General features: G+C 41.0%; 2 protein-coding genes across 3 annotated transcripts; both read left to right on the top strand.

The window, feature by feature from the left end:
- The first annotated feature begins 24,006 nt into the window (after positions 1 to 24,006).
- On the top strand, positions 24,007 to 43,323 carry kcnj16 (potassium inwardly rectifying channel subfamily J member 16). 2 transcript variants are annotated; one of them, XM_039616000.1, is made up of 3 exons: positions 24,007 to 24,113; positions 35,052 to 35,154; positions 40,631 to 43,323. In XM_039616000.1, coding segments are annotated over exons 1-3 (1,371 nt in total). In that variant the 5' UTR covers positions 24,007 to 24,112; the 3' UTR covers positions 41,898 to 43,323. The 2 variants fall into 2 exon arrangements, with proteins under 2 accessions (XP_039471934.1, XP_031606289.2); XM_031750429.2 differs by lacking the exon at positions 24,007 to 24,113 and adding an exon at positions 31,580 to 31,727.
- Positions 43,324 to 50,291: 6,968 nt separating this feature from the next.
- kcnj2a (potassium inwardly rectifying channel subfamily J member 2a) lies at positions 50,292 to 55,689 on the top strand. The gene is made up of 2 exons (XM_031750445.2): positions 50,292 to 50,566; positions 52,528 to 55,689. The coding sequence occupies exon 2, from the start codon at positions 52,772 to 52,774 to the stop codon at positions 54,047 to 54,049; it is 1,278 nt and encodes a 425-aa protein (XP_031606305.1). The 5' UTR covers positions 50,292 to 50,566; positions 52,528 to 52,771; the 3' UTR covers positions 54,050 to 55,689.
- Positions 55,690 to 72,089: the final 16,400 nt, after the last annotated feature.

Raw genomic sequence — 72,089 nt, 5'->3', positions numbered from 1 at the left:
CGATACACTCATCAGGAAAGTGTTTGGAGAGCTGTTTTCAGACTTTAACGGATCCAGACTTTTTTAGCAACCAGGGGAGCCTCCTCTTTGTGGAAACATAAAAAGAATGCAGGTTTAAAACACTTCCGCATTGGCTTCACCATTTCACATACTGTCTGTGGGAAAACATTTCTCGTAGCTGCTTTGAGGTTTTCACTTGAACCTCATTCTTAGACTTACCACACTTTGAAAGTAGGTACAGTAGCTGGAATGTGCCATTCCAGGGAACACAACAAAACTGTTTTTGCACAGCATGAAAACATATTGAGTTCAGTAGCGGGTACACTGACGCATCAACAAGCATCAACCTGTAACGGTGTTTGAGTTCATATACAAAACAATGTCTCAGGTTGGCAAAATAACTGCTGTTTCAACGTCAAGAGCATTAAGAAATAAATTCCCGTTCCAAATCCTACTGTTGATCCAAGTGACAAACAGTATTTGTTTGCAGTCTAAATGAATTTGCAGTCTCAAGGTTTGTGGTTCACCAGTCAGCTATGTTTGGTATTGTAAACTCCACTCAGATGTTTGCTACTATGAAAATACACTGTTGTACAATATTGGGAAAAAGAACTGAAGGTTTACAGGTAAGAAAGTGGAAAAAGCCCTAATAGTGAAATGCCATTTTACAGGTTTCCTGTGTGCTACATTTAAGTCCAATACACAAAAGATTGGGGACGATAGTACGGGGACAATGGAAAGCAGGATGTTCCTGAATCATGCAGAGCTGGACTAAATCAGATGGATCTAATTGAAGCCACATTCCTATGAGTGAGGCTTGGATTCCAAAACTATTCCTGTGTGGGAATAGTTTTGGGTGTGGATACCACACACCCACTTATGAATGCACAAACACACACACCTACAAGTGTGGGTGATGGGTGGTATTCAGATGAATACGGTGATACCGATATAAGGAATTAGAGTGAAAGTCCAGGCTGCAAATGCCACAAGATTAATTCCTTATCTCTTTCCAGGGAGGGCATTTCCCAAGGACTCTCAGGATGTGCTTGAGAACTTGTTGAGTGTGTGGTTGTGATTCATTGTGTTTACACTGAGACTTTCTCCGCAGAGTGGCTTTAGCCACCCAACCATAAGAGTCCATGAAAAAACAGAGTCGAGACATCAAAGACTTTTTAGAGATTATTCCAGTCAGGAGCATGAAATAACACTGTGACAAATACAACTCGCATGGCAGGATACAATGTCCCTCATCCGTTCACATTCTGTTTTCAATCAGAAGTCCAAAATTAAACCCGGCCGCTCCCTGGAATGCAACTTCATGGTTGTGGTGCAGCTTCATGCAAATAGGTCAACACTTATCACCAGGGTAGACTCCTGTTTTGAGTAAATCAGGCATTTTATTTGTATCACATTCATTCATGCCCCTTTAGAGTGTTCAGCATGAAGAATGAGATTACATAACTGTTCAGGATGCAGGCTAAATACAAACGAACTGGCTAGAAATAGCATCTAAGCTCTTAGGTTCAAAATAGTTGTTGGATTACCTCTGAAGTCAGATGTGGATAGTGATGACTACAAGAAACCTAAAGTCTAGAAGTATTAGGTGCCAACATTTAGAGGATCACAATTTTTAATGCAGAAACAGAAACAGACAAACAAGAATTTTTTGTTAACTTGTTTACACCTTTTCAAGGTACTTGCTATGTGGATTGTTACAATATCTAGGAGAAGTTACCTCTGGAACTCGTGTGTTGGAGGATGCCTTGTGCTTCTTATGACTGACGTCCTCAGTCAGGCCTAGAAGCTGATCAGTGATCCCCTAAAATGCTCTGCTCATTAGAGAGAAATTTGCATTCCGGACAGGTGAATAAAACGTTGTTGACTATTATTGGGTGAACCTGTCGGAAAGAAAGAGATGCATAAAAAAAATCTCCTTGGAACTGCTTTGGTTTCAGATTTCTGTGGTTAACCCCAGTTTGGTTGACACCAACTTGTCCCCAAATGCTAACTAAACATCAAGCTTCAAAGTAAAAGTTGTGTCTGTTCACTGCAACCAACATGCTTCAAAAGGCGTAACTTCTATTATGTAGGCAGATGGTCTCCATTTTGGGTCTACATTGTATTCTTCAAAATTTCAATACTGCTTAATGAATTGGTACTGAGTGTTTACAGATAATTAAGCTCTCCTGGACAAACTATGGGTGATTGTGGCTGTTAGATACCTTTGAGCCAACAAGAGAAAAATATGATCTTTCTTTACTTTTGCTGCAATGTTTTGGGTCAGCTGAATGCTTTTTAGGGAACTTTTAGAGGAACATGTTTATAATGACTTGAACTAGTTTTTCAACCTTATTCTGAGATAAGATTTTTCTAATTTAAGCGACATAGCCAAAAGAAGCAAAGCAAACCTACATATTTATTCAATGTATACATATCCTGGTAAGAAATAACTCCAAGATTAGATTTTGAGGATGTCCATTATGTCTCTAAGACATGATTTCTGTCATCTGGTTTCATACATGAATATACCTGGATATCATCTGCATAGCAATGTAAGTGTGTTTTTGAATAATATTGCTAAAAGAAGCATGTATAATGTACACCCAGCACAAAACTTTGAAATTTCAGTTCTTTTTCTTAAGGCATTCCAAACTGTTTATCTATTTTGTAAATTGATCACTCACTCAGGAAAAAACTCTGTTATGGATTGTACCTGTTTATTTTATTGCATCTTTTGATTGGCTGTTACTGCACTTAAATATATTTTACTCATTTCTATTGTACAGTGCTTTGCGATGAATTTTCTATGAAGAACATAAGTGTTTTGTTTTTGTTTTTTTATCTGGAATCTTTCATTTGACCTTGAGCATCAAGAGCATAACAGTAGGCAGAACATTAGAAGAAATCATGGGGGATGTTCGATATAGTAGACTTGTAGTCAAGACTGCCTAAACCAAGACCATGACAATGCCAAGACCAGAGGGTATCGAGACCCAGACAAGACCAAGACCAAGACAGACCGAGTCAAGACCAAGACAAAGTCGAGATGAGACCGAGACCAAGACAAAAAAGTCTTTAAACTGCAGCCAGATGCTGCTTCGTTTACGGGTGTCATGCATATTTATGTGTTTTTGCGATGCACTCGCAGAGCCCTCTTCACCACTGTCTAATGTCTCTTACTGAGAGGACAGACGCACGCTCCACTTGACTGTCGCATCTCTCACCCTCTCTGTTTTTCACATAATGATATTATCCTATATCCTCGCATGTGATTGGCCACAATATGGATGGATTGGAGCATAGCTGAGCCACTGTGTGAGAGCTGAGCAGCGAAAGGAAATTAAGTGAGGAGCCGGCTCTCGCTCAATGGGAGTCGACTCTTCTGATTCACTACAAAGCGCTCTCTAAGCACGGCTCTTAGAGCTGATGCTTTTGTGCATGACCCATTATTGAACGTTACGTTGTGTGTCATGGATACTGTTGACTCCAAATCTCCCGACCACTATGTCGATCTGAGACAGCAAGACCGAGACAGCGAGACCAAGGCAAGACCGAGGGATCCGAGACCAAGACAAGACCAAGAACAAAGTCCGTCGAGACCAAGAGAACACCAAGACCACGTAAAAGTGGTCTCGAGACCAAGACTGGTCTTGAGAGATCCAATTCTACGATACAGCCACCCACCATGAAATACAGCAGCTTTGAAACTCTTGCCTTTTTGCCTTTTGCTAGTTTAGAATTTACTGAACCCTTAGTCTTTAACATCCACCAAACTGTTGCTTAGGCTAAGTCATAGGGCTAGGGTTAACTTCTTGTGTGCATCTTGATATGTAATTTCTATGTATTTGCCAAAGTCAGATGGAAATCTTACCACAGGGAAATGTAATTAGTATGTCTCTAAAGGCAACCTAACCCTAATCCTACTGCTAAATGGTTCTCCAGTGACCTATTCCATGGTAAATGGTTAATCTTCTGAAGTCTCCTGACCACTGGCAACAACCTCAAATCAAGGAAATCAGAATATGTAATTTGTGTTTTTGTTATTGTTCTTCCAGATTTGGCAACCAGGGAACAACAAAGATTCACACACGCACATTAAAAACGATTTGCATTCTTTCCCCCAAAACGTCAGTTTTGCTTTTCTCTGAAATATAGGATTTTGGTTTTCACCAAAAATGACTTAGAGGGTTAATTAGTTGGTGCTATATGATGGCACTATGTGCAGTGTCACAATACAGCCAGATAACTTGAATAAAGCTAGTATTAGTTGAAGCAAGAACAGTAGGTGCACTTAGAAGCATTTGGCATCCAGGAAACAACCCATTTTATTTGAGTCCACTTTTCTGGATCTGGTATATGTAGATGTGGAAGGCCATCATGAGTCAGCTAGCCCACAACGTCATCAAAGCTGAAGGTCAATGTTTGGGAACTCACTCCGGAAAAGTAATTCATAACTATCCATCCATTTCTGCCATTTATCCAGGGCTGGGCCTCAAATGCTTGAATACGCAGCCTATTGATGACATTTAATGGTTTAGGACAGGTTTCAAACTTTTCCACATTGTATGGACATCCTGAGGTTGGTGGTTGGCGTAATAAGTCTTTCTGCCCATACTCGTCTTGAAATGACCCATGGCTCACAGGAAAAAGATGGAGGACAAAAGCCTTATTTTATACAAAAGAGTTAACGAGAGACTTCAGCAGTCTGACCAAATCACGTCTTATAAACCTAGTGGAGTGAGGTGGAGAGTGAGATGCTTTTGTGGACAACAGGCACACAAAACATGCACATCTCTTATTATAGTGCATTAATCTATAAAAGATCCAAATCTTTCACGCTGCTATAATTAGTTTCGTTTTCTGATCCTCACAATAAGGAGCTGCCTCTGCAGTGCATCTGCTGGTGCAGGGATGTAATCTTCACTCTCTGCTGTGTATACTGGGAAACTTTGGCAGTGAGCTCAGAGTGTGTGTGAGATTGTGTGGGAGTGTGTTGTCTACATGTGGGGATGCAAGTGCACGCAGCCACAGACAGCTGTGAAAACACCTCTCCCCCTCATCACTGCAGAGCAATGCCTCAGATGCTGCTCATGTGGTCCAGCCTGGAGACGATGAGCATTCGTGAGTCGTCTGGTAGTAAAATTTGGAAATAAAATGCCTAAAACCTGCAGCGAGATCGGTTGGAGATTGGTGGAAGATCATATTGTTGCTGCTTGTTTGGGTACCTGTTGTGTCATTGCTGCTACATAAGAGCAACAGGATGAAGAGCATATTTGTGAGCCAATATATTTTCCATTTGCTGCCTCCCCCGTGTCCCCTGGATCCACTTGTGCTTCAATCTATTCAATGTATTCCACAAATTCAATTTATTTAAAGAAACCTTAGCAGGTTAGCAGTTAATTTTCTTTCATGAGAAATTCTCTGAACTAAAATAAGCCTGCTTGCAATGAGAGAGAAAACAATCTTTTTGCCAATCAAAATGGACCAAAAAAGATTGCATTCAGGACTCTGTTTTGAATTCTTCCACGAGCGGCGAGGTCAGCTTTTACATTTCTTGAAACGCTCTCCCAATCCGACGGATGGTGCACAAGACACAACCGTGAACGAGACGGATTTTGGCTTCCCTCAAGTGTGGTTGCTTTATTTTAGAGCATTCAGCTGTTTGTGTATGTGTTTTTACAAGAGTTCTTGGGGCTTTTAACATGCCTTCTGCCATGTAATTAGTGTCTATGGCTAACTACCTCTCAGCAGGCAGTTTTAAACACTTTCCATGGCTGCACACCTCACAGGCCAAGAAGCACTTGCACAGAGGGAAGAGAAAAACTCTTTTCGGCACTCTGTAGGGACGAACATACAGGATCTGAGGCTGAAATGCACATTACAGGTGTTCAAAGTCCAGCTGTTTCAATATCTCGTGCACAAAGAAATCTCATGCTTCTTAAGTGAAATACCAAAAAGTCTGATAGAATATTTGATAACATGTGGCTTGCAAAGGAATACACGATCTAAGCAGGCGCTGGAAAGGATAGAGGATCCAACTGGGATTTCACTAAAAAGTGCACTGAAGAGATTCCAAAATGGAAATGTTTACCACCGTGCATTATTACAGATGAGTGAGGGAGTGGGTCAGTGTATGTGAGAGTGAGATAGACGGTCCATGCTCATGCAAAGGCATCTGGTTCTGATCAGTGCTGAAGGGCCTGGTTGTGTGGTCACATTCAGTGTTTTGGGGTGCACAGCGAAGGGGCCTAATGTGTCAGTAAGGTCCTGTGACACGAGAACAGCTGTAAGCCATTCGTTTGTATGGCTCCCTGAGGGTTACGCTTATATAATATATCCTGCATCAACGCCACACTCGTAGAAATGCGTCCTGTTAGAAATTCACAAGGCAACAAAGAACAACAGAGCATGTTTGGAGGCGATGAGTGGGATGTTTGTTGTCGATGGCAAATTGGAAGCCGTGAGAGAAGTGAAAACAAATTTAAATTGAAAACTCTCCTCCTGAAAAACAAGACAGTCAGGGGAGACAGTAGAATATTTGTGGGTAAAGTAGCTGTCTTTTTCCCATGTGTTGAACTGGAGAATAAAATTGAATTACAGAGTTCACTGCTGTCAGTGGGAGCCCATGTAAACAGATGCAGGAACGCCAGCCGGGGCCAGGTTAGCTGGGCTAAACACTCCTGTGACACAGATGCAGTTGCCTGAACTCCCAGCCGCTGATATGTCCGCTCATTAACGTGTGGCATGGAGGGAGAAACACATGGCAGCGGCGCACTTTGGCTCACTCGCTCAAGTTTATGAAAGTAGATGAAACCAGACACGCAAACGGATGCCGAGCGGCTCGCAGGCCTCTCTGCGTTGTACGTCTGGATGCCTGGACGTGCGTGCGTGTTTCTGTAAGCGGCTGCTGTATTTCATTTTGCAGCATTTATCTACCCGCGCTGCGGCCTTTGAGGTCCAGCTTTTGTCCACCAGCGCTACAGATGTATGTTAACTAGTAGCAGAACTCTCCTTCTCTCCCACTCTAAGAGGGTTTGGCTGAGGCTGTCCACCAAACACAAACGCCCATACCAGACGAGTGCATCACCCCTGTTCGGAAAGAATGAACACATTGCTTCCTAATGCGTTCCCAATGGATGCAGGTATTTGTGAGAGAGTCAGTGATCTGCGGTATAATTGGTTCTTAAACTAGGCCACGATGCTCGGCAGACAAACCCTCCCTCCGCTGTGACATCTGCACGTTATACAGCAGAGACATAACAGCAGTTTGTAAACAGTTGGCCCTGTGATCACAAGTACAAGCTAATAAAAAAAAATCTCAATGAAAACAAAGAGAATCACTTTCCCATCATCTTAAAACAACATCTGACAAAGTTTTCCTGTGCACAACATCTTGGAATTTAATGCCTTTTCCCCCCGAAAAGGTCTGATCAAAACTAGTGGTCTCTATCGCAACGGGTTCAGCACTGTTTATTCCTTTAACAGTTAGTGACCTGACTCGGTGGTCCCTCTGATTAGAACCCAGCTGAGATCAGACAGCGAGCTCCAGCGAGAAGACATCAGGACCACTTCAGAGCCCCCCTAAAAACATGCCCTTTAATTATTTTTGTAAGTGTAAGTGAACGAGCGAGTGGAAACTATGCGGAGTCCAGCCTTCCTCTGCAGGGGACTGGGGCTGTTACCTCGTGGATGGGGTAGGAGACATTACACACATCACAGGCCTGACCGGGAGGGCAGGAGGAGGTTAGGACCAGCATGTTAGTGTAAACACCTCAACTGACATGGACTGTCCAGCTGCACTTAACTCTCTGACCTTCCAATGTATGTCATGCAGAGGTGTATGCACAGGTTATTTGACTGAAATCTCTTAAAGGGAGATCCTTTATCTGACTTACCTGATGAGCATCCTGAGACCCTCCTATCATAAACAATAAAGAGAAGCTACATGACCATGCAAGTAAAACAATTGGTTTCCATTCGTTTACAGGTTGTGGAGAAGCTGGAGAAGCGTTTTGTTCCAAAACAGATTATGAGCCAAGAATTTCTGAAAGCTTCAAACCTCAGCAGTTGACAATGCTGCTGTTGTGGCGGGAGCTGAAACTAATCACTTCTAAGTAACTTTGTGGTTAATCAAACAAGTGATGGAAATTGCCAACATAGAGAGACAGACCACGCCCACAGTCACTATACAGCTGATTCACCAATTAATGCATGCACATCTTTGCACTGCAGTAAGAAGCTGGAGCATCTGGAGAAAACACGTGGCAAAGGGAGCGCATGCAAGGACCAATGTTCATAAAGCAGCATCTCCAATTTTAATACGATAAAATGTTCATCGATATAGCTAAAACAAATGGATTGATCTCTCCATAAAGATTTAGCATAAAAAGGGGCACAATGGTGTCTAGCAGCTAGCAGGAGAGAGCAGCTGCTAGACACCACTGTGGAGCAGCTAGCTTGCCTTAGATTAGAGTTTTGTGATGCTAGCTTGCCTTAGTTAACCCTTAGCTTTTACTTTTGTCTGTGTTAATGCATTACGTGTGTTAATTGGTTGCCCAGCGGTCTGTTGAACAGCCCGGACGGTCATTTGCAAACTTCAAGCAAAAGACCAACAACAGTTTCTTGTGTGAGGGCTCGTTGCTCCCTCCTGTCCCCTAGTAGAGGGGGTCGTAACATAAGTGGGGGCTGGTGGAGACCAAAACTGGAGCTGAAAGTTGTTGATCTTTCTTTGTGATCATTTTGTTTCCCTTTGTAGTTTTTTTTTTATGTGTTGTCACTTAGTCTCTTCTTTGTGGTTATTTTGTTTCACTTTTTGGTTGTGTTCACTATGTTCCTTTTTGTGTCACTTTGTGACCTTTCATCTCTTTGAAGTTGTTTTGTCTGCCTGTGTTAACTTTTTTCTTCTCTTTGTAGTCGTTGTCACTTGGTAGTCATTTTTGCAATCTCTGAGCGTATTTTTACTTATTTATTTATTTTTTTGACTCTTTGTGGTTGTTCTGCCTCACTTTTTAGCCCCCCTCCCCCCGTGGTAATGCTTGTCACTATGTAGCTTTTTTTGTGTCAATTTGTGTTTCACATTATCTCTTTGTAGTTGTTTTTTCATCTCATTTGTTGGTCTTTTTTTTTTGTCTCATCTGTGGTTATTTTGTTTCACTTTTTGGTCGTTTGTCTGTCTTGCAGTAGTTTTATGCTTGTATGACTTTTAAAAGCTATACAGAGATGCTATGCTGTGAACCTCGGATATCTTGGGCCCGCTTAGTGACCCATTCATCTGAAGAGTCCTGCAAAGAAATGGCATCAAACCACTCAGCTCTATTAACTGACAATTTCAGCACTGACTGCAGAGCACTTCACCCGTGCCTACTTCTGGTTCCTTAAGCATCTTTCCTCCTTACATCATGGTGAGTGTGTGGCCTGTCTGTCACCCTATGTCCTTTTTCTTTCTGCCGCTCCCTTTTCCACGCTCCCCATCTCCTTTCCTGCTTCCCTGCCTCCCCTCCCTTCCTCACCTCAGCATCTTCACCGCACACTCTGTCCCGGTCAGCCTCTCATTATTTTTACCCACCAGAATGTGGACCAGCTCCACTTCATGCGAATAGGAAACCACAAGTTTTGTTCTGCCTGGCCAGCACCCAGAGCAGTTTTAGCTCCTTCAACAGTATCTCCACTCTTAGGAAAATGTGGCATATTAAGCAGTCGACAGATAAAAGAGGTCAAAGATAAATACCTCTTTCAAAAGTCAGTAATCAATAAATTAAAACACATCTACTGCTTAAACCAGCCACTATTTTTCCCACTAAGTAACAGAGAGATAGCAGGACACGTTGCTCTGTTTTTCTTTCAGGATGCTGGCACACTTTCATCACATTATGAACTTCCCGACATCCATGGCCAGGAAGACTGACCTCAAAGACAGTAGTAACCGTAGCTGTGCTTTATCCCAGCTGAGTCCGAGATTTAATCTCACGTCATCTAATAAAGGCCTGATAATGTCCAGGTTTGTAACCACCAACCTTTGTTACAGTAACACGTTCATGTGGCTGTAATGAAGGCTGAAAGACTGGCAACATTCTGCATGAGGCCACATTAGACAGGCAACTAGCAAGGCTTTGGGAAATAGGTGTTATTGTTCCTTTATTCAGCTGCAGGTCTGAAAAATGAGATTTAAATTCTGTTGAGCTATTCTTATTATGATGTTGTCAGTTCCTTACTGAAAGTGTTACACCTGAAAACGGGATAAATTAATGACAATGCTCAGACACAATATAAACATACAAAAGTAAGCATCTCAACAACGATGTACAGTCTCTGTCAGTTCTAAGGCAATATATCTCAAGACCGTTTTCTTTTTTTTTCTTTAAGTTACAGATTAAATTAAATGTAAGAATTTATCAAAATAGCTCTAAATCAATAAACAAACTCAGATCATTAAACTTAAATGTACTGAAAAAAAACAAAGTAAAAATATTAATAGGCATTTGCCCCTTTACACAAAATAAACATGTTCTTCAACTAGATCAAATGCACACAATGCTGTAGGTTTCATACAAAATCTGGCAAGATAGTGCTCCATGCTAGCCACCAACAGACCGCTTAGCTTAGCTAGCTTAACAGTATCCTGACAACACAGTGAACGTAAATCATCTAAATTTTCCTAGTATCCTCTTGGTGCATTTGGAAACACGGCCAGTACAGTTCAACATACATATTTGTCCAGTTAAAAAGCAGAAGTGCACAATTACTACCTGAAAAGGGGATAAATCAATGATGAAGCTCAGACATGATGCTTCGCTTTCAGCAGCTTCACTGCGAATGAGGCATCTTGGCCAGACTGAGCTCCCCCTTCCGGCAACGGCAGGCATAATTAATCAATCATGATCACTAAATCACATGGCTTATTCCCCAGGATCGACAAGTAGATCATGAATTGAATTTTAAACAGGTTGTAGTCACATTAAGGATTGTTATCCAGTTGAACAAAGTCATGAACTCTTTTAACTACATCTCTTTGATGGGACTTCTTTTACCCTTATTTATACATTTAGATTTTTAAATTAAGTAACTTTTGACCACAACTGTTTACTTCATTCTGAACTTCAACTAATAATGAGTCTATCACAATAACTAGTAAGTTGTTTTATGCCAGCATAAAAGTTAACCTTATTTGTCCTTGACTCAAAGGTTTGCATAAAGTGCCAGTAGCTGCTTCCCAGCGAACCTTAGATAAGCAAAGGGTGTTTTCACACATGTATTTATTTAAGCTTATTTTCACAGAGGTACATGTATTGCTTGAACCATGCAATGCACCGCATCTTTTATAGCCTAAGCTATTTTGTAATGCCCATCCAAGGCTGGGTCTTTAAAACACAAACATAAATAATTTGTACAATTTGTAAAATACCTTAAAAAAGATGATTATTTAGGGCAGAATGACTGATTCTGCTTGTTCCTGAATACAACAATTTAAGAGCTGAGAGCCTAATATTTAAATTCATATATTTGCTTCAGATTAGTGAATATAATAAAATGATAAAAAAAACATGTTTTAAGCACATTGCAACGGTGCATCTTTCCTTCCTCTGGACACTTGAATTTTATTCATTGTATATCTTATTGTCTATTTTACTCATGTTTTAATATTTAATATATATACGGATTTATTTTCATCTTGTTTTTCATTTATGCATTTATTTTATTTTTATTTATATTTATTTCATTGTCTGCTTAATAAATGGTTTTTAACTGCTACCTCTGTTTAATTATTGGAAAGCACTTTGGTCAACTTTGTTGTTTTTAAAGTGCTATATAAATAAAGTTGGATTGGAGAATTGTAACTGCCTGATTATAGTACATCATCTTTGTGGGAATAGACTGAGAATAGACTGTGATATTTTAGCTTTTAAATCAAAGTCTGCTTAGTTTTCTCCTTCGGTGAGCTTTGTTTGTGCAGATGAGCACAATGATTGTACTCATGTTTGGACAGAAGCAGTTACACCAACACTCTTTGGAGGAAACTGTGCCAGTCCAGTTTCAAATGATCTTCAGAGTAGTTGATTTAAGGTGAGAATGTGATCAGACCTCGATCTGACCTGACAGCCATGTGAACGCTGCAAGTTTGAACTAAACTCCTTCCTGTAACCAGGTATGCTGTGCTGACTATGATGACTGACAACCTTCACAGACAGGTATGCTTTATATTCTGCAACATACAAAACCTCACGCAAACAGCAATAAAATGACCTGAGGGTCTTCTTCCTAAGAGTGCACTTTGTATTCACAAAGTGCACTCTTAGTGTCAGTGATCGACACCCCATAAACACAATGTTTAACTTTATTACTCACACAAAAACACATCATAGTTATCAGCCATCTTGCAGGAAAACCACAGATGGTTGCAGACATCCCGGATCCAAAGTGGAAGGATGGAAAACGGCTGTGCTGATGAGCCTAAAGAGCAAACATAAAATTTTTATTATATTAATTATTGATTTAATTATGCATGCCTTCAGTGTGCTGGCACCACTAATATTTACTTATTGTCTACTTGTCATTCACATTAACTTGGCCCCCTTCTGATTTATTCTTAGTGCTCATTGATTGCAGAAGGCTCATCACCAGTAAATGAAGCCAGAGCACTGATGTTATTTTTCTGTTGTTTTTGCAGTTCAGTTAAGTTGGGAGTTACCAGCAGTCCCGCTTTTTAGTTTTGGTTCTATTAGTTTAACTCACTAACACAGAGGTTCCTGTACACTATCCCAGCCAGTTGCTTAGATCCCAGTTTGCAACTTTCATGCTGCTACTATGTGTTGGATAGCCTCTGGGGCACCTTTGCATAGTCTGCAGCTTGAGTTCTGTCAGCTATGTTAGACTCCTGCCTATATGGATCCAGCTCTCAGGGCCTGGTCTTAAGCTGCTATGATCAGAGCCCCTGTGCTGTCCTTTAACTCAGACTTTTCTAGACACTTTTAGGATTTCCTGATGTCAGCCACTTCCTGTATTTGTCGATGGTATATCCCATGTTGGGGCTTGGTCACCCAAGAAAGTTCCTCTTCCTGTTTTGCATGACTGTCTGTCTTTATATAAGACCGATGTGATGCAGATTCAGATTCGCCCTGCATTGTAGAGCTTTGCATTGCATTGCTGTAAATTCTGTGGTGCGACCACACAATTAGCACCTAGCCTCATATTACATGGACAGCACTACACGAATTGGGTGCAACAATGAATATTCCAGAAAGAGCAACTACTGCTGAGCCGGATCACTTTCTTGGTGGAAATCCTCCATCGAGATAAGAGGTGATGGTGCGTAAGCTGTTGCATCATGGAAAAAATGTCCTGCCCAAGGTTATCAGATCCACGCCACACAGTGTGGCTTGGAATGAACTTATCAGATTGCTAAAACTACAGCGTGTATAGGCCACCTCGACACTGTATCAAGTTGTCTGGTGGTGTAAACGCTTGCAGACTGGGAATCTGTTGGCGAGCCTCCATCCCACAAGAATGAGTGAAGGTTTAGCCAGCGTAAGTACGATGTTGCTTATCAGAGACGGACTCTTTGGTCTGGTTTAGTTTGGTTGTTATGCGTTTACGTGAAACTGGTCCGATTATGCCAATGGGTACTAATTGTTCCTTAAATTTCCAAAATCACGCACACAAACAAAAAAGAACAGCAAAGGAAATTGGGTCTCTGATTGTTGTATAACCTGAATCAAAATACTGTGTTTGGATTGCCCGATGAGGTGCTCCATAAGAACTCACAGGGTGCATGTTTCACCACCAATATCCCTTCCATGCGCCTGGTACACTCTCCAGTAATAGAATATAATGCATTTAAAAAAACCCTATGCCTTATGAAATTGTGTTATTTGCACACGGACGGCTTCTAATTCTTTCAAAAGTTATATAGCAAGTGACGCTCAGTCTCCCAGCAGATCAATGAAACTAGCCAATGAAGACTATAACGATAAGCAGAAATCATTTCATTATTCTGTTAGTGTGCTTTTATTTGTCTGGTGACTGTATCAACAAGGTATTTGCTGTTCAGCTCTGTTCATGCCAACAAATACATAACAGTGATTTAAAGGGGGGCAAGAGCAGAGGCTCAATTGGCTCTTAAAAGAATAAAAGGTTGTATCAATTTCCCAAAAAATACATCAAGTCCAATGGGCAGGCACAGCTCACACTTAAAGGAGTTTCAGGTTCATATAATAAGGGATATGTTTTTCCATGTCATGTCTCATTTGCTTGTTCAACAATCAAAATCAACCCAACTGGGCTAAATAATTGAGTCCAGCCCTGAGTGTGTATGAGAGAGAGAGGAGGGGAGAGAGAATTGATTTATACACTGAGCCATCCATAATCATTCAAAAGTGACTGCAACAGAAGGCAAGGATTAAAATGCACCCTTGAAAAGTATTACTCCACACATTAACGTGTCTGTGGCAACATAACAAGGACTGCATAATGAGCCGAACGCTCGTGTTGTTGCCTGAAGCGTTTCTTTGCTTTGTACAAGTGGGTTAAATTTATTGCTTGGTTGTTAGTTCAAAGTCATACCAGTAAATTCTTCATGTAGACAGGACAGGAAAAGTGAACTTTACCCTTGTTATAACTTGATTTTCCTCTGCCATTGCCTTTATAGCTGCAGATTAACAAGAGGAGGACTGGAACAAACCGAAGCTTAGGTCCTGTTTGTTCTGCCTCTCACATCCATAAAATTAGGAAAAGAAATTAAGGATGATAAATTGGACAAATCCTTCAGAGGCAGAGCTCTGAGGCCATGTCAGACACTGGCGTCTAATGATAAGCTCTTAACCCTGAACCTCATGGGAATAAACAGTTGGAATCATTAGTGAAATGGTGTATGAATAAAAGCTGGAAAGCATGCTTTACTCTTATGGAAAATCTACCTGCTTATCAGGTGAGGTATTATTTTCCAGAGTTTGTTGATAACCAACTTTGTATCTGGTCAAAAGACATCCAGGAGTCAATATGCAAGCAAACAATTATTAGAATGCTGAGGTTGTTAATATATCAGTATCCTGCTGAACCAACCTCTTAACATCCACTAGGCCGCAGGTGAACCACTAAGGGTTCGGCTGCTCTTTAGTCACATGCTAAGCAAGAATAAATATTGGAGCCCCAGACGGGTGTACCAACATTCCTGGTGGAAACCTGTCATCAAGATTTGAGGTGATGGCTTGTAGAGGTCTTATAACTACATGTTGCATCATGGAAAAAATATCCCACCCAAGATCATCAGATCCAGGTCACATACACACGGTGTAGATTGTAATGAACTTATGAGATTGCTAAAATGACAGACGCTGTAGCTTAAGTTGTCTGGTGGTACGAATGCTTGAAAACTGGGAACCTGCTGGCTACCAACCATCCCTCGAGAATGAATTAGGCTTTTAATGCTTGCATTAGTTTGGTGTGGTACTGCCAGTTTAGTCTAGTAGCTTCTGGTTGTTGTGTAGTAAGATGGAACTGCTTGGTTAGTTTCAGAAACTAGAAGATGTTACCTTTCCGATTAAGTGAATGCATGTTGGTCTTACAATTCTTTTGTTTCCATTTCTGAATGCTTTATGGACATTCATGAATGGGCATTGGATGTGATTAGATGTGAACCTAACCCTAGATCACTCCTGAGCAACTTACTGGATGCCGAGGGCTATCTAAAACTGGGTGATGGGTACTTGTAAACCATGAATTCATTGAAATGAAGTTAGGTCAAAGGCTCTCGAAATGCAAGTTGTTAGACTTTAAAATTATACATGTATAAAAGAGTGGGGATTGACTGCTAAAACCACAGTGTGTAGGCTACTTGAAACTGCATTATAAGTTGTCTGAGTGTGTGAATGCTTGCAAGTTAGCCAGTTATGAAACTCAGAAGAACGTGCAACTTTCCCCACCAAAATCCCTTCAAAAGCACCAGTTCTGCACCTGGTCCAGTGTACCCGCTCTCCAGTAACAAAATATAATATTGTATGAAATTGTGTTAAGATAAACATATTTTTGAACATCTGAAACATTTAGTTCCCCAGAAAATTGCATTAAATATCAATGGCAATATACAAAAGGCAGTCTGGTAGCATACACCACCTCTGAGAAGCACTTTGGTGTACCTCTGGTCTTTAAATGTGCTATATAAATAAAGTATTGATTGATTTGAGTTTGCAGCAGATGACGTCAAAGCTTACTGTTGCATCACTGCAATGTGGCCGTGCAATGAGGAAGTACCCACATTGCACGAAATACAGTGAAAAGGAAGTTGCATTCAAACGCATCATCGTCTGTTTAGAGATATTATTCTGTAATTATTCACAATGACGCGATCGCCCTATCTGAACACAGGTGTAATTGCTGCAGCACCTAAAAGCAGTTCATTAATGGCCCAATTCAAAGACTCGTCTGGTATGTGGGAGAACAAACATCAGGAAGCCTGTTACTGTGAAACTTGTGCCTTTGCTAATGCCGTCACATGGGCCGGTGAATACTAATGAGCACTTTGTCACGCTATGTTGGAGCTTTAACATCCAGATGCTATAATCATTTATTCGCTGCCTCTGATGAAAAAAAGCAAAATGTGCATAAATGGATCAGCGCATATTGCCAAAGAGCTCACTGAACTGCTAACTTTCCTCATTAAAGTCTTCACAGTCAGTTTTGAGGTGTTGCTTGTACACACACATTCGTAACGTGTCTGTTTTTATAAAGGTTAATAAGCACATTAAATAGGGGGCACACATTTGGAATATTGTGTAACATGAATAAATATTCTGCAAGCAACGACTGGATAATGTGTGGATAATGTGTTGGGAGTGATTGAGCGAATGTGGGAAAATATCATGGAAAATATTAGCAAATCGGAAAATGTTACAGGTAGTTGGAATACAAGAGATATTGTAACAATATAACGCATTCTGAGCTTGTGATGACAAATCTTCCAGAACAACATGAAATCTCACCCCGTACTTTCTCATTTACTCATTCGGACACACACACATATACACACCAGTGCGTAGTGAGGATTGTTTCACTAATGAGTTGGTTTGGCTGCAGTTGAGTTATGGGCATGAGCGCATGGTGGGACCTCACCCCAGTGCAGCCTGGGAGAGTGTACTGAGTGCACCTAACTGCACATGCTGATTTATCAGCCTGCAGCCATCGGCCGATGAAGGAGACGCAACACGGCTGTCACGAGCTGATCACAAGCAGTTTGCATGAAGTACTTGCTTCCTGTACTTTGAGTTAAGCTGCAGTTTAAAGAAAACAACAAAAAAAACACTCAGCTTTTGAGTGACACTGTACTGTCGCTGTGAGACCCTCTGTTAACTCAGCTGGAGAACATACATATATAGTTTCTATGCTTTTTGAAGCTTATACAGTAGAGTTCCCAACTCAGTCTATCTGCTTCCTGTCTTGATAAGGACTCAGTCATACAGGGTGGTCAGCAACCATCTGGCAACCACTGGTGACAAAGGAAAAATACGTATTCTCTGACTGGTGGCTGGAGGTTGCTGGCTGTATGTGTGAAATTGGTTGCTAAAACCCAAGTCACGCAGGCATAGAGACCCATAAGCAACCATTTCTCACTAGGGAAGTGTGCTTTCTGCAACTTGTTGGTCAGTGTTTACTGGATGTTGCTTGATAATGCTAAGCAAAAGCGTTTCTCCACCAAAGACGCTTGCAAATTGTCACATTCGCAAGTAGAAGCACTTGTAAACTGCTGGCCAAGTAGTAGTGAAACAGAAAAGTGCAACACAAACTGTACATTTTTAAATGTGTTGGGAAGGCACAACTTTTACTTTCACGGCAAATGTTCTTGATTTGTTGATCAGTTTGTGTCACACAAGTTTAACTGTCAGCAAAAGAGAGTAAAGCCATGTGTCTGAGGAGGGTGAGGACAAGTCGGCGTCTTCCATGCAAACTTCAAAGTACTGCAGCTATCTGCTAGATTTGCCACCCCTTTCACCCAGCAACAACTTGCCAACTGGTTGGGGAATAAATGTGTTTCAGGGGTTCTTTGGTTTCTAGGTCTAAGTGCACTTTTGAGCCTTGCAGATGGCTGAAATGCAAACATCCTGGCTCTGGAAAACCTGATCCAAGAAAGTGCCGACATCCAGTAGCTAAACCTAACGTCTTGAAACTGACCTTATTCGTTAATTTTAGTTGTTATAGTTCATACGTTTGTGTAATTTTTTAATGTAATGTTAGTATTCATGTTTTTACTCGTCTTTAAACGGGTAAAATTTTTTAATATATATCTATCATGATTCAGTGTGATAAGCTCTTGTCATATCAGTAACTTGTCAGCAATACATACTATAATTATTTTTATATGTAATCATAGGATCATCACTGAGTGTTGAATTTAGCTTTAGAGAACACTTGTATGAAGTCTGTCTGTATACAGATGTGCACAAACATCAGTCTTCTTGTAAGACAACATGGTAGAGTCATATAATTTTACGTTTATATTAAAAAAAAACTGCATGCAGAATTTCATTTTAAAAAATTGAACTGGGGGATTTTAGATTCCTATACTATTCAGAAAGTTGTTATTTGTTCAGAAGTCCTTAAATGTTCACATTTTTAAGACTAGTGAGTCTTAACAACAGTCACATTAAACCTTCAGTGGATGTTAAACACTTAAACTACATTACCGTCGTACTCCAGTAGAGCTAGGTTTCTCAAACCACATGTCAGGTTTTTCTTAGCGTGCTAAAATGTTTGCATCTCGCTTGAAATTGAGTCCCGATGATGTATTTGTCCTTTCAGTGTCTCCATGACGGTAGATAAATGTTTGTCAGGAGACACAAACTGAACAAGAACAAGAAGAGCAAACAGGGTAAGGCTGGCGAGTCAGTAAATTACCTGCAGCTGCTCTGCTTAGTTGGGGGGGTATAAATCTGTAACCACATCAGAAATTATCCATAAAATTTACAGCTTAGGAAAACCATGTGTGTGGCTCTTTAACACTCCTTAACCTACAGAGCCGCCTTTGACGCTGCCTCGGAAAAGACTCTGTGGCCAGTCAGAACATTAACTCCGACTCCACAGTGACGTATGGTGTATACATTTCAGCTGGAAGGGGGGAAAAAAGAGAGGTCGTGTTACCATATGAGTACAAACTCACATGTGCTCCAAAGCAGGTAAATAAACTGATGGAAAAAGCAAATCTCGGAGCAGCCAATCAATCAATTTAATGAGTCTGTGGGACTTAAAGGGAATTATGAGGACTGGCCAGAATATGGCCCCACTAAAAAATAAATAAATAAATAAAAACACAAATATAGAAATGCGTGAATAAGCCAGAGGTTGTAAAATAGGGAGAAGAATTAACTCTCTCACCAGGACTGGAACCGTTCACACATCTGAGATCAATTAATCTGTCTGACCAGTCATTTACTCCTCAATGGACTATACTTCTGAGTTACTCTACACAACTAGGAACTGAGTAATATGAAGTCTCATAAATTAAAGCTGGTACCCAGTAACCATGTATCTGATAGTGATTTATAAAATACAATTGGACAATATGACATTTACTGGTGATATAAGATGATATCAGAACTAGAGCAGGTTATCTACTAATCGGAGGTTGGTTTGATCTCTGGCTGCTCCTGTCTGCATGCCAAAGTATCCTTGGGCCTTTGCTCTTAGTACTTAGGCACAGAAAGTATAAAAGCACTATTTAAGAATCAGTCCATATGGCACACGGGGGAAAAACATGGCCAGCACCAGACGATGGACCTTCTTAGTTTGGCCCCGGCATCTTTACAGTTGCAGCCTCTAAATAAATAAACACATGGAAGCATCATGTTAGTGGAATTTGATATGCATGACTGTTTTACTCAATTTTAACAGAAATGCAACAAATTCACTCTAATGATAAATGCAATTTATTATTAAAAAATAAAACAGGCCATTTATGATTTCAAGATTTTGGTTTGTTTTACCAAACTTTATAACTCAGTGTGGCGTGCATCATATTTTAATTGTAGCCCTTCACTTATTTATTCATATCAGTCTGATCTGTTACACGGAGTTTAAAAATGAACAAACATTGGAAGAAAAGACAGAAAACATGATACTGAGTTTTGGATGTGGCTGAATCAGGTGAAGTGAAAGATAACATTAAGCTAAATCTGTGGGTCTCAGAGTTGGGCACAGGTGATAAATATGAAGTTCAGGGTGAATTAATGCTTTTCTTCTTAGAAAAATAATCAAACAAAAGTTATTATCATTGACAAACCACTGCAGTAAATTCAAGATGCAGTCAGTTAAATTGACTGGTTCTTTTCTTGAATACTCAAACCACAATATACAACACGGCTACATCCTTTTTTAAACATTTTTACAAATCCACACAAACATCTTCAGGTATATGTATCTTTTATGGACCATCTAAATTATATATTTAAAAAAAAAATATCCTCATTTCATGTGCAGCTTTGCTGTTTTTCTAAGGCAACACACAGAAAGGCCCCAGCCTGGATTTGAATCCAAGTCCTTACTGCTATGAGGCAACTGTGCTAACCACCACTCCACCGTGCTAGACAAGCAGATGACTTGTGACGCACATACGTGACTCATGCTTTCAAAATTTGGCACTTTAGCACAACAGAGAAAACAATTTAGTTGTGTAAACACAGAATCTTGCGCAGATTCAGCAGCTCAATCATGACGTTGGAGTTTTCAAACTATTTCAGTGTGACATATCACATGTATAGGTCGATAAACAGCATCATTCAGGACTGTGTTTAGAATAAAGGAGTAAAGAAAATTGGTAACATAAATATAAATAAGTATGCTGATAAGTGCAGCAGTCAGTACGAGTTCTCCTATAGGGGGTCGTGTGGCGTAAATGCATGGGAGAGTTGCATATCTCTGGTTGATCTGTCCGCAGTATGAGACCAGTGAAAGCATTAAATGGCGTCAGCGGACAGGAGGAGGTAATAAAGCTGTTTATTGTCACAGGTGGGGCAGAGTGTGCGATGCTGTTGAGGCTGTAGGCCCAGCTGGAGGAACCAGCAGTGTTAAGAATGAAGCCGGGCCGTGCCTGAGGGCCCTCTCCACGATCAGCTGGATACGTGACTGCAGCACTGAGACTGTTATTCACGAGTTATTCATTGTAAACATAAATGTTTGAATTTCCAGCTGCTACATAAAAACTGTATCAATGACAAAATCCCTAAAACTCCTACTTAAACATTCCCATGTGGACATAAACCTTGAAACTAAATGATTTTAGTGGTTGCCAGGTAGGACAGCAGAGAAAAAATCTACATCAAGCTAATCAAACTGTTATAAAATGAGTATGTTTGGAAAATTCTCTTCTCACACAGATCAAGTTTTTCTCTGCAGACGGAGAAAAATTGAGATTTTTAAAAACGGATTTATTTGGAATTGGAATTCTCATATTTGCTGAATGTGGAGAGTCGAAGTTCTCTTAATATTGTCATATGGAGGTTATCATTAAACGCTACATTCACTGAATGTTAGGTGACTGACCGTGGCTTTGAGCTTTCTCCTGAAACTGCTCATACAGACTAGATGAGTGAGTGTGTGGTGTCACTGATAACCAGAAGCCAAAGACAGTAAAACAACCAAATGTGGCCAGTTGTCTTTGTGAGATTTAGACATTGGAAGGGGAAGGTTGGAAAAGGTTTCAGACGTATGCCCCGCCCCCTACGCACAGAGTGGAGCAGGCAGTAACAGAGAAAAACTTTTACCAAACTATGAGAACCTCTTATCCAAACTACCTTAAACATGGCATTGCCCTTATCAGGGTGAGATGAAGGCAGAGTTGGGAGAGCCAAAGAACGGATAGATGGATGCAAAGATTTATCAGATTATTAGGTTAATTAGTTACAGCTGGAGTTTCGGAAAAAAATTTACAAGGTGTTCAACTGTCTACTCATCAGTATAAACTGTTCATGTCCTGGATGCAGGTTAAAGCACTGTGGCTGCAAATAACACATGGCGTCACTTTTTGGTGCAGCAGAGCGGAGCCTCAAGGCGGAAAGAGAATGTCCAAGAATCAGAGTTCAAGAGTGACAGAAAGGGGAAACAGCTTGTCTATACTGTGGTGTACTGTACTGGGCTGGTTTGGCAGGCAGCTGTCTTGTGACCCTCTCTGTTCACCACTTGCCCCAGGGTCAGGCCCCAGATGAATCTTACCACACCACCGCACACTGGCAAGGGACTCAGTGCAGCGCTGCAGCGGTTTCATCCACTGGCTGCTACGCGCTGCCTTTTTTCTTTCTTACAGCTGAGCATCTCGATGCAGATCAGTTATCCAGAGCCTATAAATCTCCAAACCTTTCAGCAAAGCCTTTATTGCTGTTCCCCTGTGAGTTGTGCATTCACACAGATGCAGCTTTTCAACGTTTCCTCATCCTTTTTTCACTCAAATGACTCAACACCCACTTCAGCGCTTCCAGAAGGGGAAAATATATTTCCTTTATTTCTGTTTTATGTTGACCGAGGCTCTTGAGTGTCTGGGTTCACAGGGTTTCTTTTGCTTGTTATCCAGCTGCCTAATGCTTAGAGTCCCGCAGCACCTCTCATCTTACTGTGCTTCAATGCTTCACTGTGCAATCCTTAATCCTGTCTTTGATGTTGCCCCTGCTTGTTGCATTATCCAAAACAAATAACCATTATCTGTTTCCTACCCTCGTTCTTTCAATTTGTCATCACTGCGGCCATCTGAGAGAAGGAACAATCAGTAATAGCAGACTTTATTTGCAGTTTCAGAATCTGATAATGAAAGGCCTGCGAGAGAGAACCGAGCACAGAACGTATCTTTGGTTGACAACCAAAAAAAGGTATACATCCCAAAGATGCTGACTAGACCAAAAAGCCAGTGGAAACCATGGAAAAACCCAAATGGCTGGAAACACTTACAAGTCATTCTCTTCCACTGTTTCAATCTACAAATAAACTCCAGAGAATTTTCCAAAGCTGTGCAGAATCGAAGGCCTGACCTTTAATTTGTCTTTCTCATGCTATGTAGACTTGCGTTTAGGATGTGCGACTGCTGTGTTTTAACCAAAGGACCGATGATCGATGTCTACGGACAGTGACAGCATAAGAGAAAAAGTTCATAATGTCATCTGCACAGTATTAGGGATGATCTAGTAGCATGAAACTAGATGGACCAGCACTTGTACAGCACTTTTCAATACAATCACATCCATGCAAGCGTGCTCTTCTATACCAGAGACCCTTGTCTAACATTTGCACATATGTACTCACGCTCTGACAAATACACTGGAAACTAGGGGTTGTGTAGTTTGCCCAATGAACATGCAAACTGGTGTAAACCTGGATTAAACCACTAAACCTCTGACTAGCAGACAACCAGTTACACTTCTTATCTTTATCATAGTAAAGGTATACATTAGTTGACTGGAAAAAAAAAACCCAACACAGAGAGTGCGGCCTCATAAATCATAAAAGGAATGCTATTGGGCTGATTCAAAACCAGTTAAAAACGTCTCTACACCAGTATCATTGATGTACTATTGGAAATTGACTGAGAAGCTTCCTGTAATCACCCAAGTAAAGCTACCCTTTCAACAGTAGCTTCAGAAGCACTGTGAGATGGGTATATTTACCTCAGTTGGTGATTATGCAACTGTTTTAACAAGGCCGAGTGGATGAGCAGCATCCTCTTACACATTCCACTTAGAATGAACAATTTCTCATATTGCTCTCTCAGAACCAAGTGAACCCCTGGGGACAAATACTTCTACTAAATCACTGTAGTAAAAAAATGTTTTCTGAAGTTTATTTTCTAATTTTGTGAAGGTTTTCAGCCCCCAGTACCTCTCGCAAACTTGCTCCAGCTTACAGATTACAAAACACTCCGATGGGACTTTGTCCTCCACATGCCATCAGGTAAGACATTCCAGGAAGGTGTTTAATGTACAATGAGAGTCTAGAGCACAGACGGCAACCCAACCTTTGTGAGGAGCATTGCTGCTGCAATGTCTTTTTTTTTAGAGCTAGTTAAATAGTAAAATATGAGGAAAAACATCTGAACGCCTCATCTAAGCCTCAGTGGGCGTTCCACTTCTGGACTTGAGTGCATCAAAAAAGTAAGTGACTTTAGCACAAAGCAATAAGGATGTGCATTTGTGGTCTGTGTTGATTTGCGAGCATCAGTTTGTCAGTGAGTTTCAATTCTCATTAAATGTTCTAAACAAGGTTGTTTTCCTGAATCTGAACTCTTCGCCTGTGTTAAAGGCTATTTTTACCCCAGAACAGAGGTTGAAGAAAAACCGAGCCAAGACTTTCTTGATGGAGATTGTGGTTGAATTAGGCTAAATAAGCAAGCTGTAGTCATATCATTGAATTTCGACCTCATGCTAAGATCTGAACAATCGCCCCGCAGAATGCTGTCAATCTGATTGGAAACTTTGGACCTGATATTCAAACCCAACTTGTGAGCCCAAGACCGCAAGACAACTCTTGAAGTCGATGATATTTTTAGTGCAGTTGGAATGAGATTGTTTCAACAAAGATATTTCCAAGAGATTCTGAGAGGTTGAATCATTTTGTCCGTTACAGAAAAAAGAGAGTTTGGCAAGTTAAAGACTGGATGTTAAATCAACGATCAGATTTCTTGAACTTGAAAAGTAATGACATAGTTGTGCAAGAAAGGGAACAGATACGTTACAAAAGAAACAAAACTAAGTTAGCAATGAAGACAGGAAGGTACAGTGGTAGCTCCAAACGAGGCCCCTTCAGACATTAGCATACTAGCTGAGTGAACACAGACATGCTTTTATTGAGGTACCTAAGAGGCTGTTTACACAGCTTGTATAATGGCCAGTAAACAAATAGATTAAGGCAAGTGTTTTTCAGACACCTTAATTTTATAGATCCAAACTCTAAACATGGCACCATAAAACAAAGTTTTATAAAGCATTTAATCTGTGATTAAAACCGCATAGGCTTATAGAGCTCTTTTAACATTGTGTGAATTGAGCCTGTTTGATTAACGTCTACATATTCTGTGATGAAATGGACAGAAATGGAGATCACAGTGTTTAAGCCTGGATTGCTGTGGATCCATAGTGGGCACCATAAACCATGCTGTTCCACTCTTCTGTTCAGTTTTTGGTGCAGGAAAGTAATAATTTGTGGTGATACATGTGAAAAAGTGGTGATCCTAAAGGGACTGCGTTCATTTCATTAAAGGCTTGTCAGTGGTAACACTGACACCGTATTTTATCCATCTTTTTTATGCAAGTCAAAGAGCTGAAAGTTTGAAAGTATTTAAAGTTTGCATGATGAAAATTGGCATTTACTTAATTTGCTTTATGCAGTCGTGTTGGTATCTCATTTTGGGCATCGAGGATTCAGGTTTATTTCCACAGGTTCAAGAACCAAACACTGTTTAATGTTATGTAGATAAAATTAAGACCACATACATGGGAAGAAAACACGATGGACCAAATCTGCAGACAGTATCTATGAATCTTTGGTGAATTTCATGGGATAGCACCTCCCAAAACCACAGACGACAGTGGTTCCAACTTTGGGCCCAGCACTTTTGTGGTGTGCAATTGCCAGGTTATTTGCACCAGCGCCAGTTGTTATGCAATGGAAATGTGCGGAACCATTTCTAGAATAGGCTCAGTGAAAGCAGTCTCCACTTTGAGGGAAAAATATGTAAGGTAGCATTATATCTACAGAGGTTAGCAAAAAGCTGATTGGTTCTTAAACTTTCATCAGCACATGGACATGCAAAGTCTTTAGGAAAGGGGACCTGATTTTGTTACTGGAAGCTTTCTGGTTTCCATTTGTGGTCAAAGAAATGTTGACCAGTGATGACTGCCTTTGCTTTGGCTGCATGCAGGCAAACAGTTCTTGGCACTTATAGCTAGAGGGCACTTCCTGTATGTGTTGAACTTGCATGTTATCCCCATGTTTGTCCACGTTAGCTCTAGGAGGTTGGGTTCCTCCCCCACCATCAACAACAACAGAACAGTTTTGTCAAAGAAATTCGAAATTTTTTCTCATTTAAATGTAACAGAATGAAATTTCTGAAACACATTTCTTTTTATAACGTACGACAAAGTCTGCTCCCTAAAAAAAGTGGACAGTATGTCCTTGGTTTTAACATAAAACTCACTGTTACAGCCAGGAGAAAAACAAAAAAGCCTCCCTTAAGCTTATTTTTGGTTTAAGTCACCTTGTTTTCCGCTGAGTTATTCCATCCATCCATCCATCCATCCATCCATCCATCCATCCATCCATCCATCATCCGCTTTATCTGAGGCCAGGTCGCGGGGGCAGCAGCCTAAGCAGAGAAGCCCAGACCTCCCTCTCCCCCGCCACCTCCTCCAGCTTATCCGGGGAACACCAAGGCGTTCCCAGGCCAGCCGAGAGATATAATCTCTCCAGCGTGTCCTGGGTCTGCCCCGGGGCCTCCTCCCGGTGGGACATGCCCGGAACACCTCACCCAGGAGACGCCCAGGAGGCATCCTTGTCCGCTGAGTTATTGGTTATGTTATTAGTTCACTAACATAAACTAATGTATGTCTATTGACCACAACCAGCCAATCAACCCGATGATGTCACAATCTGTACTGGCACAAGATGACGCTAAAATTCTTTTAAAAATGTAACTTTAAGCACTTATTTATTGAATCCAGCTACACAGTCCGAGTTACATCTGTGTTAGTGTTTGAGATCATGGCTCAATGGTGTAAATTAGCCGTTATACATGAAGTGTTTCATGTCCACAAAGCTGGAGGCAAAATGCCACAGTCAGTAAGTCTTAAGTTGACAGTTGATACCTGAATCCTACTCAAGCTTTTACATTTTAAACGGAATTGTTGGATTTTAAAGAGCTAATAAAAGAGAGAGGGTCAGCAGACAGTTGAATGAGATAAGATAAGATAAGATAAGATAACCTTTATTAGTCCCACACGTGGGAAATTTGTTTTGTCACAGCAGGAAGTGGACAGTGCAAAAGTTGTGAAGGAAAAATTAGAATAAAATAAGATAAGAATAAATACAGTACACAACTGTACAGAATAGAATAAAATAAAATACTATATACAGCAGAATAAAATAGAATAAAATATACAATAAGATAAAAATAGAATACAAATGCTATATACAACTGAGTAAAAATACAACGATGCCAGAAAGGATTATTGCACATTAGTATTATTGCACATGTGTGGATGTGTGTGTTAGATCAGTCAAGGTCTTTATTGTAGAGTCTGACAGCAGTGGGGAGGAAAGACCTGCGAAATCTCTCCGTCTCACACCGTGGGTGCCGCAGTCTCCCACTGAAGGAGCTGCTCAGTGCTGTCACAGTCTCATGCATGGGGTGGGAGATGTTGAATATAGTATATATGAGTATATATGAGTGCTAAACAGAGCTTTTAACAGTAGTAAGTAAACTAATGGTTAACTAGAGGCTATCACTTCCTGTCTTCAAAGTGACTTTGATGCATCATATTAACCATAAAATGGCAATGAAATGGAATCTGTTATCAGTCTGTGAGTGAATGGGGTCAAGTTGGCGATTAAATGCAATTTGTGATAACATTGGAATTAACTGTGATAAATAACTTGTCTGTTATGATATCAGTACACAAACAGAAGTCCACGCCTAGAAGTCCAGAAGGAAAAATTTAGAGATTTGAAAAAGAAATTTAAAAAATTCCTCCATAAATAGTGACATGCTTCAGGATGGAAATCCAACTGCAAAGCAACATAGGCTTTTGGCAATATTACTTTTATTTAGGAATACAACCAGTTGAGTCAAAATGAGTCAAGAGTCAAGTCTCTACTGCAAAGAGACCCATTGCTGATGTGTTGTGCTAAGACTACCTCAGATTGCATTATTACTGCAGTCATGTTGTCTTTGGTTCATGCTTGTTGTGTATTTGTGATGCATTTTTAATCACTAGGGAGGTTAAGTGTAGCTAACTTTGAACAAACTAACATTTTGATTGAGGCTAATGTAAATCTATGGCTCAACAACTTCTTGGATAAAAACTGGCAGTTTTCTTTTGTGATTTTAATAACTCTGAAAGTCAGCCCTGATACAGGTGTACAAAATGTTCAAATCAGGGGCCTGCTTTCAGCACAGATTAAGCCCACTTGCATTTGGGTGTCACAAAGTCCCAAATGGGGTCACAGCTGGCTGTGATAACAATAAAATGTTTTCTTCCTTTGTTTAATATAGTTAAGACAAATATTAAAAAGAAAGAGACGAGAAAGAGCTGCACAACAGTGAGAGAAGAATAAATAGTGAAGATGGAAACCTACAAAGTTCGCCAAATAGTCCGCCGTGGTTGAGAGCCAGTATAAAGTAGCTGTTTCCCCTGGTGGTGCTGGGCTAGATTAGCGTCACATCACAGCCTCATGAGCCATGACATAAGAATGCTTATGAAACTCACACATGCAGCACATAACAGTTGCTTCTGAATGAAACAGGAGACACAGTGAAATTACTGGAACCTCACGGATCCCCGGCCAGTGTACTCAGCCCAAAATTCCCTCCCGACGATTTAGCGCTTTTTTTCCCCCCCTCTTTCTTTTTCTTTGGTCGGTATATGAGCGTGTGTCTGCGTGTAACTATCTAAGTGCAAAAACATTTTGAAATTTCAGCTGTTTCCTATACAGTCGAGTAATAAGGGCTAACGTAAATCTTCTGTAATCCAAAGAAGGCCCGGTCACACACGAACACAGCAACTGCTTCAGAGCTGCCCTCAGAGCAAGGCTAAGCGAAGCAGCGTGTCTTAATCGACGTTTGTCTTCAAGCAAAACTGACTGCAGCTTAAAGTGACGCTGCAGTGACTCACCAACGTTTCCTTTGCACGCCTGACTTTAGAAGCTGAAAAAACTTCACACCCTGCGCACGTTTTTTTCTAAATGATTAACTTATGAGGAGCTGCATCAGTAAACTCTTGTTTATATACCTTATAAATATTACATTCATTCAGCTTAGAGAATTAATGTTGTAGTGGAGGAACTCCTCAAGCTGTCTGGTGTTCATTTCATTTTTGCTCCGTTACCAAGGAAAACTGAGTAATTCCTTAATCTGCAAACAATTATAAGATCACATAGCAAAGCAATGGTCACTGAAAGAGCAACAAGAGAAAACAAAAACAAAAAGAAAAACCCCAATCATGGATTCATGAAGATTTTGACTATTTTTAAAAATAAATAATTAGGAAAATTAAATAAAAAGCTGTTCGATGTCTACTGGTTAAAACGTCAGCAGGAAGTTTTAAGTCGTTTTTCCAACTTGAGCCAACGTCACCAGCTTATCCAAAGCCCCAGCTGCCAATAACAGAGGGAATACCATCCTCAGCCGTTCCAGATGTAAACACACTTCCTCTGGAAGAATGTGAAACTTTTTCCGATGTTCTCCTTCACCGCTCGTGTTGACCAGCTGTGTAGTCAGTCTTGAGGTGCAGAAAGCTAATGGCTTCAGTTCGGTTTGATTCACCTGATCATCGGTTGCATCTTTAATGTGGGCACGCTCCAGTACCCCGTGGTGGAGGCTTGGAAAACTTTCTCTGGTGCTTTTATGTGTCACTAAGCAGCTTTCCCCCAGATGAATGAGTCAGTTTTTAAAACTCTTGTTTCCAGTTCTGTGATAAATCCATGGTGGTGGGTGGTGGCTCATCATAAGCCTTCGAGCATGGACTATTACTGAAAAAACTTTTGAGATTTTTCAGGTTTTCATATTGCTTTAAAGAGTTAAATACCTAATTTTGCCAATGTTTATTTATGGTCTGCGCTTCTGTACAAGTTGAATAAATTCTCCACCTAAGAAAAGGAGAGCGACTGCGTTCTCCGCTGAAGTCATGTAGCGAACATGAACGACAAGCCCGTGTAATCAAGGTGAAACCGGAGCAGGATGTCCAGCGCAGTGGCTCCTGCTCTAACAGTCATTATCACTGAACCGCAGTGAACCAAACCTCAGCAGCTGTTAAACAGCTTCCTACTGCAACGCTGTTTGTTTGCTTATTCTGCCTTTTAGAAGAAGATACACTCTGAATCATTTCATGCCAACTACACCGCCTCACAAATGCCGGTATACACCCTACATGCATGCAATCTTTCACACACACACACACACACACACACACACACACACACACACACACACACACACACACACACACACACGCTGCACAGATGCTCAAGAGATACACACACGCAAACACAGACATGCACACAGAGGAAACAAATGTGGGATTGGGACACGGCCGGATTTACCATCAGGACTTCCTGAGTGGACACCCAGAGGCACATCCCATAAAAGGAAAAAAAAGTCCAAAAACTGAGGAGAAAGGAAACAGCTTTTCCTCTCGATGCACAGTTTAAATGCATATCACATAATAAATGCAGATTTTGCCAGTCGGCACATTTCAAAAGCACATATTTTAGTCTAATGGGGAATTCAAGATCAAGATGAGTAAATCAGAATAAAACTGAAGCCTCACTTAAAATTCAACATTTAATTATACAGAAAACGATCTCTACCCCAGGTTCACCCTTTCTCTGATGCAGTCTGTCCATACGTCTGTTTTTAAGCTGTTACAACAAAAGAATCTGGCTGATCTTTTATCATTTGAAAATATCTTCCTTTTTTCTAGAATTTCTTTGGAAGCATCTCTGCTCAGAAAGCAGCCAGTGTCTGCATTTCACACCCTGAAATCTTTCTGGCCTCTTTAATTTGTGCCTTGGCTTTGCAAGCGGACGTTTGATCAGAGCCCCGTGCACACTGTTCTCATGTATTTTTGTGGATCATTTTTATTGGGAACAAATTATTTCTTTTTCCTGGAAATGAGGTGATTTGTTATGGGTCTGCGTTTTGCTGAGACCCCTGTTAACCCACCAACTTCATGCACACGTAACATTAGCATGCACGCAGACACAAAGGAACACACACACACACACACACACACACACACACACACACACACACTAAAACTAAAATGTGTTCACTTTTAAAAAATGCAGTCAGGTTCATAAACAGAAAAACTGGCGTTCTTTTGCAGACATACTCTTAGACACCCAGAGGAATTTAATGTGAGGACCCCCCACTGTGCCCCAACTAGAAAAATAAAAGCACTGAGTCATTTCATGTACTTTGCCTTCTGAGTCTGCAGATTTTGCTAAGGTGTCAAATAACTGGTATTAATGTGTTTTCCTGCAGCAAAAGCCAGTGAACATATAGTGCTGTCCCAGCAAAACAGTGGAGGGTTAAGTTCACAACCAAATGAACCACAAAGTCCAGCAAAATGATGTTTTCTACCATCATAAACAACCTTTACATGTTCCTCTTCCACGTGCAGAAGACGTGACACAAACTAACCGGCTTTTGTTCTGGAGATTTTCTTTCATTCACTTTTTACTGTTGTTTTGGTACAGTAAGGAAAAGTTGATTCTTTTACAGGGTAAAACTCAGTTTTCTGGGTTAAAATATTTTAAAAAGATTTGTTTTATTATACTGTTTGAAAAACACAAAAAACTGTTGATAAATCTTGTCTCTGCAGGGGGAAGCCAACAACAAGCTTTCCTCACACGCATCATCGTGTTTTGATTCAGTCGACGCAGAAATGAAGGAGTATTCACAGATGGGTCGGCTGACGAAGCGTTTGTGCGTCAGAGTGAGAGAGGGGGGTCAATGCAGCTCTGATAAAGGAGATTTGATCTTATGAAAATCAGTGAGTTACCCCTACACTGAGACTAAAGGCTGCTATAACATCTCTTTTCTAATTTTTTAACTACACAAAGACTACTTCATACTTAGAGCTTATTTCCAGCTCCCCATGTTTAACTTTTCAATACTAGAGCAGCTTTGCATGACTCACAATTCAAAGTAATCCTCATTTATCTTATTAGCAGGTAAATATCTGCCCTCACTGACATCATACAGAACCAAGAGTAGAAAAAACTATTCGGCTGTGTGATGAATGAATGTTGGAGCTCAGGTGTTTGCACACTGACTTAAAGTTAGGGGTGTGGTGACAGGTGTGCTAACAAAAGGTAGCTGATGGCTCTCAGCCTCACTTCCACCAGTTCCCAGAACTGGACCTCATGACTGTGTTTGTACGGTTGGTGTTTGATAAATAATATGACCTGCTGTGCAGTACAGAAAGTTTCCACTTCTTCTGTTTTTCCAATCTGTTGCTTAAGACTAACGAGCAGGTATCTGTGTCCGTGCATCACGTGTGACTTTAATAGATGCAACTAGCTGGGCAGTTAGTTGGTAACATGGCACCCTGCTCTCTTGTCCAAATATGGTCACTTGTGACTCCAATAGAAAACAACATGGCACCAGCAAAGCTTCAAAATGAAGTCTAGAAACCAGTGAGTAGTAACGCTTTGGCTACGTCCACCTTTTGTTTGGAGCAGTGTGAAGCCTGAGCTTTTGGCTCATAGGGATTACGTACCCATGCGCTGACCTCACTATTTAAAACATTTAATATGAGCATCCACCGTCTGCACAGAACACAAGGCCAGCTGTAATGACAGGTATACTTAAAGGCACAAGTCAGTCTTTCAGCCATTTGTGGTATCCGTTTGCCGCTATTCATACCGTAAACACTTAAGTGTGTTATTGACCTAACAGCAGGCTCTAATTTCCATCGTCCTAGATTTGTTTGTAGCTATATGAGAAGGATTGCATGTACTATCAAAGTAAGATTTATGAATGTTTTCGCCACCGCCACACAGAGGCTTACAGTCAAAAGAATTCCCTGTTTGAAACCTGAGTCAGGCTTTTGGTCCTGGACAAAGACTGAAATAGCAGCACAGTTATTAAGTAAGAGATTAGATGTTTGAGTTGAGCGCTATCAGGCTGGGAATAAGGGAATTTACACTAGGCCTTTCAAAAAGAGAGGCACAAGAAAACACTGAGTTCACCAGCTGTTAACTCGTTGTTGTGAATGCAGGTGGATGAGCTAAAAGTTGTTTTCTTTTTCGTGCACAGCCAAAGGCAAATATGTACATCGCAGTCTTTAGGAATGGGCTAATCCCACTTCTTCCCCTCTGAATACTGAACGTGCCGGTGTCAAAAGTTGTGTGTAAATGGTGAAGTTGTGTGAACGATGACATAATGCTTGCTCTGCAAATGCCACACTGACGGTCATTGGGCTGTTTTTTTGTCCAGCCAGGTCATAAACCCAAAGATATTCATACAGAGTAGATCGAGAGACGGACTGATTCACAGGCTGACACCTAATAAACCGATTCCTCGTCAACTAAGGAAAGTTGTGAGGAAACATCAAACCTCACAGGTAGAAGTCCCACACAGCCACTCAGACAGAGACTCCACCTGAAGCATAATAACGACATAAATTTTTGACGAGTGGTGAAATCAAAAGCCTGAGAGCTTTTTGAGATTGTAAAGATGACGTGAAGAAAGCGACATGCAAACTCTGCAACCAATCCTCCAACAAAGCTCGTCCTTGGAAACATTTAAGATAACATTCTGCTGGTTTTTGCAACATTTTTAGAATCATTACTGTTTCTGCTGGTGTTATTAAGCAGCAGATGTTCATACATGTGCTCCTTCACACTCTTACCTGTAACATTCCAGCCTTGTTATTATGCACTGTTTTTTGAACCTCCTGTTCAATTCCTATAATTCACAGCTAATCCCATAACACATTGGTTATGGGTTAGCGCCTATTTTTTATTGTTCTGCATTTTCTCCGTTCATGCTTGGTGAATCAGTCTGATGAAATTTGTTGCTAATGTTGATCTGCCTTCTTTCTTATGTCCTGAAACAGCCAGTAATAACAGTGGTATAACCAAAATCATTTCAGGATGCATAACAGAAGTGTATTTACATATAGTCAAAAGAACACTGATGTGTTGCATTTATTTATGATGTGTCTGACAGCATGGCTATAGTCGGACTTTCCAGTGGCAGGGAGCAACAAAACCTCCAGAACGGAGCAGGCATCAATGAGAACAGATATGACTTTGATTAACTCAGACACAGAGTGCACTTGGGTTACAAAGCAGCTTGCAGATGCATATCAAGGTTACTCAAGCACTAATCTTACCTGTATTTTTACAGATTTTTTCAAATTGTCTTAGAATATGTGAAACTAAAAAGTCTTGTCTTTAGACAGATATAAAATGTTAATGTGTAGTTGTGTAGAAAATACTATACAATGCTGAAAAATCACGTTCTTCAGATATATAAGAAAACCCAGCAAAGCCCTGACACAGGACCTGAGAGACCTGAATATCTGGCCCTTAAATTGATCCATCTAATGTTCACTGACACCTTGTCAGAAATACTCTCTAAACTGATTCAACAGGTCTGATGGATCGATGAATCCATCCATCCATCCATCCATCCATCCATCTTCATCCGCTTTATCCGAGGCCGGGTCGCGGGGGCAGCAGCCTAAGCAGAGAAGCCCAGACCTCCCTCTCCCCAGCCACCTCCTCCAGCTTATCCGGGGGACACCAAGGCGATTCGATGAATCCAAATTTTTAATTTCTGTTTCAAGTCATCATCAACATGTATGGGGAGAGAGGTCCTACAGCCATCTGTTAAACACGGTGGAGGCTCTGTCATGGTTTGGCCTGCGTTTCAGTCAGTGGTGTTGGAGACCTCGTCAAAAACTGACAAAACAATGAACAGAAAAGTACTGTGACATTGTGATCCACCATGCAATATCATCTGGAAAGCATCTGATTATCAGAGACTTAATTTTTTAATGTGCCAATAATTGAAACAATCTCCAGAGTTTGGACTTTAGCATTATTAAAGCAATGTGGGATCATCTCGACAGAATGGAACAAAAGGAATAAGGTGTGGCTCAAGACTTTTGCACCCAGCTGTATGATTGTATTAACTGATCTGCACCTGCAAAACAGAAACATGTGCGAAACCCAAGTCATATCTACATGTACACACTCCTGCCCGCCTTACCCTGTATAGACACACCTTCAAAATTACAAATGCTCACCTGCCTGTGTGACATCACAAGATGCTAAAGGGAGGTGTTAATCTCTGTTTTTTACAGTGGCGAGTGGGCTGGTTCATTCCAGCAGGTGGCTGCTCGGAGAACCTCTCAACCCAGGTACAGACAGTCCTGCACTCGGATCAGTGTTTAACTTTACAGAAAGGTAAGAACTGATCTTTCAAGTCTTTATATTTTTACTGTTTTGCTAATCAGAAATTTCAGTGTCAGAGTGTCAAAACTGATCTGCAAACCTGGTGGAACTGACATTAAATATGGATTTAGATGCTTCAAAGATAAAAAAATAAATAATTTTAATCTACTAGATAAAAATGGTAAAACGTCTTTGCCTATTTAGCTAATTTCATACTGTATACTATATAAGAACTGGTGTTACCTATTGGTTGCCTGAGGCTCTTATAATGGAATGAATAACTTCTACTGCAAGAAGTACGCAGAACAATTGGTAATCTGAGCTACAGTATTAAAAACAGGAACACGACGCCTGGCTGTTTAAAAAAAACCCAAAGCACATGACGAGATGTGGTCAAGGTGATAAGTAATGCTTGTACTCATGTTTCACAATGAAATCTGATTTTGCCTGGAGGGTTACTTTAAACATCACATGTGTTTTAAGCAATGCAGGGAATTAATTTCAAAAGTAAAGAGATGAGGTGAATGTAAGAGGTGGCACGGCTCATCACAGCAGCACTGACTGTTTCATAAATATGTGTCTATTGAACATTCAAACAAGCAAGAATGCAGACTGCAAAAGTCATGCCGGTTATGGAGAAAGATCGTGCAGTTGTAGCAAAATTTAAAAGTCACACGACACATTTAAATTATATTATCCAGGTCTACAATTTTTAAAAATAAGTCCTGAACTATGACATTGTAATAGCATGGTTGAAACGTACTAAAAATAATAGAAACATACTGAAATCTAAAGAAGATTTAATCTAAGATTTAATCTCTTTCTGATGAAGCGAACACAAATCCAAACACGTGTTTCATTCGCGTGGTATTTGAAGCGTGAATAAACCATTAACCTTCAGGAGTGGGCTGCTTAAAAATGATCAACATCCTTTATTGTGCATTTAAAAACTTATGGCACTAAAGCTCCTGAAGCAAGCCTCAATGACAACTGAATGTAAGTCTAAAGGGATTGGTTAAGATGGAAATATTCCCAAAAGATTGGAGGCTTTGAAGGTCATTAGAGGTGGCAGACAGCTCCGGGGTAGAGTTGAGCTAGCCACCTGTATACACGGTTCTGTTTCAGTGAACCACAAATGGGTGGCACAGTGTCATTTGCAGCAAGTGAGCATGTAATGGAGTTGTAAGTGCCCCGAGCAAGAGAGGAAACAAGCCAATTGCCCAAGTTGTTTCCAGAGTTCATCCTTTGATTCCTAGACATTTAGGCTAAATTTAGAACACAAAAGGATGCTATCAAAAACATGTTTGCAAAAGATAATGACATAAACCTCAGGAATATAAAGTATCACAACTCTGAGTGGAAACTTCATGCCAAAGGTCAGGATGTGTTTTGGTTGAAAGCACTTGTTCTGTGTGATGTCGTGTTTTGTACACAGAACACAGAATAAGGCAAAGTGGTTGTGGTGAAAACAGCCCAACTTCGTGAGTCAACATCTCACAGGGACCTGCGAGGCCTGTCTGAACGCCGCTGTACTCGTTGCTAAGGATATTCCGACGACTGTCTATCATTTCCTGGAGAAACAAAGCAATCTCAGATTACAGTACAGTATATTCATCGCATGACTGCAACAGGTTTTTTTTTTCTTAGTATCTTGAAACATTTAAAAACACATTGGGCCCTGATTAAAAGGTCTTTTCATAGTCTGACACTCCACTTCCTGTTATGGTCAAATTCAGTCTGACAACACTTACATCACCTTAAGAAATGTCAAATTAATAATGCACTAATTATGTTTATTAGCTGACTGCATGAAACAAGATGAAAGTATCTTAATTTAACTTGTCTGCTTGTGTTACTCTTAAAGACCAGTTTTAATGATCCCATTTAATATTCGTTGTTAGAGCAACAACAGCATTAGTTTTCATCGTGTCCTGGTGTTTAGACTAAAGGAAAAGAGAAAAATATTTATTAACAGTAGCTGCAAAAAATGCATATTACCTAAATCTAATGTGCATTTTCACAATTCATGTACGTGGCCAACAAGATGTTTACCATTCGTTTTAATGTATATTTTTTCAGCAATTTTGCTGAAATTTTCGATTTAAATCAGCTTTATTTACACAGCACCAAATCACAACAACAGTCAACTTGAGGCACTTTTTATTGTAAGATGAAGATCGTACAATAATACGGGGAAGACCGCAGCAATCAGGTTATTGAATGAGAACAGTCTTGGCGACAGTGGGAAGGAAAAACTCCCTTTAAACAGGATGGGCTGAGGGGAGGGAGAGAGAGCCAGATATTGAGAATAACTGATGATTAAATGCAAAGGGGAATCAAAATATGTGAGTGAACAAGAAATGCTCAGCAGCCCAGGCCTATTGCAGCATAACTAACATGCAAACATGTTACCTTTCTTGTGCCAGGATTGATATGCACTATAAATGTCCATTATTTTTTTAAATTGCATAACTAATGCAGGGATGTGGTGAGGTACACCCTAGACAGGTCACCAGTCTATGACAGGGTTAACACAAAGACACTCATTCATACTCTCATTCTCTCTTTCAGTCAGTTACAGCCAATCAGTAAACCTAAGCTCATGTCACACAGACCTTGTGACTGGTTGGCGATCGACTGTCAATCACGGGCCACAAGAGACAAAGCGGTGTTCCCCAAACAGTTAGCGAGTTGTTGCTGGCAGTCACTTATTGCTAAAACCCCAGTGATGCAGGCCTAGACACCGGTCAGTGACGCCCCCGCTGCATATAGTGCTACTTAACACAGATGAAGAGCAAAAGTCAGGACTCATGTACTGAAGCCCATCAATGCTACCAGTCCATGGACATTCTTCAGTGAAAACGTGAAAATGCTGAGATCTGCAGAGAATCACTGAGAAGTTTGACGGTCTTGGAGCTGCTAGAAGAAAAAAGTGACAAGATTGCCAAAATAAAGTAGGATTTATTCATTTGAACACTATGAATATCTAAAAAAAAATGCCTTAGCAATCCAGCAATTCAGTCATTGAAATTGTTTTACATATCTTGGTATAGACCAAAGTGGTGGACTGACTTACTGTACCTAAGCCTGAAAATGACCAATGATCAGTAACAAATGTGGTTTTCACTTTGTTTTATGTAAACTGAGTATTTGTTGGAAGCTTAAATCTATACGACTAAAGAAAATGATCAAATACATGAATCATTTGGCACATCTTAATGAACGTTTGATGACTGCCTTCACTTTTCTAGTGTTCTGAAAAATATGGTAACTAGGAGTTAGATTTCAAATTGATAACCTACGAATGCAACAGTAACTCAGTGTCAGTTACTTTCCAGTAGGAAGCTGCACTTTTCTCCTTTTGTATTATCAGGGTATTTAGGAAGGGATTATGGGAAGCTAACAGGACGTTGTTTCTATGACCTCATGGAGCGAGCTCCATGCTCTGGCAGTGGAGATGTTCACTGTGGCCAGAAGAAAGTGGAGTCTGTGACTGGAGCCCGGTTCACTCAGTCAGATAGCGGTGATTCAAAACCCATTTGTTTTGGGCGTAGAGGATGCTCTCAGTGGTTTGGCTGTGATTGATCCTTCTTCTGCCCGTGATCGCACCATGACACTATTCCAGTTTCCACATTAATTTTTCCCCTGCTAACTTTGACCAGTTCAGTGCAGTGGTGTTTCCTTTATTGGCCCTCTGACAGTACTTTGACCTCCACCCAGAAAAAAAAGGATTTTGGGCCATTGATTTTGGACAGCAGCAAACCTCTGCATGGAAATATGTGCAAAAGACATTAATCTGTGGCATAAAACAAGACAAAACAGTTTTTTACAGAACAATTCACATGAATTCTTCTGTTTGATGCATTTTCAGAACTTTTAATCGTCTAATGATGATTACCGTAGAAGATGAGCCGTTAATGGATTTTTTCAACTACTGCCTGAAGGTGCATGAATGCCATCGCCTTAGCAATGACTTATTTCACAAAAACTAACTAAGAAGCTAAAAGAAGTGGCAGCTCGAGCAAGCACTGTTACAGTGAGTTTTGTATCTCCAGGCAACTGCCCCATTAAGATTAAACATATTAACACAAATAGCAGGAAAAGTGGGATCATTCATGGTAAACATTCCCATATTGCTACCTAAAAATAGACCTTCAGAACAAATCTACAATGAAGACAAAATTATAAAATACCACACAAATGACATAACCTTGGAGATTACCAACGGATGTTTCAATACAAGGAGACCTCCACTCTTAATTGATTCCTTTAGCATCAGAGTCTGGAAAGAGAGAAAGTGGAAAATGGGAGGAGGCCGGGGTTTTACTCTCACAGTACCAGGAAAAGCCCTTTAGGATGTTCCAAATGAGAATGTTAAATAATTCAACAGCTTTATGTACATCACATCTCTGCTTTTTGTCAGAAATTAATTGTGAAACTGAAAACACTCAATAGCTAATTAGCAGTAGAGTCAAAATTAATTCAATTTGTCTTTATGAGTGGTAATAGTAAATGGACCGACTCTCCTGAGGCATTTGAAGATAGATATGGAGCTGAATATAAATGAGGATATTTCAGGTGCAGAAGTCTAATTAGAGCTTTAACAAAAATGTGCATTTTCGTGTCACAACTTTTGGACTCCTGATTTAGGTCAGACATCAGACGGCGGCTGTTCAGTCTGCAGACTTGTCCGTCTGCTCGTCTGTCTGTTATCTGTTGGCTCCAATTGTCATGACCTGCATTACTCTAATGCCCTTCACTCAGGCAGGTTTTGGGTCAGTTTAACTACAATACAAACTGCACAGCTCTCAGTCTAAAGTGGCAAACTGATTCAAAGTTAGTTGGGAGGTGAACTCTAAAGATCTGGGGGATACAATTATCCATCCAGCCTTTCTAGCTAAAAAGACCCCAAAACAATTGATTTTATTATCATTTAATTTAAATTTTTTTGCTATTTTCAAGATTAATCCAAAGAAAAACATCCTAAAGACAGAGTTGATTTGTACAAATATCCTGTTTTATCCAGTCAACAGGCCAAAAATTCAAATATACTGTTTAAAGTAAGGTAAGAGCAGGGAAAGTGACACATTCTCTTATTTTAAAACCATAATGCAAATGCTGGTTTATGGTTAGATATTTCCTTTAAAAAAACACTTAAATGGTTATTCAATAACAATAGCAGAATATCCATCGTTCCATACATTTTGTTAACTGGTTACCCCTTACAAAGACTTTCCAAGCTGACTTTGGACATAAGGTGGGATAGAGTCCATGGGGAACCATTCACTTTCATATCCACTCCTAAAGATATTTAGACTCACCAATTAAACCGAGCAGAAGTTCAAACCAGGAACCTTCTAGTCATGGTACTAACCACCTTGCAACATCAAAGTATAATCTGTTATTGTCTTTGTCATTGTTTTTGCGTTTTTGCATAAAACAAAGATGCACATAAAGACCTAACCATTCTTTGATATGCTCCCTGCAGCCTCTGGAAGATGCATCACACACAGTATACATCTGTGAGCCGCACGGATGAAATCACTGTGAAGACTGAAAATGGACCCCGACGCAAAAAATACCGCTACGTACGTAAAGAAGGCAGCTCTAACATCATGTTTCGCCATGTTCCCGAGGAGAGGCTGCTGTTTGTGACCGACATCTTTACCACCTTGGTGGAGATCAGATGGAGGGTGATGTTTCTGATCTTTGCTCTCTCTTACATTCTGTCCTGGCTCTTTTTTGGGATCCTCTTCTGGGTCATAGCTCTCGCTAATGGAGACATCAAGGATCCCAACACTGATCCCTGTGTATTTGAAGTCCGCAGCTTCACAGCCGCTTTCCTCTTCTCACTCGAAACTCAGACCACCATTGGTTACGGCTTCAGAGGAATGTCTGAGAACTGCATACATGCCATCATCATTGTCACCATACAAGACGTCATGAGCTGCTTCATCGACACGTTTGTCATTGGAATTGCTGTTGCCAAAATGGCCTCGGCCAGAAAGAGGGCGCAGACGGTGGGCTTCAGCAATCGTGCTGTCATTAACCTTCGTAATGGTTACCTTTATCTTTCTTGGAGAGTTGGAGACTTCCGCAGGTACCACTTGGTGGAGGGGACAGCTACCGCCCAGATAGTCCGCAGTATGATGCACACCACTGGGAGAGTTGATGTGACTTACGAAGACTTGGTCATCCAGCAGAAGGACATCATCCTTGCTACACCAACCACCATCTATCACAAGATTGAACCTGACAGCCCGCTGTACACCATGACTTATGCTGATCTGCAGAGAGCAGACTTTGAACTGGTTGTGTCATTTACCTATACAGACGACTCCACAGGTATTCTGCATCAGACCCGAACCTCTTACACTCCAAACGAGATCCTCTGGGGTCAGCTGTTCCAGGAGATGATCAGAGTCGGCAGGAAGAGCTACAGGGTGGATTACAACTTGTTCCATCGCACTGAGAAGGTGCATGTCCCCCTGGTTAGCGCTAAGGAGTTCGAAGAGAAGAAGCAACTGCGGCTCACACAACACTCACCTCGACATTCACCCAGATCTTCCCCGCGGCTCTCTTCACGATCGCCATCTCAGGATCACCGCGATAAATATTTGAAACCCCCGATGGTAAAGGTGGAACTTGTGAGTGACAGCCAACCTGAACCAAGTGTTGCACCATCTCAATCAGACAAAAGTCAGGATCAAGAAACTCTGATTCAGCCAAATAATCAGACAAGTGAAGAAAATTGAAAGCAAAGCTGTGAAATTCTATTTCGTCAAAGAATCCTGCAATGGTGTTCATGATGGGACAAAGTTTGAGCTTGTGCAAAAATAATTGCTTGAGAAATTGATAAAGAGTTTCAAATATAGACAGGTTTTTGGGAAATATCACTTGATTTTAGAAAAGTAGGTGACGATAGCAGGTATGGCCATCCAGATTCTGAAGTTCTAACCTCACAGAAGCTTGATAAACCCTTTGCTTTATGTACAAGCAGCTGGATGGTCCTTGTGGCCCAAAACACAGTTAAAATACCCAGTGCTGTCACCAGACAGAGGTCATTGTTCTAACTTTTGTTGAGGCCTCCCAATGTAAGGCCATGTGAGATCTTATATCTTCCTCATTGAGCGTGGCTTCGTACATCTTAATTTTCTTTGTTTTAATGCAGGAAGATGTCAGGGATTAAAAATGACGAATGAAACTCAAAGGATTTATTGGTCCAAGGAACTTCATAACTCATTTTACCGACTTTTCAAGCCTACAGAAGATAAATGATGATGTGTGGGTGTGTATAACTTTAACATTTAAATTCATATTTTGGGTCATCGGCCTCTTGGTGTTATAAAAACCGTACATCACAGCTGATTGGTAGTTCTTGCTGGGAAAATAAAGGACAATGGACTGACAAACTCTCAGTAACAGCAGGGATACGCTTCAGTCCCCCTGAGAACAAAATTGTATAAGTCGCAAAGAAATTTCATGAATGAAATGTACATCTTCCACTTTTGAACCAATGACCGTTTCTGTGTCAAAACACGGGCACAACAATGCAGTGCAAACACAAACCCTTGCTTAGCTTATTGTCAAAATAACCTGATAGTACAGCACCTGAGTATCAGGCTTAGTACAACATTTTTTACCACTTATTATGTGGAGTTCTTAAAACTAGAGGTCACAGGATCAGAAAGTTTATTTGAAAAACACTGGAGATGAGTTCATCCACGCTCGGCTACACTGGGGTACAACCAGGCTGCAATAACCACAAGCACGTAACTGTGATTACTGATTACCATGCTGACTGGTTTGGGTTTAGCGGGTGTCACTCTGTGTTAAAAACATGAAGTTTTAAACCTGCACTGAGAAATGTTTATGAAGCAAAAATGATCATATGAATGTGTGGGTTAAAAAATAAGTAATTATGAGCCAGGCTGAGATAATCAAGAACAGCCTCTAAAGAGGAAGGCAATATGACTTTGACTCAAGAGGTCAAATTTTTAATATAAAGTTTAAAGTCTGCTGATGGTAAATAAATTTAAGTCATGGGGGTGACTACAGTAACATCCCATATTATGAGGTATTCAAAGTTTATATAACACACAGGGAATATGTAATGTTTTTTTAATGTTTGTGGTGGAGGAATCTTTGTTTAGTCATTTTAAATAAAACCTGTTCTTCAAACCATCTTTCTTTCTGTCTTGCACACGCACACACACACACACACACACACACACACACACACACACACACACACACACACACTCCTTTTTGAATCTTAGTGAGGACATCTAATTGACATAATGCTTTCCCTTGCAGCTTACCCTAAACCTAACCATAACCTATCTGTAACCCTGACACTAAAACCACGTTTTTAGCCTCAAAAATGCCTTCAAATATTCTATTAATTGAGGAAGAGATGTGGAGGGTGCACTGTGAAAAAAAAATATTTCCAAGTCGGGTCGATTTTTGTTACATCTGAAAACAATGCTAATTATAATATGCTACCAGTGTCAAAGGCTTTAAAAAGTGATGCTTACATACATGGTTTGTGTCTCAACTTTGATGATCATCCCTAAGATGGATCGTGGTTCGTGCCTGAGAACAAAAGCTTTGATCGGGAAAGTCACTTTGATGTGAAGTAATCAGACAGACAACGATAACCAGACGCTGCTGTCCGACATGCTGCTTTGTGCACAATCCCATGTGACCCTGTTAGAGGGTCCACAGCTGACCAGCCAGGGCACGCTCTCAGCAGTCCTGATTATGCACCGTTCACCTGTAACTCTTCAGCTTTTGTTCATTGAGGTCTTCAGACAGTTTGTTGTCTTGCACAGAGCTCTTCAGCTCTTCTGCAAGATACTGTGGAGATTTTTGCTCATTCATTTAGAAGAACACGCTTGAGGTCAGATGCTGATGTTGGACAAAAGGGCCAGGCTTGCAATTTTCATGCTGGTTCATCTCAAAGGTGTTCGATACGGTTGTGGTCTGTGTGGACCAGTCACGTTCTTCCACACCATACTCATCCAACCATATCACTATGGAGCTTGAATTGTGCACTGGAAAAGAACAGAGTCTTCCCCAAACTGAAGCACAGGATTATTCAGATGACCAAATTCCCCCACTGGCCGGTCTCTTTAAACATCTATTTATAGAGGCAGTGATTTTTTTCCCCCTATGAAACAAAACAAGTACAACTGAAATAACGTCACAAACTTTCAGCAACACTTCACGCTGATCCCTTCATGATGAAACAGAAATTTTGGCTGCAGCTGCTTGTAAATAAAGCCTGACTTCACATTTGGAAGCTCATCTGCAACTGAAGCGAAGTTTGTTTTCAGATGAACGGCGTCATCCCGCGGAGGCCCCCAGGACGGCCACAGTTTAGTTTTTACAGGCCTGTCTGACCCCCTCTGTCTTATGATCACCGCTGACCTCACTGCATAAGGACATTTGATTGGCTAGTTATTAGAATAGCTAAACATACACTGGTATTACAGTGAAAGCAATGAGTCACTAATTTCATGGCTTTTAATGATCCTTGATGTTGACACAATACACAGAATACCTTGAAAGCCACATTCTTATTCAAATTGAGGTACTAAAGACCGAGTAATTATAATTCTCAGCATCAAGAGAAAGTCAAAGTAAATTTGTAGTGTTGCTGGCGAGTGGCGTGTGCAGAAGTTGGTCAATGTGAAGAGCAACATGAACAACTCTCCCATGGACAGAGGCTTAAAAAACGTCTATAATTACTTTCTGAATTGTCGGCTGTGCAGCATCTAACAACTCCGGCCAGACCCATCACTCGCTGTATAAATGCTGCAGCGCCATAAGGATGTGATCCATCATTCATGAGTTTGAGTTGTATACAGGTGTACCATCTTCATATGGCGATAATGAATAATGCAGACTTTATGCTACTACCTGCAGAAAGAAGCAGGAGGGGAACATAGAGGAATCTAGTCTGTAAGTGGAGATGAATTTTGAGAAATATAAAGAACTTAAATCATGTAATATGAGCAGAGGTGTTTCCAGGATTTTACAAATGGGGTGGCACATGCCCCCCAGAAGGGTTACCGGACATCAGAAAATTATATCAGAAATAAACAGCAAACAAAATCAATTGAATACTGGTTGACATCCTGCTTCTATAAACCGTTACCTTAAGTCACTGTACACTGTAAGGTAAGGACCCTACAATAATGCAGAGAAAACAGAAAAACCCCAACAATCAGACGAACCCTATGAGCAAGCACTCTGCTGACAGTGGGAAGGAAAAACTCCCGTTTTACAAGAAGAAACCTCTAATAATCACAACAATAATGCATTTTATTTGAGGGTGCCTTTCTAAGACCCAAGGTCACCTTACAAAGAGGAAAAGATATCAATAAACCAGTAGATAAGGGTTAGGGTTAGAATACAAAAAACAACAAATAAAAACAAATAAACAAGATTTGACACCATGTAGGATTCTGTGTTATAGTAAGTAAGCCCGTTTAAACAAGTAGGTTTTGAGCTGTGACTTAAATAAGAGAAGGGAATCCATATTTTTTAAGACGGAAGGAAGTGAGTTCCAGAGCCGAGGAGCAGAGCGACTGAAAGCTCTGTGCCCCACAGTGATGAGACGAGCAGAAGGAACAACAAGATGAGTGGCAGATGAAGATCTGAGAGAGCGGGAAACAGTGCTGATATGAAGCAGATCACAGAGATAAGGAGGGGCAAGGTTATGAATGCACTTAAACATGAGAACTAAGTTTATCATAGCTTCTATGGGCAACCAGTGAAGCTGTTGAAGAATTGGGGTGATATGATCTCTTAAGGGAGTACGAGTTATGACCTGAGCTGCAGAATTCTATAGAAGTTGAAGTTTATGGAGGGACTTGTTGGGGAGAGCAAATAGGAGGGAGTTGCAATAATCGATCCGGGAAGTAATAAAACTATGGACAAGGATGGCAGCAGCATGAGGAGTAAGGAAGGGACGAAGTCGATTAATGTTATGTAAGTGAAAGTATGCAGACCGGGTTATGTAATTAATGTGAGGCTGAAATGAGAGAGTACTGTCGATTATGACACCCAAACTCTTTACCTGCGGAGAAGGAAGGATGGAGGAATTTTCAATATTAATGGAGAAACTGTGAGATTTGGTTACGGTAGAGGCTGTGCCAACGAGTAAAGCGTCTGTTTTGGAGGAGAACCATGATCTAATCTCCATAAGACAGTTTGAGAGGAAGGTAGGTGGAAGAGCTGAATTAGGTTTGGAGGAAATGTAGAGCTGGGTCTCATCAGCATAACAATGAAAATTGATATTATATTTTCGGAACATATGGCCAAGAGGGAGCATGTCTGGCAGATTCAGGCCCCTCATCCCCAACCACAAATGGCTGGGGATGAAGGGAAGAAGACAGGACAAAGACGGGCTGTGGAAGAGACCAAACTGTGAGTTACCCCCTTCATGTTTACCCAGTGTTTGGACTCTTACTGTGAAAATGATGTGAAACCAACAGATGACAGTAAAATAGACAAAAATGTGTATTACTCTCCATCACAGAACAGCTGCCAGTGAGATAAATGTGTCTGAGTTTAAGGCTTTGTGCTTTGAAAATGTGTGTAATTTGATTCTAAATCAGCTGATAGTTTTGAAAATACAACAGCAGCTACTATTAAAGGATTAATGAGTCAAAAAAGGAAATTCTACAGAGCTTTGTGAGTATTTGAGCATTTCTCCCACTTAAACACTGATCAGGCACAAAACTAAAGCTCAGAATATCATTTCTGCAGCACACCCTGACAGCGGGTGACTCCCCAGGCCTCTGAGGATCCAAATTCCACTCCAGCCATACATTTGTCAGTTAAATGATGTAGTTTTGATTTATTAAGTCTATATATTTGGCTTCAGTAAATCCAATAGTTTATATTAATTTACTCAGCATCAATCAAACACCTGAGAGCAACAAAATGTTGGTAAAGCCAAACACCTGGCTGTTCCCAGTATCGCTCTCTGTTCTGTGGAGGGCTGAATCAGAACTGAATAACATGAACACAGTTTGTGAGCAACAAAAACTGTAGAAAAATCGCCACATGTAGAATTTCACTCACGCCATTTGGAAAGTTCTTTTGAAACAAGTTAAAATCGGTCTTTGACTCAGTGTCCAATTAAATCAATGTAATGTAACAGACACGCATTTTATTCTACATGCCTCAATGCTATACTTTTATGAATGTTATAAAAATCTTAACTCTGGCGACTTTTATACACAGACTTTCCATCCAGTGCTGCGAAATTAAATACATTCATTTTTTACAGCCAATATTAAAACATACCATTTAAAGGTAACCGACATTATGTTGTAAAAAAAAAAAAAAATCAGTGCTGTCAAAGTAAACCCATACGACAAGAAAGTACGTACAGTACTGTGTGAAAATCTTGAGCCACACTTAGTTTCTTTATATTTTGCTTCTGAGCATCCAGACTTTCTTTTAATGTTTAAAAGCGATCTTGAGCAATAGTTTTCCAGGCTTTCTGAAGGTCTTTCAAAGTTGTTTATGTATTGGCTGCATTTTCACTCAATTTCAGTCCCTGGGCTCAACCAGTGTTGTACCCATAACAGACAACTTAGCAAAGAACCAATTTTTACCTGCTTTGTTACCAACAGTAAGTTCAGACTGTGTTGAAGAATGAAGTTTCTCATACCAAATGTTGACTTTCAAGGTCATTAGACTTGTACAAACTCTGTTTACTGTATTTCCATGTATGCTTGCTCACTGTAAAAAATCATTGCACCCATTTCCATAGCAAAAACAAATAAATGGGTGGTGCAAGACTTTTGCACAACAGTTTGCAAGACTAGACATGTTTTTTTTTTTTTTTTATTCTAAGCAAACTGAATTAGTTCCCTCTATTTTTTTTATCTTAAACCAAACACTAACGGCTGCTGGCTCCCATGGGTCTTAGTCTTTTAGAGTTTGCGCCTTCTAAAATATGTTCAAACATGTGTTTGAGCTCTGGTGGACAGCAGACCACACGCCTGTGCTAGCCCAACCAGTGAGGACCACCACAGCTTGAATGAAGACACTTGTATCCAACTGGGCAGTTTCTTTGTCACATAGAGCCCCGTCATGATGCCTTCAGCTTCCATGTGTGTATTCTGTGTGATAAAAACATAAATCAAATAAAAGATGAAATACATTATAAAGAGTAGGTGAGATGCAGCTAACAGTTGTCTTTGGACACAGAGGACTTGCTAACATCTGCTAAATGAAGCTAGACCATAACACTCCCCAGCAAGTCTCAGCTATAGCACAGAGGCTAACATGGCTGACAATAAAACGTAAACTGACTTCCACACATAGTCAGTGTCTCTCTCTATAATTGCTTTGAGACAGCAAATTGGACCCAGAGCATACTGGAAAACAAAACACCACAGCACTCATCACTCCTACAGAAATAAATATGTTCAGATCTATATTTATACAAATGCATTACTTACTCTTGGAATTAAGGATGCAAAAAAGTAGTTCTGCAAATGTTAGCTCTGAAAATGTGTTAGCTTAGCAGCCTTCCAGCTTTTGTTCCTGCTTGTGGTTGGTCCACATTAGGAAACATGATTAGAGACTTTAGTAGAGACACAAAGAGCAGAGTAAATATGAAGCCAGCAGCCATTTAGCTTACATTAAGAACACAACTGGAAAAAGGAGGTCATGAGAGCTGGCATGACTCTGTCCACTGGTACCAAGACCAGCAGCTCCAAGATCAGCAATTAATTATATCATCTTTATTCTCTGCATAAAACAATTTGATGGTTTAAAGAGGGGATACTGTTCATGCTCGTTAGGATAACTGGTGAGTCTAAATTGGCTGTAGATGTGACAGCGTGTGGCTGCGTATGATGAACTGGTGAGCTGTCCAGGCTGTAGCCCAACATTCACCCTCTCAGGCTGTTAAAAGGCCAACAACAATCATTATTGGCCAGCGGCTCAGAAATCTCAGCGCCTTCTCAGTCCTGCTTAAGTTTAAAAGGCTAAAAACACAAGCATTAGAGTACAAAAGGCTGAAAAATCTGGTCTTTACTGATGTCAAAACTTTGTAATTAACATCATGACTCTACCGTGTTTACATATTTCATCTGAATTCTCCAGACATCGCTGCTGCCGCGACACAAAGCTGCGTGAAGAGGTCGGCCCGAGTTCCCCTCTGTCACATTTCAGAGCTCTCTGTGTGGGAGGCACTCGCGTGGTTAATTCCAGTCTCCAGCTCTCCACCTTGTGGTCCACATGCAGCACCGACCCGCTGCATGTGTCGCTCCCTTTATTGCTGGAAATTGGGCATGGAAAGCAAACACACACAGGGCGCACAGCTCACTGACACAGGTGGTTTGGGCTAAATATATGCGCTGCTATAAATACCCAGAACTAAAAATAAAGCTAACAAAAGGCTTGGTGAAAACGCACGGAGTTGCGGGTAATGTTTATCATGAATTAGTAAGCAGGAAGAATGATTTAGTCAATGGCTTTAAGGCAGCACAGCTACGAGCCTGACCTAAAATTATAGGGCAACAGATGCACAGTCTAAACATCCGAAGCAACTCGATAGCTCAGTGGAGAAAGACAGTCATATCATAGTACAGGCATGTAGGCCTTTATTGAGTGAGTCATTCTTTCCAACAGAACACATTTTCCATACTCACATTAAAAAAAAAGAAGATCTAAGAAAACAGCAAATATCACAGAAAAACAGAATGACAGGCAAACTGTCAGGAGCAGGTGGGAAGAGGCGTGGAAGTCCCAGATTCCTCCAGTTTAAAAGGGATAAAAAAAAACGGATTTTCTTCTGTGAGTGTTACCAGGATAAAGCCACAAACTTCCTTCAAATGTACCACGTGGACGTTTTGTTTTCTAGACCCATGAAAATAATATTTATATTTATGCCGCTTCGTGTTTGAACTTTTCGCTCGTCACCCCTCGTTTTTTATATTCATCGCGTCATGGCTCAGTTACAGTGTAATTGCTCGCCGTTCCTTCCTGTTGTGTCCGGTTCTCATCGCTCGCATGGATCAAACGCTCGAAATGACAGAAAAACAGCGAGTTATTACGCCTCTTCACGGTGCGCGCTCGTCCCCCCTCCTCCCCGTCATTGGCCGGGCGCGGAGCCGGTGGGCGGGCCGTGCCGGTGCGCTACTGTTTAAAACGCTTTGGGGGAACTCAGTGCGAAGCACATAGTAGAGACCGGTCTTCCAGAGAGATGAGGGACGGTTTGGGGTTTCATCCTGTTGATTCCAAAGTAATAATAATACAAAACTGAAAATAAGCAGAGGCACGGAGACGACGCTGGTTGCAAAAGAACCCGCAAAAAACCAAAAAACCCAAGAGGAAGTCTGGATTACTATTTCACCGAGCTGATTCCAACCGGTCTACAAATGAGCAACAGGTAGATGAGACGATACTTTCTTTTAAGTCGTTCCTTGTAAAGATCTACTGCTCTTGCGCTTTAATGTAACATGTTATGCTTTATTATGTGTTCTACGCATGTCTGAGGAGCGTGTGTGATGGTCTGATTCTCCACACGCAAGCTTCGTGGCTTCTCTGTTGTCACAGAAGTCAGACGGCCCGCCAAAAGTTTGACTTTATCATGTCATAACCGCTTCAAGCTTCATACTGAGGTCCCGATGTGTGACGCCTGCGGTTGAAGCGAAACCTGCGGGTCTGTGTCAGTCTGAGGGTCTGTCCGTCTCTGTGCGGGTGATTGCATCAGAAGGCAGCTCCTTTTTTCCCCTCGCACCTGTTAACATTTGTCGCTGGCATCTGGTGCAGTCTGAGAGCAGCTCTGTCCGCCTCTTTACGATTAGATACTCTATTAGCGACGTTTAAAGGGCTTTTAAAAAGTGTATAAAGCAATAATAATAATAATAAAACAACAGTTTTGATGTTGAGTTTACTTATTCAGGCAATGTTGTACAACTGTTTTGCTTTTTTTTTCTAAAATAGTTAAAAATCTGTTAAAATTCGGGCGCTTTGAATGAGAAAAGGAAGGAAACGCTGTATTCGTGCAGTATTTATGTACTGCACACTTAAGCCATCCTGTGAAGAAAAATACACACTGGTCAACAGTGAAGCTTACACTGCAATCAGCATGCACATTAAATAATGTACTGATGTGCTGATGGGCTGAGCTTTACCCAACTGTGCCTTCTTTGAAGTTAAATCAAAGTAAGTAAAAGCCCAAATTGCATCAGCCAGTTAAACATCCTGCAAGTGTGAAACTTCAGTATGACTCAGCTGTGGCAACATATTCTGTGCTTTAAGTGTGCGTGCGATACCCTCCAGGCCCAGAGAACTTTCTGGTCTCTGCTGCCAACTTCTTTCCCATCTTAAAGCCTCATGCCACAAGGAGAAATCCATCCTGACACACACATAAAAAGCATAACAGGGCACTGGAGGCGGTGCTGGGTCGATATAGACCCTGTTGCTAGGAAAATTAATGAGAGGTGTTTTAGTTGTGCTGAGAGAATCCTCGTGGGGCAGCTGTTATCGCAGCAGAGAGGACAAACTCCTGAGGGCTTTCTGAGCGTCAACAAGCTGCATGTCTCTTATGCACAAGTTTTTTCCTCAAAACCTCTCGAAAAATGACAAGTTTCCACCCTGAAACTGACCTGGTGAAAGCTGAATCGAGTTGCATGTCTTCACACATTTAGTGTCTCCTTGAAACCTTAAAATCTTTCTTACTAGCTAGATAATGTCATAATAATGGTAGTAGTACATAATAAAATCAACTTTAAGTGGCGTTAGCTAAACAGCTCGAGTTACTTTTACCTCACTGAGCACCTAGACACATTTACGTCTGCAAATCTTTTTTTTTTTAAATTTTCAGTCGTAGGTTGTCGTGCATGCTCAATTTTGCTGAATATTGTTTGAGGGATGACAGGAAGGAAAATGGTTTGCATATCTGAGCTTTCTCAGTGTAAATAGTTTACATAATCCATCAGCAGTGCAAGACCAGCAGCACGAGATCCCATAGAAACGCCGCAGTCTAGCAAGAAATGACCAGGTCAGCACGGCGCAGCCAAGAAAAATAAGTCCACTTTGTAAATGGCCAATAACGGGACCTGAGTGCAATTACTGTGTGGCCTCTCTCAGTGAAAGCAGAAATGTTAGATGAGGGTTAAATATCACTGTTGTTGTTTGTCATAACTGGATGAAATATTGTTGGCACAGAGGCGAGCTTTTCTGGCCCCGTGTATTAAGTTCTTGATGGTTTTTCTCAGGCTGCATGCACGTCTGACTTCAGTTCTGACAAGCTATTGGGATTTCATGTTCAGCAGGCTCAGTAACCTTTATGTATCCGGATGCTAGTTTTCCTAATTGACACCTTCTGTCTCTGTTTCCTTGTAGCACTTGACATTGATGAGGCCCAGCGCCCAATGAAAGAGGAGTGACCACTTCTCCCTCCTTTTGTTGCACCGCATCCAGAGGCCAGTGAGGCTGAAGAGGCGTCCCTTCAGCCCGCCTCATTTTGTAACCATTTCCTCTCTGAGTTGGTCCCAGAAGTGTTTCAAAACTGTTTCTCCAACGCTTTTTCCAGAAACTTAGACTGTTTTCCAAAGCAGAAGCAGCACAGCCCTCCCAGACTGAGGTGATGGGAAGCGTGCGAGCCAGCCGCTACAGCATTGTGTCATCAGAGGAGGACGGCATGAAGCTTGCCACAATGGCAGTACCCAACGGCAATAGCAAGGGCAAGGTGCACACGAGGCACCAGCCGCAGAGCAGATTTGTAAAGAAGGACGGTCACTGCAACGTGCAGTTCATCAACGTGAGCGAGAAGGGTCAGCGGTACTTGGCTGACATCTTTACCACATGTGTGGACATCCGCTGGAGGTGGATGTTCATCATCTTCTGCCTGGCCTTCCTCCTGTCCTGGCTGTTCTTTGGCTGCGTCTTCTGGCTGGTGGCCATCTTTCACGGGGACTTAGAAAATAATGGCCTTCCATGTGTCTCCAATGTTAGCAGCTTCACTGGTGCCTTCCTGTTCTCCATTGAGACTCAAACGACGATCGGTTACGGCTTCAGATACGTAACAGAGGAGTGCCCAGTGGCTGTCTTTATGGTGGTGTTCCAGAGCATTGTGGGCTGCATCATTGACGCCTTCATCATTGGTGCAGTCATGGCAAAAATGGCAAAGCCCAAGAAGAGGAATGAAACTCTGGTTTTCAGCCATAACGCTACAGTGGCCATGAGGGACAACAAGCTCTGTCTGATGTGGCGTGTGGGCAACTTAAGGAAAAGCCATCTGGTCGAGGCACACGTGAGAGCCCAGCTTCTCAAATCCCGAACGACAGCAGAGGGAGAGTACATCCCCCTGGACCAGATGGACATAGATGTGGGCTTTGACAGCGGAGTCGACCGCATCTTCCTGGTCTCCCCGATCACCATTGTACACGAGATCGATGAGGACAGCCCTTTCTATGACATGAGCAAACAGGACCTGGAGAACTCGGAGTTTGAAATCGTAGTCATCTTGGAGGGCATGGTCGAGGCGACGGCGATGACCACGCAGTGCCGAAGCTCCTACGTCGCCAGCGAGATCCTCTGGGGCCACCGCTTTGAGCCTGTGCTCTTCGAGGAAAAGAACTATTACAAGGTGGACTACTCCCGCTTCCATAAGACATACGAGGTGCCGAGCACCCCTCTGTGCTGCGCCAGAGACCTCGCAGAGAAAAAATTCATTCTCTCCAACTCCAACTCCTTCTGCTATGAAAACGAGATGGCGCTGGACAACAAAGAGGACACGGACGAGGGAAACGGGGGCAGCGTTGGCCCTGACGGCACTCAGACAGACAACATCTCAGAGAGCGAACACAACCAAGCCATGGTGCCTCTAGAGCCCCGGCCTCTGAGACGAGAGTCTGAAATATGACTGTTAAGACATCTCGTGAGAGATTTTCCGAGAGTCGCGTCTCTGCTCTGAAAAGGCATTATGAGCCAAGCTGGGTTAGAGTTAGAGGCCAACCCAAACGGTACTGCTGTGGAAAGTGGCAGTGAGGTGTAAGACTTTGTCCTGATGAGTCTGCTTGAACTTTGCATACAGCATGACAAAACACAGCACTATGAACCATGTGCATATCGCAGAATGAATTCTCCATCAAGTCCCCATGAATGTGTGCTCAGTGTCCGGTGACTGCAGAGAGGACGGAGGCTATTGCAATGACTTGAAAACTGCAGGCATGTCTCGGTTGCTCTGTCCAGCGAGAATAACGCTCTTTCAGAAAGGTGTTTTTCTTTTCTTTTCTTTTTTAAGTTCTCTAGTGCTGCTAGAAAAAGTGGAAGTTACACAAAAAACCCTTTAAAACACTTACATTTTGACGTTGTCACAGAGCCAAAGAGTTAAGAAATCAGATGTCTGGAACAAAGAAGGTACACGTTGTTTGTTCATGAGCTGGCCTCATAGCAGACGTCACTGAATGCAGTTTCCACCTGCAATAACCTGTAGAGAACTTTCCTTTGACTTGATAGCACTGATTCTCTCAGCTTCGTGCTTTTGCAGTAAATGTTTGAGCTGGTCAGACTGATAGAAACATGCCTGCTTGCATCAAGAGATCCGAGCAGGGTAGTATTAACGACATCAAACTGACAGAAATCATTAATTTAAACTGAGACTGGGGTAATATGAGAATCTGAATGTTCTTAAAAGTGCTGCTATGATGTTGCTTCTGGTTTTTATTTTTGTTTTTTATGGCTGATAATGACTATGACAATGCCAAAGAGTATTATTATTATTATTTTTATTTTTATTATTATAGTTATGTTCCTGAAAAAAAACAAAAAAACAATTAGATTTGGTACAGAAAAAGTAGAAAGTTTAGGCCGTTTAATGTAAGGTTTGTTTTTCAAGAACATGTGTACAGTTTCTTTTCTTTTCTTTTTTAAAATGTCGATTATCTGTATCTGGAGCCATTTCATCAAGCCGTAATCTGGACCCTTGTAATGAAGAAAGTGGTCATGTAGTGGTAAAAAAGCAACATTGACGAGTTCTTTTGATGGGCCAGATCTTTCAACTTAAACACATGAGTTCATTTCAAGGCAAACCTTTATTTTTAAGGTTTGAAAATACGAGTCAGTGTATTAGTGTCAAGAACTCAAATACACTAAAAGAATTTTTTTAAATAAATAAATATCAAGTCTCTACGTAAAGCCGGTTTCCCTTTGTGCTGAACTAGAAATCGGCCTGCTTCACTATCAACACCACTGGAGTTTTCATTCTCTGTTGTAACGCTTTTGTTTTACTTGAGAATGTAAGATTTCAAAGAAACAAAAGTACTGTAACTGCACAAGAGTTTGCATCAATACACGTTTATATCCTGTATCTTTTGTGACAGAAAGCCGCTGGGCTCAATAGGCAGATCCTACACGTGTAAATACCTCCCTCCCTGTTGCAGTTGTTTTGTATCAGTCTTCCAAATGTACTGCAAAACCACAGAATGTACAGATTTTGTATTATTATTATTATTATATTGTACATGATATTATATTGTTCTTTTACAATAAAAAGTCAATCGGAATAAACTCGTGTTGCTGGTTTAAATATCTGCTAAAGGGGCAAGGACTATTTTGCATTAATTGTTGCAAATGCAAACACAGTGTGAGCGAATTCAGAAACATCAAGTATTGCGGTACTGTAGAAGTTTAACTTCCGGAGAAAATTATGAAAAATCTTATTTTGAGCCAAAGTCTGTAAAATTTCTCAGCATCTATTGATAGTTTTTATTCATTTTGGTAATAAAAGACAAACGCCCAACTAAACAGCCCAAAAAGCGCCCGGAGGCTTTTCAAGATGTCTCAGGAGCAGTGAGGATGGCTTCTAGAAGGACTTCGGTTTATCTCAGGCAGGATGTTTGGTTTCAAAGTGCGTCGATAGCCTGGTTGGCACCATGTTAGCATTAGTCAACTACCCCTAACAGACTTCCGTCGCTGGTTCAGCTGAAGATCATAAAATGGCTATTGTCTACTGGAATGAGTGCTCGTAAAGAACTGATAGAGTCGATCAACATTTCATTCAGAAATTTTTGTGCTCCTGTGTAATAATGTCTTCATGTCTTCTATAATAATGCATGGTAGGGTTAGTGGCTGCAGGCAGTCAGTGCAATTAGTTTTCACATCAACCTGCTTTTTTAGTTAGTAAGACATTTTTTAAATATTATACATTTTTCTATTCATCTATTTACATTCTACAAATGAGAGTTAAAGACTAACTTAAGGAAACAAGAAGGGAAAATGAATCATTGTCAGCATAATTAAACCCAGATCCTCAGTCTCTTATTCATGGATTCATCAAATTTAGTTCATTTCCTCTAAAATGATTTTTAAGATTAAAGGTGCGACTCATAAAGTAGCACAACCTAAAGCTTAACTAATGTGCGACTCTCAGGGATCGTGCTGGCAGTCGTGGCTGTGACACTAACCAGCCACCTTGTCCTGCTTCCCACCAGCCCAATTAACACCTTCTTTTTCCTCTCTTGCTTCTGCATACTTGGCACTCATCCATCCCTCATCCTGTCTTCCATCACTTTCTCTCATCTGTCTTTGGTCTTTGTGTAACATCTGTTCTCTCGCTCTCTCTTCTTTCTTTTATTCATTATGAGTCATCATGAATTCAGCTCAGAATCATGGAATAAGGTCTTTAATAAGTTTGCCTCTTGGTAAACTATTCAAAATTTCAGACACTTTTCTGTTTAAATTGTTAAGTTTTCACTTTGCTCATTTACCAACATCATTTAATGGCTTAAATTTGTATAGATGGGTCCAAAAAAGCTCCAAAAGATTAGATTTCTTTTGTGAAAGGGGCCAAAGCACAATCATATTTACATTAAATGTTCATCCATCCATTTTCTGCCACTTATCCAGGTCGGTCACACGGTGGGAAGCAGTCTAAGTGGACTGAAAGTACCCGCTAAACCAGTGACCCCCACTCCCTCCCGGCTGTGCCAAGAAATTCTGACCACAAAAGCTATGAACAGAATCGGTGACAAAGGGCAGCCTGACAGAGTCCAACTCACATCACAAGCTGGTCTGACATCCTGCCAGCGATGTGGACCAAATCTCTCTTAAAGAGGGTCTGAATGTCCCGCACCAACACGCCATTCATTCTGGATTGGGCATGGTCACTTCTGTTGTGAGCAGCTGTGGCTCAGGATGTCGAGCTGCTGTCTGCTAAGAAGGTTTGATCCTCGACTCCTTTCAAATTGGCCCCTAAAGCTTTATTTGCTGTGTGAGTTTACATGAGATATAATCGAGTTTGTGTTCTATCGTTTTAAAAGCGCTTTGAGGTCTCAGTAAGAGTAGGAAACCACTACATGTATGAATACAAGTCGAAGATGTGGGCACCTTACCATTTTTTGTCCAATCAGATGTCTCCCTGATGTTGTCACATGACGGATAAGAATCTGAAACACTGCACGTTTCACATTTGTGTTCAGAGCTGATGAGAAGCATTTCATTGTTCTTAGAAAGCAAATAAAGAGGAAACATTATTCCCATGCTTTGCCTCGGCTTCTACAACTTTTGCTGGTTTTATTTAACAGCGCAGACATGGAAAAAAGAAAGCTGGAACTCATCCCAAGTCAATGGAAAATTCCTTAGTTTACTGCTAAGGAAGACTGACACGAATGTCAACTTGCGGAGTCAGAACTATAGTCAGCTTTGAACGTGATGCTCCAGTGTGTGTGTGTTACTGTGTGCTCCATTCATCTTACATAAAGCAGCTACGCTATCTGATTCATCTCAATCACATCGAGAGGGGCAGACAGAGAAAATGAGTCAGAGTTCTTTCAGTTGCTTATTAAAATCAGGATCTGTGTTTCATATTTCCTCCACGAGACATAATTTTAAATGGAATTTCATGCTTTGATCCACAACAGACAACACAAAGAGGAAAAGATTAAAATAAAAAGTGTATACAAGTCCAGGTTTTCAGAAGAAATCCCCTTATTTATGTGTTTTGTTTTGGGTTTCTCTGAACACAGAACTTGGCACCAGTTTACCCCTGAAGGGCGACACTGGTGGGAAAGTAAGGAGTTACTTTCCGGTCACACCATTTCATATTGCATTTATTTATTGGATTATTAATTTAAAGTTGTGACCAGGAAAGCCACATTGAGGCTTACTTCCTGCCCAAAAGGAAGAATAGTGGCACATTGTTGAGCGCTGTGTGGAAGCTCTTACTGCTGTAGGTGCTCTCACTTCTGTGTTTCTATTGTGCGGCTCTACTTGCGCCCTGTTTATGAAAACAATAACACTGTGTATCAGTGGAGTAAACATCCAAAGGTAAATGTTAGGCCAACCTCCATTATTCCTGTGTAAACGCCTGAGATATCAAATATCCAAACAGTTTACTTTTTATCACTATTTATTTGTGTTTTATACATCACGCTCCGCAGCTCGTTGAGTCCCGTTCAGACTTTCAGAGCTACGACCGTAATCTGCAAACAACAATGCAGGAGTAAAAGGCTTGGACCTGCAACACAAACACAATCTGTGCTCCTGAACTATAACCGGAACCTGGCTTTTATCGAAGCTTCTGGGAACCCGACGTTCAAACAGCCCCAGCTCTTGCCCAGACCTGTGATCCTCGCTGTGTTTTGTCTTTAGCCCAACCAGAGTCTTCCTGCTTCACACGGACCCCCGCCTGGTCAGACACAAAACCTCCATCGCATAAGGTGGAGGGCTCAGAGCAGCTCAGATGCTCCAGCACGGGAACGACCGAGGTCTTAGGTTAATTAAGACTTCTTGACCTTGCTAGTGGAGTGTCTGACTTATGACCCATTTGGGCCGAGTGGAAATTCTGGCGTCCTGTTGCAGAATCGCAACGCTGCTCGTGACGACATTATCAGTGCCTGCTTCGTGCAGTCGGCTTGAAAAATGGTTTTCCTCCCGTGTACGTAATACTTTCCAAAACAATGGGAGTGAGAGCTGAAGCGCTGTAATAACGGGAGAACGGATACAATCAACTGAAGGGTGTAAAGCCGTGCTCGTACTTGGCCAGTACTGACTGATACAGAGGCATGTTAGGAAAAAGCTGCTGGAGGAGGAATCGAATGGCAGCATTAAATCAAACATTCAGCTGAATCTGAGGCTCCATTCAGCTTTACAGTAAAGTGAAGCCCATTGTTTAACTGCTGGGATACAATTATGTTGTTTTTGGGCAGCGGCAAACAGCACTGGGGACTAGCTGGTGAGCTAATTAAAGCATGTAGGAAGTGGTAAAAAAAGTGGTTGTGTTTGTGAACAAGTTCTGCATACTGATTTGACAGAGACACATAGAATAAATAATAAGTCTATGATTAAAATCCTAAATCTGCATAGAGCTGTAGTGCAGGCCAATAGTTGCCTCATCAAACAAGTTGCACCAATCTGCCCATCTATCGTCAGAGAGGCTCTGAAACTTATTCCAGGTGAAATAGCGCGAGAGGTTTACCCTAACGTGGACATTTTTGCTTGTCATCCATCCAACCAGCCATTTTCTTCCACTTGTACAATTCAGGGTCACAGAGGGGCTGGCAGATGGGGCGAAAGGCGAAGTACGCCCTGGACGGGTCACCAGTCGTTTGGCTGTCATTCATGTTTTCGGGTAAACACCAAAAAACAGCATATCAGCACAAACGCCTCATGTAAAGTATCAGCCTATCCCAGCTGTCTTAGGGCGACAAGCAGGGTACACCATGGACAGGTCGCTAATCTGTCGCAGGGCTAACACATAAACAGAGACAACCATTCGCGCTCACATTCACACCTATGGGCAATTTACTGTTTCCAATTAACCGATCCCCACTAACTGCATGTCTTTGGACTGTGGGAGGACCCGGGGAGAACCCACGCAAACACGGGGAGAACATGCAAACTCCACACAGAAAGACCCGGGCCTGATGGTGGAATTGAACTCAGGACCTTCTTGGAAACCACTGTGCCACCGTACTGCCCTAGGGTTTCCCTAATGTACAAAAAACCAGTTCTATTACTGCAGTAACCTGGTGCTCATCAACTCTCCAGGGTGGAAATGGTTACACATTTTTCAGTATTTTATAGGATTTCAACATGAAATTTAGAGGCTGCCTGAGCATGTATGCATTTATAGACCACCTAAGTGCTTTTACAATCAGCAAAAATATATTATAGGCTTTCATTTCCTTTTCAAAGAAGTAATGCAATACCACAAATATCTGATTGGAAGCAATTGTGTGTTACAGAAACATTTGCATTTACTGGAATATTAACAATAACGCAGGTGATAATAGCGAATCCTAAACGCGCAGGCCTGCAGAGAACCAGTGGAATTTTCCGAGGAGCTGGCGATCCAACTCTAAACGCCTCAGTGCAGCTATGCTTTGAAGCCCCGCCAGCTGTAGTTGACCCTCATTTGGTGAGATGCCAAATGCCGTCACTATCGCAGACAAAACTCTGCCATCATCCTGTAAATAACTGGACTTTAATCAGCTTTCGATTCTTTATAAATGCCTTCTCATAGTGCCGTTTAGTGGTAAGCCACTGCCTTTAGAGGCCCCTGCCTCGGGTTTCGGGGTGACTGGCATGCTGTAGAGGTCTGCTGGCATTGGTGGCATTATTTGGCAAAACAGAGAGCAGTGGGCTTGACAGATAGGTGCTTTGTTACTTCTCTGCTCAGTGTTGTTGACAGACAGGCTGCAGTCAATGACAAAGAAAGCTCACTGAAGTATCAGTACCAGCACAACAGTAAGGACACTGTGTCCTCTTTTCCTCGGTCACAAAAAGAAAATTACAGCAGACTGTGTGGTGGGATCCACCTGTCTAGTTTTACACAGGTGAAACTGCAGCTTAGTAAGCAATATGTCGCTGTTATGTCACATCTTGAATAATTTATTAGTATTTCCACCACATTTCTACCTTGTTTATGGCCTTCTTTGGAAGCAAAATTAGATCTCACTATGCAGCTGACCAGATGAATCATATCCCCCAAAGAGGTGTCTCCATTTCCTGCATCTGCTCACTGGCAGCTACCCCAAACAGATACTAGAGAATGTCACACTTTACACTCAGAGGGAAAACAAAACAGGTACAACAGGGAACGGGAAAACATTTAACTCTTTGTTTTTCTGCAGCTGGATGCTATGTTTCTCCCTGAGCTGAACAGAAATGAAAAACAGAAAGAAACCCTTATAAAAGAAAATTGTGAAATGCTCACGTTTGAGAACCTGCAGAGATGACGGACATAGCTTCGTCGTAGATGTGTGAGAAGTTTTTGAAGTTTTTCCAAATCATTAAGTGTATCCAGCCTGGCTGCATGGCTAAACAAGGTATTCATGCATCCTTCCTGAGGGATCCCGAGACACTTCAAGGCCAGAAGAGTCACGTCAAGAATTTTTTTCCATTAAATCACATTGCAATAATAATTATTGCAATAACAATGCCAGAGGTTTTCTATTTTAACCAAAAAAATACACTTAATAAACAACAATGTGTTACTTTTGTGCTACAACATAACCAGTCGTGCATTTTAAGACACTGCCTTTGTGTTTGTTGTTTAAGTATGAGAACTTATAAGATACATCCAACATCATAGTTCTGGCTTAAGCAAGAAAACCAAATAATTCAATTCAATTTTATTCATACAGCACAAAATCACAACAACAGTCGCCTCAAGGCTCTTTATATTGTAAGGTAGACCCTACAATAACACATACAGAGAAAAACCCAATAATCATATGACCCCCTATGAGCAAGCACTTTGGTGACAGTGGGAAGGAAAAACTTCTTTTTAAGAGGAAGAAACCTCCGGCAGAACCAGGCTCAGGGAGGGGCGGGGCCATCTGCAGCAACCGGTTGGGGTGAGTGAAGGAAGACAGGATAAAGACATGCTGTGGAAGAGAGACAGAGATTAATAACAGATATGAATCAGTGCAGAGAGGTTTATTAACACAAAGTGAGTGAGAAAGGTGACTGAAGAAGAAATACTCAATGCATCATGGGAATCCCCCAGCAGCCTACGCCTATGGCAGCATAACTAAGGATTCAGGGTCACCTGATCCAGCCCTAACTATACATACATTTGTATACATTCAAATAATACATGTATGAATCTACTCCTTTCTGTACTGAGAATCCTGACTGGCCTTAGAAGAACATTTCATTTCTTTCCATTTATTTAAGTAACAATGCTATAGTCACACTGCATGTTGTGTTTTGACCTCTTTGTCTAAAGGTTAATCTTAAGGTTGTTTTATCAGAAAACCAACTCAAAACAGGGACATTAGAGTTTGTGTTAAATCTTAAATGAATGAACTTTGGTCACTTGCTTTTAGCAAAAGTGTGTTGTACGTTACTTATGGCTATGGATTGTTTTAAAGGACTATTTATAAAATGTAACAACTGTTATATAAAAAAAGTGTTCAATAATAGTTCACAAGCAAAGTCACTGCAAACAGTCCACATGGAAGTGTGAGACAGACAGCTACTGTATTGCATTAAGAGCCAAGACTATGAAGAGAAGTTGATCTGATAATCTGATAAAATCGCTGGCTTGGTAAAAAGATAAATTAAATAGGTTTTGTGCTAGCATAGTCGCCATTTTTATGTGATTTTTTTTTTTTTTTGTAGGAATATAACTTAAAAAAAACAAAAACAAGAATGCCTCGTCTGTTTTGCGTCAGGATTCAGGTCTTATGCCGGATCACGGAGAGCTGATCTGCCTCGTGTTATTTACTTGGTTTCTTATTTTATTTTTTCATGCACAGTCATGTGAAGAAGAAAATGTACCCTCTTTCAGTTATAAGGCCTGGAGCATTCAGGTGTATGTTAACAAGACGCTGAGGTGGAAAGACATTAACAATGATCGTAGAGAAGCATGGGTCATGTCCAAATAAATTTAAGTTGATCATTCTGCAATGAGAAAAACATTCAAGACAGTTATCAGACTTGTGAGGAGTGGATGTCCCTGCAAATTCACCCCAAAGTTAGAATGTGTAATGCTCAGAGAAACAGCAAGAAACAAGAGAGCTACATCTCAGAGTCTACGTCAGTCAGCACAAGTTAAAATTCATTCAAAAGACTGAACAAGCATGCTTAACTTTGAAGGGTTGCAAAGAGAAAGACTCTTCTCCCTAAGAAGAACAACTTTGTTCCAGAAGTCTTGGTGTTGGTGAAACTATGTCCTTTGGATGGATGAAGTCAAGTGGAGATCATGCAATTGTCCAACCATAATCCAGACCTCAACCCAACTGATTTATTATGGTGGGACCTTATGCATGCCTGTAAATCTCAGTGTACTAAAGCAATGGTGTAAGTTCTTCTACAATGATGTGAGAAACTGATAAAGTCAAACTGAAAACCATGACTTCAAGTTATTGCTGTCACAAACAATTAAATGGTGGAGTACATGTAGTTTTAACTGTAGAACATGTCAGGACCAGATGATCTTTTTAAAACCTTGAAAGACGTTATGTTTTTTCAGATGACCCCATTCCTGTGCTTACCTTAACATCTTGACACACTCTGCAAAGGATCAAGACACTTTGCTCACTTCAGAAGAGGTATGGCACAGAATCAAGAAAGTGTATTATAAACTAGAAAGGAGCCCAGGGCCAGGATGAGTGGTGTCCAGCTTGTTTGGATATGGATACCAGAACATCATCTTGAAACTCTGGCAAAAACCAGCGGCTTTGTTTTACGACACTGAGGCTTCAAAGTTTTCTAATTTTATGTATTAGAACAAAATGCAGCAAAGACCCTCAGAAGATCGTTTAGCAACTTTTTCCATAACTTTTTCCAACACAGCTCATTTTTCTAATCATGTGTACACAAAGACGATGAACACGTTAAGGAAGCATTATCTCTCTGGAGAATGCAGCATTACGGACACACAATAAAGGTTTCCGAGTCAAAGCATCGCAGTTTGTTCAACAAATTCCAGTTCTGATCCTCCTATTATTCGTCTATCAAATGAGCATGAGAATGTCAGGTTGGCAAAAAAGCCAAAGAATGCGAATAATGTGAGAGGCGGTGTGATGTGGTTGCGTAACACCAGAGTCATTCAGTCTTTTTGTTGCAGATCACAACGGGGTAACAATGCACCATACGGGTTAATACACCTTGTGGTATGAAACAAACCTCAGCTGCTTCATCTCACTGACAACCACACAAACACACACATACATGCACTGAGTAACGGCCAATTAGGAAGCGTTCCCGTCATCATCACCATCATCATTACAAGGCTGCATCGTTTTGTTAATTCAATCCAGCCTCACTTGTTCTTTTTATAGAACATGACACGGACACTGCAAACATCAGTGGGCAAGCAACACTGAACAAATCACATCAGAGAAGAGCTTTTCCCTCTCAGGTCTGCTGCTGGGAAAGAGAGCCGACCGCAGCCGCCGTGAGCAGGCACCAACCTGAACGCATACAGTAAACAGTGACATGAGGATCAAGGCCGCTCTGCGTAATTGGATTCAACTGCAGTTGCTACGTCTTAAACGTGCTGGCTAATTACAGTTCTAGAAAGTGATGTGTGGTAAAAATAAAACAATAATTTGATTGGCTAGCTAACCATTTTGGCAATCGTCTTTTTTTAGTTATGGGTGGCAAATATTTGATGCGTTGAATCTTCATCTATCATTGCTGACTGAATATATGGGTGTTTGGACATTTTGTCAAACAAAACTAGAGATGGTTTGACATTTTATTTTCACTTCTGACCAAGATCCTAAAATATTTTCTTCGTCTAAAGCCTATCCTAACTGAAACAGCATGAGAGGAGGTTTACTCTAATTTAGATGAATTGATATCCAGTTCTAAATTAATTATGTTTAGACATATTTAAGACTAGAATGTGGGTCAGCAGGAGGAGGTTGGGGTCAATAGTGGGTATACAAAGCACACAAGTCTCATGCCAGAGATCAGGTATGACATCCCAAATCCGGTCTGCAACAAAAGCATTCCGACTCGTAATCCTTACAACCCTGAGGCCAAAATAAACCCTGCAGAGAGTGGACTGGTTAGAGACTTCACAGTGTGTACGTCTGCCAAATCAAAACTGTAAATCAACAGCCTTATGACAACGAGGGTACTGAAGCTGTACTAAAGCCTTTTAACTGCAACTCTACTAAATTTAAAACAGCAAAAATAATGTTGCACAAAGTGAATGTCTTTTTCTGTAAAGTCATCTTTTGTGCCACGGCATCAGGAATAAGAAATAGCATCAGGTTACAGGTTGATTCTGGTAAATCCACGCATCCATTTTCTTCTGCAAACCCAAGTGGGGTTCACAGTGGGCTGGTGCCTATACCAGCAAGAGGCAGGTCCGCCCTGGACAGGTTGCCAGTCTGTTGCAGGACCAACAGAAGAGACGGGCAACACTCACATCCTCATCCAATTTAAACTCTTGCATTAACCTAACCCCATGCATGTCTGTGGGGTATGGATGAAGCTGGAGTACTCAGGGAGAACCCATGCAGACATGGGGAACTCCACAGAAAGACTCAGGCCTGAAGTCGAACTGAGGTGTGAGGTGACACTGCCTACCGACCCATCATCATGGGTTATGTGTCAAAATCAAGGTGTTACATAGAGTGCAAGAGCCAGAATCTGTTACAATATGATGATAGCAGAGATGTATATAACATTTATATGTATGGTATATCCAACCATTAGTATTTCTAATGGAAAATTTAATACAGAAGCATTAAATGCAACATCCTTGAAGTTAAAGGTATAAACAGTTTTAAAAACCCTTCAATGATTTAAACTATTTATCACAATGACATTTACATGATTTATCAATGACATTTTATCTAGGATCATCTAGTAGGATGGCGTGTGTGCAAAATAGCATTCATTGTCTCTGCTCTGTGCTCCTCCTAAATTTGGGCTCGGTCTGTATTCTGGGCAACAGCTGCTGAGCAGCCAAATCATGTTGTGTAATGTTGGATAGCTGCAGATCTACTGAATGCAGGAGACACAGCTTTTCATAACTGCACTGCCTGTGGCATCCGCTGGAATGTAGCTACCATCATAGTTTAGTGGCATCAAAATACACAGGAGCTCATAACCCTGCTGGGTCATCTGAGGGGGCTGGTTTTTGATTTCTTGCTGTCGGTGGAGACCATAGTGCTGGTTCAACATTGAATAAGTTGAATAAGGTAGGTTTTGTTTTTGTATCTCTGGCCTGGAATGTTCTCAGCTAACTGATGCCATTTCTCAATCCAGTTACGTTGGTCTCACTGCTGGTCAAAGCTAGGGAGGTATTAGCAAAAATACAGAAGGCAAAGTTTATTTTTCTGTTTCTATCTTTGAAATCACATCACAAATAGTATATAGATGATCGTAGGTATTAAAGACAAGGCCAGAGGAGCAATAAATACACCTTAGCTGTTACAAATTACAAAATAGGCCTGTTAGGTAGTCTGGTTTGGTGCTAAATATTAAAAAGAAAAGGAAAAAGAAACTCAGCAGGGCTGCTGGCAACAGATTTAATAAATTCCTCACCTTATTTTTTTGTTTTCTAAAGGATTTTTTAAATAGTAAAAGTTTGCCTTTTTGCCTAACAACATGTAAAGAAAAAGAGCATTAAATACATATCAGCAAAGGTCAAGGTGAGAACTTGATCCATGAAATATCCCCTCTAACCACTCAAGCAGTCACGATAAAGCAATACTGTCATACTCTGCTTCGTCATAAAGTCTGATGGTGAGGCCGATTAAGCCATCCCTCAGCTTAAGCACATATTAGCATGCTACTATTAGCATTTAGTTTACAGAGTTGCGAGCTTCTGGCAAAAATCTAAGAACTGCTAAGAATTCTTTTTTCTTTCCCTTTTCAAGACCTTCCATGCTTTGTTTTTGCAACATTATGAACCTATTTTTACTTTAAGATAACCACATGAAAGATGGCTGCCTCTTTCATTCCTACTGTGTGACCAAGATGCCTGTTCTTGCATTTTGTAACAGGGGTTGAATGAGTGTGATATTAAACTTTAGTGCTGCAGAAATCTATAAGAAGAAGCCAGGTTGCCTGGTCTCAGTCTGACATTGTGGCTAAAGTGAACAGACTGAAGAGGATGTGAGGCAGGAAGCTAAACACAGAAGTGGAGAATGACTAAGCAAGAGGCCGATGGGACGGACGTTAAATTCCCTGATAGACTTTTAAGCACTTTTTATTTTCTTAAGAGGAGAATATTTAAAAGTATAAGTCTTGCAAATGTACTCTATTAGTGTCTAAGAGTAAAAGAGCATAGCAGATTAAAATACACCTGAAATTACCACAGAGGCTGTTACTGCAGCTCAATGTCAGAAGTTACTTTAAGTTACTTTCATAAGCAATATCTTGGCAAAGCAGTATTTCAGTAAGCTGTGACTCAGATGTTGTCAAACATATCTGACCATGAGGAAGAAACTTTAACCTGTCAGAATCTGGACGAGGCTCACAGTCATTTCACACCATTATGTGCCAACCTGCTGTCCCATATCTGTATTTTTAACACTTTTACACCAGCTCCTTCTTCACTCTGAGGTGTTAGTGATTCCGGTTGCAGTAATGAGTGGCATCACTGCAGGGGACTGTTAATCTACTGACTGTTTGCTCAAGCTTTAGTAGCTTTAAATGTCACCCTGGCTCTTTGGGATGATCAAACACAGGACGACTGCTTTAACTACGACCAGGAGAGTCTGAAGAAAGGAGTGAAAATGTAAGAGCGATAATCGTCTCTTACCTAAGAATATATTTTAATTCTAAGATCTAGGCTATTTTGACTTTTTACAGGCTGGTGTTACTCAGTTCTTATGGGTTTACCCCTGAAGACCAGGGTAAATCCATAGGTTTTGTTTGTGAAAGCTGAACTCCAGAGAGCCATCCCGCAGTTTTAAGGCGAAATATGTTTTTATTCCTTATGGGTTCGTTCTGACATTTGTATTTTTATTTGGAGAACAAACCATTATACTGTAAATGACTTCAGGCCATATATTATGGTCAGAAATAGAAACAGTAGCTGAGTGGACAGATCCGTTTGATGATTTAAAAAGTATAAATCTAGAAATCTAGTTAAACATGGAGACTACCTGAGTTTGTGTCATATTATTTGAATCTCTCTCATTTTTACCCCTCAGCCATAAAAGTCAGACGGCGTGTTTTCAGCGCCCCGCCGGGCAGGTGGCATGGACACCCAATTGTGTGAATGAGGCGATGTAGAAAATTCATGTTATAGGTGCATCTAAAAAATTCTATTAAAACGAGCCTAAATTTCAGTGACCTCGACATCATGGTCAAGGTCAGAGGTCAAGTTTTCTGAAAACCACCTAGGATTTTCAAATTAAAACCATAAGTGCAACTTCTAAGAGGCTGAGAGGAAGCACTGGCAGCCGGCAGGAATTTTAGATTTTACTGTCATGGTTGGCAGCACTAGCAGGAGCACTGTTACGAAACGGCTGTCGTTGGAAACAGCAACATGACCACAATTATTGCCATCTTGTTACCTTTAAAATGACTGATTCAAAGACCACTCAGTGTCTCGCTGCCCTTTAAGTCAGTGGTCCCCAACCCCCGGGCTGGTCCGTGAGTCGTTTGGTACCGGGACGCGAGACTTGAGGCTCGGGTGTGAAATGTATGGTTTTCAGGGTTTTTATCGGTTTTTATCGTTAACTCGGTTTCCCTAGGTCTTTTCACGTGTGTTATGAATGAATCTTCTGGTTTTTTTGGTACCAGTACTGGTTTTATTTTGTTGTATTTATCCGCGACACCTTAAAGGCCAGTTTGTGAAAATATTGTTGGATATAAACTGGTTCGCGGCGCAAAAATGTTGGGGAAAGCTGCTTTAAGTGACTTTTGTGCTTCAATACGGCAATAAAACAGCAATAAGACAGAGTCAGCTAACATTGATTGAATGGGGTAAAGTAGGCAATTAACATGTAAACTGATTGTGATAATACAGGGATTAGCTGTGACAGATTTTACTAGAATGCAACTCTATTGATGTCCACATACACAGAAACTGACTAATTTACATTAACTGCTTGCATTCAGAGTCAAGTAAGAAAATACTTTATAAATAGTGACGTAGTTGCTGCAGGACAGGAGTTTAGCTGCAATATTACCGAGGTGCTTGGCAGCCATGTTTTTATACAGAAATATGATCAGAATACAAGCAGTAGGTAACCAGGTGAACTGAATCACCTGCTAAAAAGACGATTAGCTCTCATCGGGACGTGTCTGTATTCATACATTAGCTCAAACTTACCTTCAAACCCTCGCTGAGCTGTTCTGACTCAGTCTCAGAATTATTCCCACCAAAAGGACATCCACCGAGTGTTCTCTTAGTCACACGGAGGTTGATGTCCTTTTCCTTGTTTTACTCTGGTGTGACTGAGCCATTAATGAAGCGAGAGGTTGATACTGAGCTGGAAAGACTCAAGTGTCAGGTCAATTTAATTAGCTTCACAGCAGCAGCAGCTTCACAGAAACATCACAATAAATTATATTACTTTTGTTTGCTTGCAGAGCCAAAGAGGCTGGGCTCACAAACCATGATCTCTTTTTGTGGAAGTCTGGTGAGGCACAATCAATCAGAACAAAGCAGGGTTTTACAGAGAGCGCCCTTAAATGTCTTATTTGAGATACTGGATGAACTGAAGCCTATTATAAGAAGAATAAGAGTTTCTTTTAATTACGAGTAATGAAAAGCTCCTTTGGATGAACCCAAGAATAAAAATGTGGAGGATAAAATGAGCAAGTTTTCCTAAGAGTAGCTTGGAGTTCCAGCAAAACAGTTTTGATTAATAACAAACTGTTAAGATGATTTATGATGTAGAAATGCAGAAAATATTTTCATATTTTTAAATTTGACAATTTGCTGACCTTATATCACTAAAATTATTTCTCTGTGCTTTTATTGTGTCATTTAAATTATAAACTATCATTTTTTGGACCAATCAGCAATAGAAACATGATCTCTAGCTGGAGCCCGAGTGTGGAATCAGCCTTGATGTTGAAAAGATTAATTAAAACTGAGCTTTACTGTGCCGACACATTGTGCATGACGCATTTAGAGTGCATTCACCTCTGCAGCGGGCACGCAAAGTCAACAATTAGCATTGAAATTGGTAACTCCAGAGCTACATATACAGTGCCATTCATTTTCATTTTGCCAGGAGGGGTGATGGCTTTGTTAACATGGTGATTTTATCGCACAGGATGCAAGATACACAAAGACATTGTCAATGATTAAATGGACACCACAGAAGCTCGGGATAAGGCCGCATTGCTGCGTGCGCCAGATATCTACAGACAAACAGAGAGAGGGATTAACTATTCAGAGAGAGAGAGGAGGGGGTATATTCACTGGTCGGGGGGGTGGGGGGGCAGAGAGGGGAGAAAACAACAGCTGTGGACCGGACAGGACTGTTTTAGAGAGCGAGCCTTGCACTGGCAGAAGTCTGGCAAGCACTTTGCTTCTCTCGCCCTTTTCTGAGAGCAGCCACATCCTGGATACATCCCTGAAACTTGCGCCTGACCTCCAAACATAACAGTTAGGACATGATATCCAATCATAGAGGTAAAACCGTGCCCTAAAGGGTCGGTTCACCCAAATTACAAAACATCCACTCAGGCTGTGACTTATGTAATGCAGTTACTGATGCTTTTGATTTTATGTGTTTTGGCTTTGAGACATTTGCCACAGCGCGTGCAGTTTTATTGCTGGTACTAAAAACTGGATTGGAAAATGAAATTTACAAAATTCAGGAATGAATTTTTTTTACTTGACACCGTTCCAGCTGCCTGCACAATATACCGGCCTTGTTTGCAGTTTTTATTAGAACATCAAAGAGCTGCAGCTTTAAAAAAAATGCTCACTGTCATGAAATATGGTAGACTTTTATAAGCGACTTTTATTCACTTCCTACTGACCAAAGTTGACTAAAGTAACATGGTTTACAATCAAGTGTTGTGTTGTTCAGACAGCGGATGAACTGAGGGAATGCAACAAGGCCCAGCATAAGACAAATAAGGATTTTTGAAAAACTGATTCATGAGTCAAAAAATGAAAATATAGAGCTGGAAATGAGCAGAATACTTCCACGTGAAGTTTTCCTAAAAGCGTCTTGGAGTCCCAGCCGCACACCTTACACCGTGTCTGCACAGGAGTACATCATGCGCTTTTTTCTTGTATGCACTAGAGATATAACACCCTCTCCGCTGTGCCCAGTGGTTGCTATGGACACACACAGCCTGGAGTGGGATAACGCTGAGAGCCAACCACATCAGCTCTGTGTTGACTCTCCTCAGGGAAAGCCAGGTGAAGACAGAACAGGTACCGTACAAGGACATCAGCTAAAAAAGAACAAAGTCAAAGAGTTGCAAACAACTTTTTGGCTGATTCGTGATCTATGCAGCTTGTAACTGACTGACAGAAAGGCTCATCTGCGTCCGGAGGCTGTAGTTTGACAACACCAGGTGGAAACTCTGCACCTTCCCTGAGATTTAGCTCCCACCGGGGGGCAAACAGAGCCAGTCTTATACTAACAATATGGACAAAGAATGTGGTTCAAATTAAAATAAAGTACAGGAGACAAACGTGTTACGCAATCATTGATTCCTGCATGACTTGGTAAAGTTGGCTTCGCTGCCATGCCAGGACTGGCCCTGTGCCCAACAAGATTATGTCATCGCAATTATGCCTGAAAACCTACTTACTTCCAGTGATAAACACTGAAGATCAAAAGATCTTTTAAGCGTTTTGCCACAAGGCTTAATTTTATGACTTTCTGGGATTTATTTGATTTCACTTTATCCAGAAACATGAAATACTGGTGTCTAGTCTCCTTACTTTCCCAGCTGTTGAGTCTAAAGGACAGATCCAGCGTTACTTTTGGATTAGTTATAAAGCTGAACTGATCTGACGTTCAGTCATTCTATAAGTAAAAATAAATATTCACCACTTGCAG

This window comes from Oreochromis aureus, linkage group 8, assembly GCF_013358895.1.
Source record: "Oreochromis aureus strain Israel breed Guangdong linkage group 8, ZZ_aureus, whole genome shotgun sequence".
Lineage (NCBI taxonomy): Eukaryota > Metazoa > Chordata > Actinopteri > Cichliformes > Cichlidae > Oreochromis > Oreochromis aureus.
This window is presented reverse-complemented; position numbering and strand designations above follow the sequence as displayed.

Excerpts from the sequence above, each read along its gene's own strand:
- kcnj16 (XM_031750429.2), top strand. Across the intron at positions 35,155-40,630 it reads GTGTTTAACTTTACAGAAAG|CCTCTGGAAGATGCATCACA; the intron begins GTAAGAACTGAT and ends TGCTCCCTGCAG.
- kcnj2a (XM_031750445.2), top strand. The coding sequence starts at position 52,772 with ATGGGAAGCGTGCGAGCCAGCCGCTACAGCATTGTGTCATCAGAGGAG.